Genomic DNA, 71776 nt, shown 5'->3' with positions numbered 1-71776 from the left:
CCATGCCCCCTGTCAACTACAACGTTATGCCGTCAACATTATAAAATACAGTTGACATTCCAGCAGAACTACATAAATGAAATACTTTATCTGGTAAATCACAGTAAGAATTGTGGAGAGTTGAGACCAAAAAAAATTACTTAATAAATGAAGTACCTGCCATATGGAGTATTGAGTACTTGTATCCACATTCCTCTCTAAAAGCATTTCATCTCTTACCAAAAGAATCTTCTTCCAAACCACCTCATTCCCATAAGACTTCCACTTAGATTTTTCAGGCAGATGCCCAATTGCAGGATCACATGGATCCTTTGCAAGTTCAGTAACCCACTTAAGCATGTCCAGGTAAGACTCTCGCTTCCTCTGCCTCGTAATGTCATCTACCTCATCCCCACTAAGCTTCGTCAACCCAATGGCATCCCTACCACATTGAACGTCTCCATTTCCATTCTCAAACTTCAACTGTTCTTCATCACAAACGATGCTCATCTTTTCATCGGTATACTTCCTCTTCCTAATAACGCAATCTTCCTCATCCCCTCTTAACTTCATTAACCCAGTGTCATTTGTATCACGCTGGCCATCTTCGTTTCGATTCATAAACTTTGAATCGTCTTCAGCATCAACAACACTCGTTTCTTCACCAACACCCTTTACATTACAAACATTGTGGTCCAAACTTCGGTTTCCAACAAAATTCTCAGAATATCTAATAGAACCAACAACATCCTGAACCTCAATATCATTGTTCAACTTTCTATCAGTTGCAGAATCAAACTCCATATTTGGATGTTCCGCATCTTTCTTTTTTTCATCAGAAATTTTCATCAAAACATCCTTCAAATCCAGCTCTAGGTCCATCCTAACAGCACTAAAACCCAAACCACTCTTTTCATTATCATTTTGCTTAAGTCCCATCATTGTTCTTTCCAATACATCTAAATACTTAACATAAACCAACTTCAAAGCCAAACCACAAGTAGAATCAAACCCACACTCTTTAGCTACAACACCCCAAACCCCACTAGTACAAACACTTTGATACCCACCTTTTTCCCTCACAACCAAGTAAAGCTTGCATAAATCAACTGTTTTCCCATCACCAAGCATTGGAGGAAATGGCCTAAAATATGAACACCCATTAACTTCTTTTAACAAATGATTGATAAAAATGTCATTTTCAGATGACCTGAAACTTTCTAGACCTGACCCATCAACTCTCTTCGACCATCCTGCCATTTTGTAAATCCAAAACCTATAAAAATGTCATTTTTAAACACAAAAAAGAAACAAGTAAATGAAGTTTAAACAGGTGTTACCATTGAAGAAAATGGAAGCAAGTTGGTGTTCATTAGCGTCGATTGGTTTTTTGCCTTTAGGCGGGAAGATATTTATGACCAAAAAAGGTATCCAAATTTTGGAAACCCAACAAAAATTATCGCGAGGGAAAACGGGGTTTGGGGTAAAGGGGTGGGGTGGGTGGACTACGGGGGGGGGGGGGTGGGGTGTTTTTCGAATTCTTGAATAGGAAGAAAGTGAATACCCTCTGTACGAATTGATTATGATTTTTTTTTGGGTCGAGTATATCAAAAACAACCTTTCTAGCCCACAAATATAGGGATAAGATTTGGTATGTATATTCTTTCTATCAGACCACACTTGCGGAATTATACCGAATATATTGTTATTGTTGTTGTTTGAAGAAATTGAATACCCTATGTAAAAAAAATTTGTTGCAATAATGTTTTGGGGGTATTGGGGACGGGGGGGAGGGGGAATACAGACAGACGTACCAGAAAAATGCGTAATTGGATGTTGAGGCTGGCCTTTCCTTTCTTTCTCTCTTCTTTTCTTCTTGGCCCTTTGGTTTCTAAGCTTCTTTTATATTCTTCCCCAAAGTTTTGATGTAACCCTTAAGATTTGGGGTTGCTTGTAGATCTACAACTTTGCACTAAAAAGGAAGAAAAAGAAACTTTTTTAAAAAAAATAGGAAAAAAGGAAGAGAGAGAGAGAATAGTGGGTGGAGTAGGTTAAGAGAATGATTTGTATATTAGGGTTTTTCAAGTGACACTAAAGCAACTAGGATTTTGTATATATTATATAGAGGTGTCAAAACGGGCTAGATTTTGGTTTCATATAGGACTTTCACGGGCTCCAAAATTTGGATGGGCTAAAATGGGCTTGAGGATGGGCGCGAGTGCATAGATAATCGGTCATTTGCACTTTTGTCCCTATTTTGTGTTGGTCTTTAATTTTTTCCCCTCAAGGCAAATAACTTTTTCGCCCGGCATAAGTTTATATTTTTACATCATAATATCCCACAAGTTATGCTCTGCGCCTTTATGCCCGCTAGGCATAAGTTCGATTCTGAAAACAAAAATTAAAGATCAACCAATTTGAAGGGCAAACCGTGCAATTTCTTCTACATAGTCGACTTTGGGAAAGCTGTTTAAGTCCAAACTATAGTTCAAAATTTTTTGTAAGTTTAGTCACTTTAGGCTGAAGTTGCATACATCTGCGTCTGAAGTTACAAAATTCATCTGATGTGTGGTATATTACTTGTACAAGCGAACTTTCGATTTACACGTCAGAAGCTTGGCTTGCTAAGGCCAAATTTCTGTCATACACGTTTGAACTATCAATACATGAAGTTTCAGACATGTATGTTCGAAACTAAAAATAATTTTTCTGAAGTTTGAACTACCAGTATTCATCCATACCAATGTTTTCAAGTTTTTTCACCAACACCCATTTGATTTAAACTCACCTTTCATATTTGAAATTCAAGACCTGCTTCTATAAGCTTACAATAATGTTGGTTTTTAGATGGTGTTTTACTTTACTCCATTAAAATATTGTATATTTGAATTGATGATTTTTTATGTTTTTGGTTGGTTTTGATTCTAGCATTGTACTTCATTTGATGTATAATAGATTTGAAAGACGCTATTGTACAACAGTGAAAAAGAAAAATAAGAAGTAGAGGAGGAGCAGTTTTGTCTGAAGTTTACCTACACTAATTACCAGTTATGCTTTTTGTAAAAACTAGATATAAAGTAAATTAAAGCGTCCAAATAAGCTGCCTCATAAAATTTACACCTTTATTGACCCAACCTAACCTTAACAGTCCACTGGTTATGATATTATAAGTCATCAACCTCTATTAATATCCATTAGTACAGCTTCACCAATTCAACAATAAACACCTAACAACCACCACAAATATCTTTTCTATATCATAACAATGATAAATCATCAACTTAAAATAGAGGGATTACATTTGGTGTTCAGAATCCCAAATCTATATACTTTAGGGTTTTGGTGGTTTCTTAAAAAATAACAATAATCAAAGAATTTTAATTACCCACTTTGGGGCAACTTGAATACTTTAGGATTTTTGGTGGTTTCTTAATTTGTTTTGCATATGTACCCACTTCGGAGCAACTTTAAACATACGGTGTCTGAAGTTAGTCTTGACAAAGTCTAAATTCAGACACCATGTCTGAAGTTTCTTATAGCTGAAGTTCAACCATTTTTGCCTGAACTTCACTCATATGTTGTTTGAAGTTCGACTTTATCAAGACCAACTTCAGACACCTTATATTTGAAGTGGATATATGTGAAAATTTTGAAAAAGTCGGGCACAAGTTAAATGATGGTGTCAAAAGAGGCTACCTCGTGAAATTTTTACTAGCATACATAAAGTACACAACCCAACATTAAATTATTATCACACTCATAATTGGGCTCATGTTTATCGGTTTATAAACTGTCATATAACCTAGAACAAGTAAAATATAAAGTAAATGTTTTAAATAAGGTACACCATTTTTTCCAACATAAATATTATAATCAGAAGCGAATTCAAAATTTAAATTTATAAATTCTGAATTCTAGCACAGGATAACAGATGTGTTTGGGTCAATCCATACATATGAAGTGCACTTCTTTTTTTAATACAAATACATAATTTGGGGCCAATTTGGCTCTCCAAGCATATAACTTATGTTATAGCTCCACCCCTGTTCATAATTAATATGTTAAGTAAGAAAGCTAATAATTTTGGAGGCTCAATTCAAGAAAATACACCAACAAGAGTTATCGTGGGAGGAATAGAATCCCTCTATCCCTAACTAGAAGTTTTGGAATTGAACTCTGGCCTGGAAAATTTTTGTTAAGAAGCAATTTCCCCTTAAACATCTTACGCGAAGCAAATTCGAAATAGTCGAGACTTCAATGATAAAGGTACCGGACACTGAGTAAGAGAAAACAATTTAAGAACAATACAATTTCTCAATTATACTTTTTGTAAGGTAACAAACTAATAAGTCTATTGGATACTAGTATTCTTGTTATGAATGGAAAAAAGAAAGGAAGGAAGGAACTTTTGGATGATTGTGCAATTTTACTTTATTTGTTGGTAATTGCAATCGTTGGGTCATTGTAAGTCTCAAAATGAAGGTTAACTTTTCACATATTTCAAGATACTTTATCCGTTTCAAAATATTTATCACATTTTACTTTTTAGAGCTAAACAATACAATCTTTGATCAATATTTGAAGATGTAATATTTTTTATCATATTGATATGAGAAAATTGCAACTTATACTACTTTTCGTATCGTTTTTAATATCTGAATTTTAAATTAATCTAATCAAATCTAGCTATAAAATTAATTAAATTATATCTCGAGAAGCGAAACATAATAACTATCGCAGAAATAGGAGACAATAATAATTTGACTAACCGATATATGAGTTCTTTACTTATAAATTAGTAAGATTTTCTTTTAAAAAAAAAATTGACAAGAGAAATAAATTTCACACATATAACTTTCTGTAGTATTTCATCATAAAATACTAATTTAGGAGACTTATGGGTTTCTCCTTAGCGGAAGCGAATTTGCAGCAACAACGACATGTGTTATCGGTTGTTGGAAGTATCACGTAGCTGTTGAATCCCTTATTTCCACAACCTAAAGATCACTTTAATGGATGCAGAGAATAACCCTAACGCTTAGCCATTTTTGCAAGATTTTAATACGCATCTTCCAACACCCATATTGGTATTAATATAGACAAATTTAGGGTTAAGCGTTGGACTACCTAATGAGCCGTCGACTGAGCTAACACCTTTTTTGGGTGTACTTGCCCCATGAGTTTTTTTTTTTTTTTTCAACGTCTCACACTCGCATGTAAGGGAGCGCTCAAACTCCATCAGACTAAGGGAAAACATATTTTCCTTCTATTTCTCTTGCATAATTCATATTGGATAAATAGGTTGTGTGACCAACATATTATGGGAGCACTTTACTATACATCTATTAGGAATAATAGCCTCCTGTCATCGTCTTAAAGGCCTACTAGTAGATCATAATAAGTATCCATTGAGTATCCTAGATTATTTGAATCACATTAATACATTTCACTTTGGTCTCATGCATCATAGTTCTTGTGTTCATAATTATGACTCATAAGTCATGATCGATATCAGCAAACACAAGTTAAATGAGATTCCGCAAATGATCTACCTCTTCCCATGAGTCTCTCAAATTGTATCAAACTTGCTTTTTTTATCACGCTCCGCTAAAAATTGAATCTCTCATGGTCATTGGAAGCATGCTAAGATAGCGAACATCGAACAAAGCTTCAAGCCATTAAGAGGAGTCCTGAAGGTAATCAATAAGGTCTCACGCAACAATAAGTTGAGATAAAATTTATGTTAGCCCTTTTGGTTGACATTTATACACATGATACGAAACATGTGCTACAACTTTTCTCCTTTTACCACAAAGTGAACGTCTTTATCTCATGAGATAATGTTGTATAGATAATATTCAGATATCATATATATCTGAACTAAGTTCCTTGATCTACTCAATAAGCATGAACTCATGTCTGGCCTCTTGTTTGTCTGAGCGTTAACTTTCCCGTTTCCTCTAGTTTTACATTTAAAATCATTTTTGCAAGTTTTTGATAGCCTCATTCCGCTCATCTTCTAACTCTAAGTGTTGCCTCACATCATAAAATGTACTTCCACACTTATTATGAGTCAGGCGCATCTCCATATGCTCACACAACTTTGAGGCAGAAAACAGACAATCGCTTGAACTTGTTGCTCATTAGTCAATTTATGACCCTAAGTTTGGTAACAATAGTGATACATTACTTAGTTTTAAAAGCATACCAAAGAACCTTGACAATCATGTGAGCCTAGAATTTTATGTGACAGTATCATTGCTCGATAGCGTAATGTGAGTTAGGAAATTCGTGTGTTTCAAGCATCATGGGATTCAAAGTCTCACCTATATTGGGTCGTATTGTCCTTATTAGGCTCATTCGTGACATTATTCAAAGTATTAAAAACGTTTTGTTCTAGCACACATTATAGTTTATTGCTTTAAAGACTTATATTTGTTACTGTTGAGCTTTTCACTTATGATAAGGCCTATAACAATATTTTTGAAAGCAACAATTATGGTATTTATGGAAAACAACAGTTCTACATATTTTGTAACATACAAAATTTCACAATTAGCATAAAAGCACAAATTTCTGAATACACATAAATATAATTTTAGCAAATTGACAAAGCTATTAAAACACAAACATAAGTCCTAGAGTCGAATGTTCACTATCTTCCCAATCATCGTCAAAGCATAGATGTTAGATGTGAAATACTCAACGAATAAATTTATTTCTTGGTTAAACAGGTGGTATATACACAAAAATATACGCACCAAATAGAAAAAATCAAATCTTACTCTAGATACATACACTTATATATCAACATAATATTTTAATCAGAGCAAAAAGAAATTAATTTTCATATGTTTCCAAGAACGAATCACAGAGGAAATCAACATTTATACCTAATTTAACTTAGAAAATAGGATATTTATTTTTTTATAAACTTCTAGGCAAAGTGAGTCACCTAATTAAATATCATATAATAATTTTTCATATTTTTTATTTAAGAAAATAACACATAAAATAATTACTATGTAATTAACGTTCTCACAACGATATTAATTACATGAAAAATATTTCCAGTACTCCAAATATTATTTTTTAATAAAATATGAAAAAATCATAATTTTAATTTTGAGCAATACAAAAAACATAAAAAACAAACCTAGGGGTAAGTTGTACTCTCTATCACAAGTTTCGGCTGAGAGTGGACTTCACCAGCCACATAGGCTGGTCATTTTCCTCCTCAAGATGGGTTTGCTCGACCCATACATCAGCTAATGGGTTTTTTCGCTATCCTATTCAATTTTTTTCTGTTTTTTTGGCTATTTTTATCGGATAAAAACACAAAGTTTTGTTCTAAACATGTTTTACAATTGATTTCAAACACCAACTGATCAAGAAATCATCAAAACATATGCAAAAGTTCAAAAAAAATAAAAATGAGAGGACTTTTCCAGGGCGGGTCTGTTGAGAAATTCGGACAAAAATTATGATTTTCTACCAACTCTCTTAAATTAAATTACTAGTTTATGTTTTGAACGTTCTTTAGGAATGATTTGAACCATCAAATCCAATTAAAAAAACGTTAAAAGATTTATCCATATGATTAAAAAAAATGATGAGTTTTGTTCTCGACCAATCTGAACTGATTTTTTTTTAAATTCGACCTAATTTTTCGATGATAATCACAATTAATTATATGATTTTGCTAAGAAAATACATGGGTAACAGATTACCAAAGTCAATTCGCACAAAAATTGCATGAAAATCGATTATTGAATTTTTTAGGTTAAATTCATAGTAATAAAACCCTAGATTAAAAATTCAATTTCTGACAAATTATAAGGCAAAAAGATATGATCTACGTATCGTCGGAGAGCTCTTGATGAGACATACAAAAGCTTAAGGTTTTATGCAAAAATTAAGCATTTATAGTCATGAAATAATGCAAGTAAGTTACAAATTTAACATTTGCATATTAGTATGTCAATTACCGGAACACGAGCTTATGGCTCTTGTAATATCATGTAAATCCGAATTAGGTGTGAATGTATGAATCTAGTATAAAAGTGATATTTTAGTTATATGAATCTATTTGGGATGAACTCGGGTGATAAACAGTCGTTTTGAAGTCAAATCAAAAAGTGAAGTTCTTAAGGCCTTCTAAATTCGTCTAAGTCTAGGACGATCATACTTATGGCTTTTTTCGGGTACTTGCGTTAGGAATTTGTGAAAATTTCCTTCTTGAAATTTTAGCCCTTTGAAATACCTTTCCAACGGTATATTATGGGGGTCGAGGGGACATCCGTACAAAAAAGTTATGACCATTTCTTGAAGGATTACGGAAGCGATCCGTTCCTTTGGTCATGTTATACGAACTTGTTATATGGCCCATATAATTTTATACGACTTTGTATAACTCGTCCGTACTTCATGAAACTTCAAATCGACATTCTGTTTTCAGCCATGATAAAATATGGTCATATTATACGGACCGTATAACTTTCTACGGACCGTATAATATGTCCATATAATTTCCGCCTCACTTTTGTATAAATGCAAGGCTTCAGTTTTTTAATTTTATTATTCACAATTCCAAGCCCTAGCAACAATCCAAAACATCAAGGTAAGTCAATCCAAACCCTTCCAACTCAATTCTAACATATACTCTAATAATCTAAGCAAGAAATCATTGTTCCTAAACTAGGGTTTTCAAGAAAACCCATCTCGAAGTTCAAGAATTCAAGATTTTGGAAATCTTCTTCAAAGTTAAAATCTTTAATTCAAGTTTGGAGCATTACCGAGGTATGTAGAGTTACTATCTACGTGTGGGAACATCATTGTTCTTCCCCACGCCTCATAATCCATAAATTATTATTCTTTACGAAAACTAGGGTTTTTACATGCCATGCTCGTGATAACCACAGGTCTATGTCCATGATTATATTATGTATGAATTGTTATAATTCCATCGGTGAGTTCTTAATATTTCTTTATGATTATTAAGAATACGTAAATAATCTATGAAAAACCCATATATCCCGTTCCACGGGTTCATGCATGCTAGTTTATGATATATTATGCTATTTTTAAGAAAATACTATACATGTTTTACAAGTTCATGCAAGCAAGCTATAATTCATGATATCCATGTATAAGCAAGTTATATTCATGAAAATCATGGGCAGCAAGTGCCACTTATTTTACATGTCCATATTTTTGGGAGTTGCTTTAATTACCGAGGAGGGCTTCAGATAGCCTGAAGTTACGTAGCCACCGTAGGATGAGGATCGCTCCACCCATGTCTCGGACGATCTCTCATAATGACTGGATCCTTTCATAATATTATTAAACCTCATGTCCCTGGCAAGGTATGAGTGTTCTTTGGTAGGGCGCAAGTACCGAGCCACGTTATCGGTTATATTCTTTTCCCTATTCACGATATTTTACGCGTGATATATATGTATATGTACTCGTATTTCATGATCATGTTTTTCGGTTTAAGTTCTTATCATGTTATTCCATGTCCCGTGTTATTTCTTCGGTTGCTTTACATACGGTACATTCAATGTGCGACGTCCCCTTTTTTGCACGGGGGGCATTTCACGATGCGAGTGCGATTTACGGATGACACGTTTGCTCAGTAGGACAGCATTCGTATCAGCTTATTGGTGAGCCCCATCTCATTCGGGGTTTAGTCAACTCTTTATTTAATGATTAGCTATGCATCTAAGGTATGCTCGGGGCCTTGTCCCAGCGAGTATGTTTTCCATGTTCAGACTTATGTTAGAGGTTTCATAGACGAGACAAGTCAGTTATGTCATGTCACACTTTCAGAGTCGTATAGCCATTTTGGCTCATTCATGTTATTTCCGCACTCATGTTTAAATAAGTATTTTGATTGAGTATTATGACTTATTGCATTTTGTAAAGGCTCATCATGCATTCACATTATATTCAAACTCGTGTTATGCCTCGTGATGATTCGACGAAGCCATGTGGTTCGCTCGGTCACATGCGATGGCACGAGTGCGTGTTTCGCCCGAGCCATGGTTCGGGGCGTGACAGCTCTAATACCAATATAGTACGAATTTCATCATAAAATACTAGTTTAGGAGACTTACGGGTTTTTATTTAGAGGAAGCAGATATGCAGCAATCACTATTTGTGTCACCGGCAGTCGAAAATCCTCATAAGGCGGGTCAATCCCCTATTTCCACAGCCTAACGATTACTCTAATGGATGCAGAAAATAAACCCTAACTCTAGCCATTTTTGCAAAGGATTTAGTATGCATCTTCCAACACCCATAGTGGTATTTAGAGAGAAAGCCTTAGGGTTATGAGTTGGACTAATTAAAGGCAATGTTATAAAAAATATAGAGAGAAAGGAAGAAAGTGCTAGTCTTCCTATGAAAAGAAAAAGTAGAGTATAGATAGGAAAAAAAATGTATGTAAGGTAGTGTGATTGTGGAGAAAAATGAAAGAGAGGTCTCCTTAATATTGGCAAAATAAAACCACTTTTGTTCTAAAACCATGGGCTCCCCAAAAACCACGTGCTCAAAACCTTGCACTCAATGTCTTATTATTTTGCATGGTATAATTAACATCTATCAGATATTTACCATTCACAGCTATAGTTTAAAATAATTACAATACATTATTAGTGAGACCGACTTTGTTGTACGGGGTGGAGTGCTGGGCAGTCAAGAACTCGCACGTCCAGGAGATGAAAGTTGCGGAAACGAGAATGTTGCGATGGATGTGTGGATACACCAGGCGAGATAAGATTACGAATGAAGTTATCCGAGATAAGGTGGGAGTGGCATCACTGGAGGACAAGATGCGGGAAGCGCGGCTGAGATGGCTTGGGCATGTGAAGAGGAGAGACACAGATACCCCAGTGCGGAGGTGTGAAAGGTTGGCTATGGACGGTTTCAGAAGAGGTAGAGGTAGGCCGAAGAAGTATTGGGGAGAGGTGCTTAGACAGGACATGACGCAGTTCTAGCTTACCGAGGACATGACCTTAGATAGGAGGCTATGGAGGACTCGTATTAGGGTAGAAGGCTAGTAGGTAGTTTCACGTATCCCATCGTACTAGTAGTCGCAGTTTTGATCTTCATTTTCTTGTCCTTTGATTCGTGCAAATATATGTTGGTCCGTGTACCACAATTATCGTATTTATCTGTGGTAGCTACTTGTTCTGTTTTCTCATCTTGCTTTATCATGGCTTTTTCGCTTTCGTTAGTTTCATTTTCATATTGCTTTGAAGCTGTTTCGCTTATCGACATTTTCTCATCATGTTTTCTCTTGAGTCGAGGTCTTAGGAAAACTTGACCTCTCTATCTTCCGAGATGGAGGTAAGGTCTGCGTACATTTTACCCTCCCAAGACCCCACAATGTGGGATTCCACTGGGTATGTTGTTGTTGTTGTTGTTGTACATTAACTTATTATGTTGTTGTTGTTGTTGTTGTTGTTGTTGTTGTACAAAGCTAATGTTTGGATTTTATAGCAAATTTATCATCCACATACAATTTCCAAATCTCTCCCTCCTCCTCACAACCCTAAGAACCATCTTGTCTCCAAAAACCTTTCTGTTGCTACCAGATCGCCGCCAAACCGTCGATGCACTGCTATCGTCTGGAATCGTCGCCCCCGCGACGGTCTCCAAATGGTCCTAAATTTTCACAATTTCTTGCTCTCATGCTCCTCTACACGAATTTATAACTCTTTTCTTTCAATTTCTTATAAAACTCCGTATGTCTGAGAAAATCAAGAAAAATTAGAATTTTATTTGTCAAACTCATTGAGCTCGGTCACTTTCATCACATGAAACATACATGAATGGATAGATCTTAGGCGGATCTATCTTTTGACAATATTTTTATTTCGAAAATTCGATGAAATTTTTTCCGGCGAGGCACCGACGAAGCGCAAGAAAATACATTGAGTGCAAATATCGTGTATTAATGGATGTATTCTCCCTTTTAAGTGTAAATACAATGTATTTTTTTGTTTCGCTGGATTTTCTAATTGTATTGCTCGTATCTAGCCGGGTTTGAGTGCATTTCTCCATTTAAGTGTAAATACAGTGCACTTTTATTTTGTCAAATTTTCTAATTGTATTTCTCAGATCTAGTCAGCTTAGATCTCACTGGATTTGAGTGTATTCTCCATTTTTAGTGTAAATACAACGTATTTTTTGTATTTTCGCCTATATTTATGTGTTCCGAACGAGATTTTTTTGGCAAATCCTTGTATTTTTGAATTTTTATTGTTTGTATCCCTGTATACACTGTATTTCGCCTTGAACTATATTCATGGATACAACCGAATTGCTGTCATGATGAATACACCGAATCATTTTGCCATGAACTGTATTCATGAATACAGTTGAATTGAATAATAGAAAAGTAGCTATGAATGGTAAATAGCGAAAGTATAGCTATGACCTACAATAAGCTACCTAACAATAGTCAACAACAATAACAACATATCCAACTACAAAACTATAGTCAACAACTACAACAACATACCCAATGTAATCTCACATGTGAGGTCTGGGGAGGGTAAGATGTACGACAAAACTTAACTCTACCTTTGTGAGGTAGAGAGGCTGTTTCTGATAAGAAAAATAAGAAAACAAATATCAAGCTATAAAACAAATAGGGCAATACATTTTAATACACACATAAGGATAATAATCTATGCAATACCTAAATACTACTACTAAGAAGAGGAGAAGATGGAAAGGCTAGCCCCCCATCTCTCTCACACACAGCACGACAAAACTCAGCTACCTACTAACCTTCTATCATAATCCTCGATTTCCAAAATCTTTCTATCTAAGATCATGTCCTCAGTCAACTGAAGTTATGCCATGTCATGTCTAATCATCCCCCCCCCCCCCTCTACCTAAAGCTCTTTTTCGGTCTACCTCTATCTCTCCTAACTCCTGCGACTGTCAATCTCTCACACCTCCTAACTGACGCATCCTCACTCCTCATATTCACATGCCCGAACCATCTCTAAACTATAGTCATTTCTAAAAATTTCTCTTTTTAAAACTATACCTCCGAATTCCATGTATGAATAGACTGTGTTAATATTGTAATATATATATATATATATATATATATAATGGATCGCCATGTAATATATATATATATATATATATATATATATATATATATATATAATGGATTGTCATGAATAAATAATGTGATTTCAATTAAAGAAAGCTGATGATTAATTGAAGTAATATTGTATAATATGTTGTTTATGCACAAATGCTGCAAAAAAATAAAATAATAGTTCAAATTATTTAAAATGACAATAAATTGATAAACATCCTATTATTTATAAAAAATAAGAATAATTATCAATAAATTATTTTAAAGTTAAAAATATGTAAAACTTAATTTTTATGCTATTTAATGATTAGGAAACCTGAAGAAGTTAATTTTAAATATAGAGAGACAACACTATCAATGAAGGTTGATAATAGAATTTGTAACTTTTTCTTCATTAGCGTCTCTAGAAGTAGTTGAATAGAAATCGAGAAATGAGAAGTGAGCTAATTCAATTTTTCGTTTATGAACGTAGTTCTCATTTTATTACGAGCTTGGATTAATTAAATTCTTTTAAGAAATAAGCTTAGCTTAAGGCCGAAGGCCATTAGCCTATTAGTGATAAAATCCTAAAATTAATGTAAAAATAAAATTTTGACAAGAAAATAATATAAGTACTAAAACTACGTGGCACACCCCTTAAAACAATCATTTAACAACATTAATCTTAAGTGTTATTTGACTAAATTACCCTTTTTAATCTAGTATAAATATAAATGTAAACAATACAGAAAGACTTTAAAAAATTGTACCATCATTTATTGAAGCAAGGATAAAAGAAAAAGAGCTATATATTAATGTCCTCTTGATTTTTTACCTCTTGATTTTTTAAAACTAACATTTTTGTTGTCCAAACTTATTTCATTAAAACGATATTTCAAATGAACCGGAGGGAGTAATAAACATTTTGAATTGTCTCAGAATAGGAAAGTTTTATGTAAATCAAGATAGCTCACCCTCAATTTTTGTTTTTTGTAAAAAAGCAATAAGTGAAAATAGATCTAGCTTTACATTAACTTTTTCATGTACAGACCTAGCGAGAAAAAGAAAGTTAAAATTGACACTGATATCTAACACGAATAATTTTTAAAAAAAATTGTATAGACTTCTGTAGAGAAAAGGCTATAAATAGTCAAACATCTATGTAATAGGTTTAAAATAGTCATGCTTAAACACTGTTCCTCGGTTTAATCCTTTAACTATTTAAAAACTTATCAAATTTGGTCTCCGTCTATTTTTATCAAACAACGTACAAACGTATAAACATACTTGAGATTAATGTTAAACTATTCCTCAAACTGTCTCTCTCTCTCTCCCAAACTTCTTTTCCCTCAAGTTTGTTCTTCAACCTCAACTTTTTTCCTCAAGTTCTCTCTCGCTTTTCGTAACCGATGGACTGCATCGCTTAAAACCGACGGAGTCCGTCGGTTTTGTAAAAAAAAAAAAACCAACGGACTCCCGTCAGTTTTTTTTAATGAAATGTAGGAACTTGGAATAGAACCCGGGTATGTTCCTTGGCATTAAAGGGCTTTACCACTAGACCACTGATATTCTTTGTTCATATACTTATATTGATTTAATTTATACTGTTTTTTCACTCTAAAACCGACGGAGTTTGTCGGTTTTTTTTATAAAAAAATTTAAAAAAAACCGACGGACTCCATCGGTTTATTTTAGAAAATAATATAAAAAATAATTATATTTTTCGCTCATTTTTGCGTAAAATTTTCCGTCGGTTTTTTTTCCGTCAGTTTTTTAGTAGTGTTTGAGAAGAATGGTTACAGAAATTGTGTGCCTGAGTTTGTCTTTTCGAATTTCAGAGACTCGAGAGCGACACCAGTGCCAGAATGCTCTTTTTTTTCGTTTTTCTTTTTTTAACAAGAGGAACTTGAGGAAAAAAAAGCAGGGAGAGAGAGAGAGAGACAGGTTTGAGGAATGGTTTAACATTAATCTCACGGAGGTTTATGAGTTTGCACGTTATTTGTATAAAAAATAGACGGAGACTAAATTTGATAAGTTTTTGAATAGTTAAAGGACTAAAAACGATGGGAAACAGATAATTAAAGGGGAATTTTAAACATTTCCCTAGATAAGGGACTATTTATGGCCTTTTCTCGACTTCAGTAGTATGAACATGACTTCTCATGTCAATCTATATCATCGTCCAAAATTTGATATGAATTTTATTTAGCGTCTGATTCATCAGATATCCCACTCCATTTTCTCATTCTCTCTGATGCTTGTGCCACCTGAAATTATAAAGCAAAATGGCTTTGTTATTTACTGGCTAGTAAAAGCCAATGACTCCCTACTTCAAATTTGCCAAGAAAAAAAAAATTACTACTAGAAAATGGAATTACAATCTTACTGAAACAAATAATTACCTCGTCGTTCCAATTGGTTTTGTATACGATAATACAAAGAATTATAGTTTGCAGAAAAGTTCCAAAAATCATGCCCATCCATATTCCCTACAAAAAAGAATTATAAGGATTTTACGGTTGTATATATAGACAGACAATGTAAAAGAATTTTTCAGTATTGTGGCTATTTAACTAGGACATTATTCTATCTTTTATGTTATCAGATCATCTTGATTTTTTCCTCTTATCATATCAACTATCAGATTTGCTATGAAGAACTACATGTTATGACGTAAACTTAACGGAGTAAAAGATTCATACTTCAAAAAAAGGCAGTCTGGTGTACTAAGTAGGCGTTTGGTCTTAGATTTCATATATTTTTTCACTTTATTTGGAATTTATGGAGTTGGAGTTTAAGATGGGGTTGTGTTTGGTTATACTTTTCGCAAAGAGTATTGGGAACAATATTCATGCTTAAATGTACTTTTCAAATTTGAAATATAACTTCAAAAGTGAAATGTGAGTTGGAAAAGATGTTATAAGCTGTTTTCCAAATTTGAAATGCAACTTCAAGTTGAATCTAGAATTTTCATGGCCTAACATTGATTTTCAAATAAAGTGAAAAATTATTCCGGCCAAACACTGATTCCACAACTCTAAGCGGTGACCTATAGGTCACACGGAGACTTTTTTACCGTTGCTGCAAGGTTCCCCTCGGTGCTGAAACTTAAACTCAAAATAAAACATTAGCACTACTCTGTAGAAAGATTTGTGTTGTTACCTGAACCCCCAACCTTGTTTTATAGCCTAGGAAGAATCCAAGTGGGAGGCCAATGACGTAGTAGCAAGCCAGATTAATGTATGCCACTAGTGCTTGCCATCCTCCTCCAACAGCAACACCTTCAAAATTAGAAGCAATCTAATTTATTCTTTGAGTTTGTACCAATTAGTCAAGAACCATTACTTTTTATTGTTTAAGTAAGAAACAACATGTTTTGGTACCTGATATAACTGGCTGGACACTATTTAGCAGCATGGTCACAGCAAGAAGATATGCCAACTTAGAAACAGCTTTTTGCATTTTTTCACTGCTTGTGAAAAGCAATGCAAAATGGTCCTTTGTTAATATGATTAGTACCATGCAAAATATCCCAATTATCAGAGATTCAGCCACTGTGATAAATACTGAATACTTTGCAGCCCTAGGGTGGCCCGATCCAAGCTCGTTGGAAACGCGAACACTGAAAAATCAAAAAAATGAAAAAAAACAGTTACACTAATCGGAAGAGTATAACTTCTGTGCACTGACAATATCCAACCTTCTTACGTTATCAGGTTTCAATCCTAATTGCAATAGAGGGTAAAAGAAAAACTTGTATAGTACCTAATTGCTGCATTAATTCCAATGAACAACATGCCTTCCCATCCATTAAGGTTCATACTGAAACAATGAAGGAAAAAAAGAACTCTAAGCTTGAAACAGAACAACTGTGAACACATTATAAAGAAGGGTAAGTGCATATTTTGCAAGATTGTACCAAATAGAAAGAGATCCAACAGCAATGACAGGATTCTCGAGATGACCAGTTAGAACAATGATGGTCATAAAATACCAAATCTCCAAGCAAATCATAACTGCTGATGCAACAGAAAGCTTCACAAATGGCCAAAGTTCCTTTAAGGCCAACCAAGACAACCCCTTCCAACTATCTTTACACCAGCCAACAATATAAACTACTTGGGCCAGAGAAATAACCCATGCAGAAACATCATAGGCTGCAGCAGCACCAGTAACGCCCCATCGGAAAACTCTGATAAAAAGAAAGAGCACCCCGATATGCATGACCAAAGCCATGAAACCGACCCATGCTAGGATCGCAACATTGCTTTGTGCTTGCAAGAATTTTTGGGTCGGGAAGTTGATTGCGAGGGAGAACATTTGAGGTATGATTTGTATAGAAAATTTTCCAGCCAACTCTGCTATGTCATCTCTTTGGCCTAGTAGCTTTAGTATTGGTGTGGAGAATATGTAGAGTGGCATTATGCAGAAGCAAGAAGCAGTAAGGATTATCCATGACCTTTGCAAGTAAACTCCTAGCATTTCTACTTGGCCTGCACCAAATGCTTGTCCACATAGTGTCTCCAGTGCACTACCCATGCCTAACTGATAATCCATCAAACAATAAAATAAATTGGAAAGCTAACATAAAACATGCTTATTTCACATTATGCACAATACATGAATTCCCACAGTATAGAACCTTTTAGAGATTTTGTATCATTTTAAATTTAATAATATAATCCTGGTTCTGTTGCATACTATATTAGTTGTGATCTATAGTCATAAGTCTCATCAAAGAGGCTAACAAAAACCAACATACGACGACAACAACAACTACGTTTCTATTCCAAGCAAGTTAGGGTTGGCTATATGAATACTCGATGTCCATGTTACTCCGTTTAATCCCGTCTCCGTCCAAAATTGCACTATAGGATAAAACAAAGGTACTTCCTCTAGCACCAGAAGTTCTCTACATTTTCTATATACATTTTACATAGGAAGCCAAAATTACATTTGTTGAAATATGGCATGAATAGAAAGAATATTAAAGAACAGAATTTTTAGAATGAGGAGGAACAAAAAAGAACCTAACCAAGAAGCCGAATGAGAAATTTGCTATCACCGATAAAGAAATAGCAACGGCAGAGAGCTCTACATCTCCAATATGTCCAACAAATATACTTGTGAAAGAATTAATCCCATAATTACACAGAATATTAAATGCTATGGGACCTGCAATTGTCCATAACTTGCTAGATTCCAAGCCAACCAAGTTTTTCAAATCTTGAAAGCCTTGTATTGGCGGATAATCCGCCAGCATGGCTGATGGAGCCGAGTGTAGCTCAGTCGGCTCCATGGAGGAGCCGCCATACATTGGCGTCTCCCCGCCTGCTTCGCCAGGTGTCTCCATTTCCAAGGTCACAAACTTCTTTTTTGGTGAGAGTGCAGAGTTTCCTCCCTCTGCTCTCTTTTGACCATTTTCTTTATCCCCCTCAATTTTTGCACTCTTTGTAAGCACTTTGTCCTTTTATCTTCGGAAAATTTTGTTACTAAGTTGACAAAGTTAGGAAAGCATTCTCTTTTTTCTCTTGTTTGTTGTGTGAGAGTATATGATCGTTCTTGATTCAATTTCTGTTATATGCTTTAGCTACAAAAGTGGAAAGCATTGACAAGTGGTTAGTTGTTATTGTTGTAATCAGCCAGTTAAGTAAATCAAACTTTTTAGTCTTTTTTTTTTTTTTTTTTTTTTTCGACTGCTTTTTACACATTGCTAAATAGATAAAATTAGTTCTCCCATCAAATTAGTTAAAGAGTAATTTCTTAATCTTTTTCAAGCTTAATTCTAGCGGAGTATACGGAGGAGAAGGGTATATATTTCCTTCCAAGGCTAAATAAGCATTATTCGAATATATTTATGTAATTATTGGAGTATTCATAAAAGGTCTTTGAATTTTATGTTATTTGTTGAATTTGTACGAATGAGTAAGCAAATTAAGGTAAATTTTTATCTTTTATTAATGGGTGCATTTACCTTCCCTTTTTGTTTTGATTAATACTCCTCCACATATCATACTTTCATTTTCCTATTTATAACAGTTCAATTTCAACTTAACTCAATTTCCTGAATCCGCTATTTTCTCCTTAGTACGTTTGATTGATTTATACACCAAAAAGCAAGTCGTTTGAGATGATAAATCAAAGGTACTTACTTATCTAATCTCTAGCAAAGATATATTAAATGGATTTATATCGTCAATTGAAAAGAAAGTTAGAAAAAGTTGATTAAAAGATAAGGGTATATACAGCTATGAATAACTTTAAATAAAAATATATATTACTTTGGTTAAAAAAGTTTTACGCCTCTGACTAAAGCTTGCCGCCATAAATTTCGTTGATCCAATCATACATTTCTGCAAAGTGATAATTTGTTCTGTTCTGCTTTAGTTCTTTGCACTTGACAAAAAAAAGTTGAAGACTAGAGCTAAGTTGCCATGGAAAGATTCTCTACATTCATGAATACATTACACAAAATCCCATGATGAGCATTTTCCTACTAATTCTCAGTATAGGATTTCGTGAAGACAAAGAAACTCTACATTCGGTGAAGCTTGGGAAAATCAACTTGCACCAGTTGAGAAGCAGACCTAAACTGAAGCTTGAGAGTCCCTGGAATACATCTAATGTTGTGGATTATAACCCGAGCTGAAACCTCCATCTCGTGATGATGTCCCCTTACCCGAATCAACTCCTACCCCATGAAATGATTCTCCCGATACTAATGCTTGGAGCAGCTTCGGAGGTGAAGGCATTGTCACCTCAACTACTCCTTCCAACATTTTCACCACCATTCCCATGGAAGGCCTCATTGATTCGTCGTCCTGAATGCACCAAATCGCAATCAATCCCAAACGTTCCGCCTCAGTGGCATTGTACGTTCCACATAGTCTTTCATCGATGACAGCTGCAACGTTTCCTTCGATTATCTTGCGTGCTGCCCATGGTGGGAAAAACCACTTCTCCTCTGTTCCGCGGCCCTCTTCACCTCTAGCTGAAGGTGGTGCCTCTACATTTCGTCGACCACCTATTAGTTCCAATAATGTCATGCCATAGCTATATACATCAGCTTTAGTTGTGATAGCCAATCCAGAGATCCACTCGGGTGCAACATAGCCCCAGGTACCCCTCATGGTTGCCAACACTCTACTAAAGTCCCTTCCGAGGAGCTTTGCAAGTCCAAAATCAGAAACCTTTGCTGAAAAATCTTCATCTAGCAGAATGTTTTCTGGTTTAATGTCGCAGTGTATTATACAATTGCGACACTCTTCGTGTAAATAAGCGATACCTCTTGCTGTCCCAATAGCAATTCGGAATCTAACATCCCAACTTAAATTCTGACTGTCTCGCCTTAAATATGCGCTAAGAGGACCCTTTGACATGTACTCATAAACCAAAAGCCTATGAGAATTTTCAGAGCAAAATCCCCTCAACCTCACTAAATTAACATGCTGAATGTTTCCTATTGTGCATACCTCCGCGCGAAATTCCTTTTCACCACCACCAGGTCTTTCAAGTCTCTTCACAGCTACGAGGGAAGAATCCGATAGTTCCCCTAGGAACACAGTTCCAAAACCACCATGACCAAGCTTCTCTGAAAATCCCTTTGTTGCAGCATTAAGCTCTTTGTACGAAAACACCTTCAAATTCATTATAGGAAATACATCTTCCTCATCTTTTTTCTTCTTCCTTATTCTTCTCCTCCTGAATATCAAGAAAGTCCCAATTCCAACAGACAAAATTACCAGAAATCCACAGATCATTTCAATCACAATTAATCTGACTTGAATCTGCTTCTTTTGAGTATGCCCTCCTCCCTGAACTCTTACATATAGCTTATCCTCAATAGTTCCATCAGAAGTAAGATTTCTAAGATTGAGCAATGACCCATATAAATTCTTGCACGAATTAGTCCTCTCATTGTGATACAAACCAATACAAGAACAATTGCCTAAACATTTTTTCTCACATTCACTTCTAGTTCCAGTAATTGAAACTACCCTTGCTCCATCATATCGAACCATTCCAACCTCCTCAAATCCATCATTTTTGCTACAAATTTCATTACTCTCGCGCCGACAGCCACCCGAAAAATCCCCTGCATCCCATGAATCATCATCCAAAGGACTAAACCCTGGCAAACACTTACATGGATTCAATGACTTACTATTACAGAACCCTAAATTCCCACACAAACCATAAGTACTGCACATATTCTCTGGCTGTGACCAGAACATGCTCCAACTTTGTGCCTGTTGGATCCAAGTGAACTGTTTAATCTGTCCATTGAAATCCACCATGAACCTAGTTAAAGGAGGTGGAATTCCAGTCTCTGATGGCACTTCAGTGTATCCAAATGATGCCATAGGGGTAAAAGGTGCTATAAAATGGAAATTGTAAATGTAAGGAACAGTCATTTCTGGTACACCAACAAATGCATTTTCACTCCAATTCCCAGTGGACCAATATGGATAAGTACCATTGTAAAAAAGAACAATCTCACCATAGGTTGTTGTTTGCAGCCTTAAAGAGTACCTTCCAGGTGATGGGTCATTGGTACTTTTCCAAGATGTTAGCCATTTTGTAGCAGTCAAGTTCATTCCAGGCAACCATGTATCTGTAGGAAAATCAAAGCTTTGCCATACCAAAACACCTTCATTAGAAACAAGAACCAAATTTCCTAGCTCCAATAGCTTTACATCACTAGCTTTCTCCAAGTTGCTAGTTTCCCATATAATGGTTCTTGAATCTTCCTTTAAGACTAATTTTCCATCCTCAGTAATCTCTAAAGTAGCTAAAGATGGATTCTTGATGGGTCTTTCACGATTAGCAACCCACACATAATTAGGTGTTGGAATTGAAGCAAACCAAATCCCCAAATACCATTTCGTTTCATCATTGGTTTTGAAAAAACCCATTTCAAATGTGTTGTTTTCACTCAAAATAGTGGTATTTCCACTTAACACAACTCTAGATTTGTTCAAAGATTCCAACTTTATGCTTCCTTTCAAAGATCCCAACTTTATTCCAGCTGAAAAAGACTCTTTAGTGGGTTCAGCTACATGGGTCATGTTTACATGTTGCATTCTTGATTTTGCTATTTTTGTACTAGCATTTGGAACAGAACTGACCCCAAATGCAAAACAAATTGAGATGAGAAGTAAAATGAGAACTTTCTGTGAAATCATGGTGATGATTTTTGCTAACTTTTGCTTAGGTGAAGAAAAGATTTTGGCTCTTAGGAAACATTGAAAAGTTCAGAGAATTTGTACTTCTTTTGAGAAATTCAGTGTAGACCTCAGAGTATAGGATAGTTGTAGTGAAGTTTGTCCTAACATCTGCTAAAAGCTGCCAAAATAACTGAATTTACTGTCCTAACCTTGTAGACTTGGTCCACTCTTAGGAATCTTGTTTGTTGTAACGGTGGGAATAATTGAGTTTGGTGGAGGGTAGTTTAGTCATTTAATGAGGAGTTTGAGTTACAAAGTCTACCGTGGAAAGAGATATGGGAGCAGACATAAGATCTTTAAGTCCACTCACGAGTTCTCCTGTTTTCCAACGTTAAGGAACAATATAAATTAAAGAAAAAGAAAAATATTCTTTGATTTTATTATTAATAGTTTAGATTTTCAGATATTTCTCCAAAACTCTAATCTGAATTTGTTTATTGAAGCCTTTATTGTAATCCACACGTAGTTTTCTCTTCAAGTTCAAAAATTTATTTCAAAAGTGTTTTCACAAATTGTTGTCTTTAACATACAACTAATGATGCTTACAGAATGTTGTATGAGCAATATCAATTATTTTACAACTGAGTTTATAGTGTTTAGTTTTGTCTTGGAGTTGCGAAAGTGAATGGACTTTACTTCCCATCTCAATTTGATGTTTATTTTCAAGTTATGTCGGTCTATCTCTATTATATAATATACATACATTATAAATAAACATATCAATGTTAAAAATATTAATATTTTTTATACATATTGAATTTTATCAAAACAATGTAAAAGGGTGTCTTCCCAAAGAAAATTGTTCGTCAAATTTTTTCCCAATAACTGAAACTTACAGGAGTGTTAAATCTTTAGGATAATCAATATATGTACAATTATTATGATTTGCGCTCTAATTTCAATATTTGCTATTGTTATCAGTATGCAATTTGGAAAGCTGCTCATGTATGAATTTGACATCAAATTTAGAGCCCGTTTGGATTGGCTTATAAGTTGGTCAAACCAGCTTATAAGCCATTTTTAACTTATTTGAATGTTTGATATAATAGAAAACAACTTAAATTAAGTTAAAAAGTGCTTAAAATAAGCCAAAATCAAGAAATTGCTCAACCTCAACTTTTTTTTTTTTTTTTGCTTAGAAGCCTTTTTGGTTTGATCAACAACTTTACCCTTTTATCCCTTATATTTTCTATTAATTTCAATAATACCCTTACTTCTAAAAACCTTTTAAGCATTTTTATCCAAACACATAATTACTTATTTATAAAATAACTTTTAGCATTTAAAAAATATTTTAACTACTTATGCTTAAAAGTCGTTTTTTTCTAGCTAATCCAAACGGGCTCTCATTAATTTATTTATCCACATTTGTAATGAAGTCAAGAGGGTCAGGAATAAGAGAGGTTAAATGAGAAGGCCCCATTTATGTGTCAACGAATAAATGGTTAGTTAAAAAATGATTAATGAATCTTTAATTGAACAAAGACTTTCTGTGTCAAAGAACAAGTGGTTAGTCAGAATATGATTCTTCCTTGTTTCGTCATTTTAAGCCCATCAAGTTGTGTTTACTGGTGACAGATATACAATTTTTAGTACATTGAAAAGACAAATAAATACTTATATTCTTTCATAAGAAAACAAATTTGTCAATGGGACTTAGCTGAGAGTCTCTCGCCATATATACAATTCATTTGTTTTTCTATTTTCTTAAAAATGTGAATAGAGTCTTGAATAGAAAACAGAAGAGAAAACAAGATCGCAAAGATGCAATGACAGAGCTAAAAATAAGAAAAGAGTTCAATTGAATTCTTTTCATCTCAAAATTATGATAGGTAAATAGAGTAAACGTATAATATCGAAACTTCTGTATATTAGTTTTGAATTTTTTTAATCTCAGGTTCCCCCACCTGAAGGATTGTAAGTAAATTTGAATCTTATGCTTAAATTGCAACTATTAGTGTTAACTCGAATAGCAATTAGACACGTCTTTTGATTTGAATTCTAAACAAAAATGTTTTTGTGAACATTTTCATATATAAACGATATTCAAAATTATTGGAAACTAAATTATAGTAAAAGAGTAGTTGGCCATGCGGTTTCATAGAAACTAGTGTTTGAAAAGTAGTGAAAGCAACAATTATAGGTAATCGAAGTTGGTGAATCCTTTGACTAATGTGCTTCTTGAGGATATATTTTAACACTTCCTATAGCTTCTAGATGCAATAATGATGTTTATATTAAATAAATTAATAAATCCTTTTCCCTAGGCGTGTTAGCGTTTCATATTTTCAGTAGGATTTTGATAATGACAAACATAGACTTTATCATATACATTGAGTTTAAATTTGGTACGTTAATAATGTATAGCAGTAAGTTTGTTATCCAATCAAGTAAACTGGTATATAACAACATAAAATTCTTCATTGGAAAATTTGATATGATAATCGAGAAAATAAATTAACTACCTATTAGATTAGGTTAAAGTTTACCATGGTTAAATTTTTTATATTTGTCAGTGTGTTTTATTTAAATTGATAATATGTTAAATGTTAGAATAAAAGTTGTGTATTAGAGCTAGTAACACAGAATGTCACCCAACTATGGATAATGATCTCCCAAAGTTTTTTTTTTTTTTTTAACAACAAGATCAATCAACTTTTCCTATATCAGATCAAAAGTTATTTAATGAATATTTTGCCAACAAAATATGACATAACATTTAATTTAGTTCACACGAACTTCTTTTTCCTCAATCCACATGGCAATAAGACTCGAACTGACCCAAACCCATAGCCCAAATTAACACTTATTGTTTATCAGGTGATATTTTCAGCTTCTTTATAGCAAATCAATCTAGCATAATTCAAGTGGTATTTCCAGCTTCTTAATTTGATATAGCTTTAGTTGTTTATCAATCGATAACTCTCAATGGAATTTGATCTTACTTTATTTTTAGAATAATAATATGTGCCAGCATCAATCAAGTCTTTGTATTCTTAAGGTTTAATAGCCTGATTAAATACGTTACAGCTTGCAAAATAAATCAAATAGAATGCTCCTATTCTGATTAATTATTAGTGCTACCAATATATGTCGCTACAAGAAAAGGCTTAATTTTTGGGGGTTATTTTGTCAATTTGAGGCCTTTTTCGACCGCCACAAATTGAATTGCGGCGGTTTCAAAAAACGCCACAGTTACCTTCGCCACGAGTTTATTTGTGGCTATTTTTTCAAACCTCCACGACGACCGCCACAAAATAAAATTTTAATTTGTGGTGGTTTTTAATGGCAGATAGCAATGGTTTGTAACCTCCACAATATAATCTCAATGTTTTAAAATATTAAATTAGTGGAGATTCATAAATGTCACAGCATTATGCCAATATTTATAGAGAATTAAATTTTGGTGGCTTAGAACCCCCACAAATTGTTAATTTTTCTTTAAAAAAAAAAAATTAGGATTCAAATTACATTGGGCCCGTATAATCACACGTATAATAATTTTACTAAAGAAGACATTTGATGTGAAAGAAATTCAATAAACATATTCACAATAACAATATTGCAAATTTAAACTCATGTCAAACTAAAATAGTAGAGCACAAATTCATGTATAATGAGTTGTACATTACAACTTTAAATTCGTAAGAATCTAAAACAGTCCCACATCAAATAAAAAAAAGTACTAATGCTAAGCATTTGCTCGGTGATTCGAGTTGATTCCACGCAATGATCTTCTTTAATTCAAGGTGAAGCACTTAAGCTCACTTTCCGCACAACTAGTCTGAAATAGTGGAGAAAAAAAAATGTGATTAGTCAAATAAATACATACTGATATGTTTATTGATAAAAAAATACCAAATTCAATTACCTAAAAGCAAGTTCATATCAAACTTTGAGCTTGACAAAGAGAAGTTGATGAAATACGAGTAGCTTAAAGCTTAAGGAGATTGAACCCAAATGGTCTTTTTAGCATACTGATTCCTAAAGCAGACCCAAAAATAACTGGGGTAAAATTCAAGAATTTAATTGGCCTTTTTAAAACAATCTTAAGGCACAAACATAACGTACCAAGAAGCATCTAAATCAATGGCATCTGTGTTGGAATTCCGAATCCACTTAAAGCCTACAAAAGAAAACGTCAACCAGAAAAATCAATATAGACATATGACACTCCTGATATTCCAAATGAAATGTGAGAGTAAGATAAGAAAGGGAGAGGGGAGGCCAGCGGGCAAACTACCCATGAAGTCATTAATAGGAAAGGAACTAGGTTGGGAAGGGAATATGGGATTGGGGTGTTTTAGGTCGTGGGAAGGTGGGATTGTTATTTGGGGATTTTAAAACTTTGGAGGGAAGATTTGATATTTGGATTTCTATTTTTTTGGGGTAAAAAGATTTGGGATTTGCCTCCAAACAAAAAATAAGACACTTTTTTTATAAAATACATGAACAAAAAGCTATTATCAGTAATTGCGTTCAAGTATGAATGAATTATATACATTAATAGTTTAAATTGAAACTCAAATTCAAATGAGGTTCAATTAATATTGAACATAAAATAGTAATTTTCAGGCAAACGAAATAAAAATTAAAGCAACAGAAAATGTAAAAAAAATATAATATTAAATTTACTTAAACTTCTAATTCCTAAATTTAAAATTTTAATTACATTTTGTATCACCCATAAAATAATCTAAAATAAGGATGTGTAACAAATTTAACTACATCGAATTAATTTTACAAAAAATAGAAAATCTTAAACTCAATATTGCTAACTTAATTAAGTTTAATGGATGAGTTTTATTTGTAAAGTAGTCATCACATGACTAAAGCGAGCCAACCAAGCTTAACCGAACCAGGCTTCAACAAAATCGGCCGAGTCAAACTTGGACCGTTAGCTTAGTTGAGCCTAGCTAAATACATGCGAGGTGGCTCCGCTCGTTATCCCGCATACTGACAACTCAACATCGAAACGTTGGTAGATCCCTATAGCTCTCTCTTGAACTCCATAACATCCCATATCCATAGCTAAACCCTGGGTGCAAAAGTTCAGTATAAGTACACCACCAAGTACTCACTAGTCAGTAAGTATTATCAACCGTCCCAAAAAAAGGCAGTGACGAGGGTTTACAGATATTATACAAAGCTATTGAACTTAATTTCATAATTAAAGTCTCGGTCAAAATCAAAGTCAACCCTAATCACATGACCAAACTAAAAATAAATTACATCCCGGTTACTATAACCCTATGAATTCAAATCTATAATTAGATATAATTCGACTCTGTTACGATGCTTAAATCATTAATCTAGTGTTTTCAGGGCTTAGACCCATAATTCCCAGTTTCTACATTCAATTCCATGATTTAGAGGTCTAAATCTAAAATAAAAATGGGAACAAACACTATGGGTAAGTGTAAAATCATTTCCTCGAAGCTATATGACAAATCCATCTTGAAATCGCTTCAACCAATATAATGTTGTCTCTCTTTTTCAACTGTTTTTCTCATATCCCATGCTCTTGGATTCAACTGATTCGAAATTTTAGTGAACATTTGTAAAATTGAGCTGCCTATTGCTATGGAAGACCTCTATCTTTGAATCTTCTTTTTGCAGCAGAAGAATGTGAGGAAAAAAGAAAGACAAACTGTAAGTGATAGAATTTAATATAAATTGCATTAATTAGCTAACTACAGTAGGTAATTAGATTCAATAGTAAGTACGCATCAATTAATCAAATAAGACAATTTCTCAAACAGCTGAAATTTGGTGTATTGGTGGAGGTTATCAAAAACCTCCCCAAAAAAACCATCACCACAAGAACAATTTTGGGGAGGTTGCATCAAACGCCACAAATTGATTGTATAATGGGGGTCTTTCACAACCCCCACACTTAACCGCCACAAAACGAACTATTTTTGTGGGGGTTGGCACAAACGCCACAAATTAAATGTATAGCGGGGGTTTTTTATGACCCCCATAAATAAACCGTCACAAAGTGAGCATTTTCTTGTAGTGGTGTTAGGAGTACGATTTATGGGACAAAAGGAATGACCAGACTTCAGGAACTACATTTACTTAATGTCGTTAAGAAAATCCTTATGGACTTTGCCTAAGAGAAGGAAAAAGAAGATGACACAATTTTAATAAAATGACGGGTCAATTATTTTTCGAAAGAGAGTTAAACTCTATTTTAATTTAGAGAGAATAAGGTTAATAAGGGTTAATTTGGGTTATTGGTTTAGCTCGATTCGGGTCTTATTGCCATGTGGACTCAGGAAAAAAAGTTCATGTGGATAAATTAAATGTCATGTCATATTTTGTTGCCTAAATATTAACTGAGTGATTTGTGATGTGATATAGTGAGAATTGGGTGACCTTGTTGTTAAAAAAAAATATGACTTTGAAAAGATCAATCTTCTGTGTTATAACCTTGCGTGTGTTACTGTGACAAATTTTCTAGATATTACTGAAAAGCTTTATTATGTGTCTCACACATCTGACATTAGTTGTGTGAGGCTTTTTTTGTGAGACAAAAAGGTAGACCCACATCTTATACTTTTGGGTCCACGTATTTTAAGTCCACTTTTTTATCTCACTAAAAGGAGCCTCACACAATTAATGTCAGTTGTATGAGGCACATATTAAAAAGGGAAAAGGGTCAAATTTACCCTCCAAATATGATTTATAGTTTAAATTTGCCCTCCGTCAAAGTTTGGGATCAAATTTGCCCTCCCTGTTAGGATACTTGTTATATTTGCCCTTTTTTGGATGGAAGTGTGACTTGGACTAAAAAATTGGCCACGTAGGCTCCACATAGACTCTGCACCCAATTATTTTAACCAGTGACCCATTTACCCATCATATAAAATAATACAACCCTAATCCTTTTATTGTAGAAAAGAGAAAAGTGAGGCTCTGATTGGGTATATTAGTGATTGGTTCTAAACAACTGAAGAAAAAGATGTGGCATTGTGCATGGAGCTCTTACCATGAAGAGTTCTATGACCATTTGAAAGGTTATAGGTAATATTGATCAGCCTGCTGTTGAGAACTTGTTAACATACCCAATTGAGACTTGGGTTAGAGTCTACTTTGACACCATTTGCAAGAATCAAAATGTGGAGAGCCATTCTTTTCCCTTTTCTAAAATAAAAGGAACAGGGTTGTATTATTTTATATGATGAGTAAACGGGTCATCGGTTATGAGCTAAAATAATTGGGTTTGGGAATCTACGTGGCTAATTTTTAGTCCAAATCACACTTCCATTCAAAAAAGTGCAAATATAACAAGTATCCTGTCTTAGGCAAATTTGATCCCAAACTTTGATGGAGAGCAAATTTAAATTATAAACCATACTTGGAGGGTAAATTTGACCCTTTTCCCTGTTAAAAAATTTCAGATATTACTGGACATCACGCTCCATTACACATACTACAATCAAACTTTACACGTGTAGGAACTAGGAAGCATGCTACAATCTAACGGTGAGTCAATCCTCAATTTTATTTGAATAGTTCTCTTTATCTAGTTTTTAAAATGTAAATTTTATTTTAAAAATATCAAAAAATTATATATTTGAATCGAACATTAGTTAAAATACAGGAAAATTTACATGGCATAGATAACTCCAAGAGATATTTATGGTTAATAACTACTATTTAAATTAATTACATTTCGTATTTATAATTTTCATTCTGTAGCTATATACACTTGTGTGTATATATATTTGAATGTATTTGATTTACGTACTGCAAAAGTTGAATACAATTGTATGTGTATTTATATACAAATGTATATGAATTTGCAAAATGAATTGGATTTTTGATTTTATGTGTTGTTTGTTTCATTTATATACATATGTATATGACTGAGCAGTGCATTCAAATTCACTCTACTACACGCGGGAATACCTAACACCTAACTACGAATACAACTGAAAAATGTATTCAAATACACGCAAATATACCTAAAAATCAGCTATGAAATGTAAATATACAAAACACAACTATGGGTTGCTAACAACTCTAATTATATAATCGTTTCTGTAATTTTTCCTAAAATTTATGATCCTCGTATTTTGAGCTTTTCATTCTTTTTTGGGAAAAAAAAAAAACAGAAACCAAATGGTATTTAGCTATTACTTACTCAAAAAAAAAAAAAAAAAAAAAAACACAAATGTTGTTTGAGAAGAATCATGAATGAAGTGACTGTCAAAAATAAGTTTGGAGAATAGTTCTAGTTATCTAGTTTTTAATTATGTAAATTTTATTTTAAAAAGATCAAAAAATTAAATATTCGAATTGAAATAAGTTAAAATGTATGATCCTTGTATTTTGAACTTTTCATTCATTTTTTAAAGGAAAAAAAAAAAAAAAAAAACACAGAAACCAAATGGTATTGATGAATCATGAATGAAGTCACCGTCAAATGTTTGGAGTACAGCTTTGAGACACCAATTGTGTAGTAACAAAGTTCCTGTGAGATTCATTTTCTTGAGAGACCCAAACTTTTGGGATCCAACGTAATGTCGCGGCCGATGTCATTTGTTTTTATTTATTTCACTTATGGGAGAAATGAGAAAAATAATAGGATATTCTTTTCATATAAACTCATATCAGCCTAAGGTTCATTATAACGAGGAAATAAAATCTCTTGACCTCTTACAATTTAAATAGAAGAAAATGACTTTTTCAGATCTCTTATGTGTAAAAAATGAAAGTAAAAGAATCATAAAACTAAAAAAAATTTGTAAAGGGCCAAATAACTTCTCCCCACCAGTTCAAGTATAAAACTTGGGGAATATGCCATTGCTATTATCTTTGACAGAAGAATCTGTACAGCAGTTGAACATAAAATTACAAGAAAAGAGTACATGCACAACACTCAGTAGCACAATTGAAAGCATCTGATTCAGAATTTAATTTCCCAAACATCAAATGCAACACTAAAGCTTCTTTTTGTTCTTGGGCTGCAATTAGCTCCCTTCAGCAAATATGCAACGCGCGCATCGGTTGATCTTCATCAACAGCAGGATTTACTAACACAAGCTTCATATACATAGATAATTTACATTTTTTATGAGTGAACAAGGCCAAGCCTCCAAGTGAAAAATAACAGCCCTCATGTGTTTATACTGCTTGTATAGGCAGGTGTTGACATCTACCAGCTAAGGAACATTCGATTAGAAAAGTTTCATAGAGCTTCATATATCATTTCCTGCATCAAGAAAATCAACAGTCTTGCTCACTTTGTGGATCTCAGCAACCAAGATAATGATTAAAGAAAAGAGCATCCAGATTTGATAATCAAGACATTAAACGAATCAAAGGCAGCCTGAACATGGTCTGCTATCAAAAGATAATGAGGAGCAGTAGCATGAATCAAGAGAAGCAGTAACATGAATCAAGAAAGCACTCCACCGAAACCTTCTGCTCGTATACTTAATGGCAAAATGATGACGGAACCAGAGGAAGGTAAGAAAAGGGAGAGAGAGGGGGAGAGAAAAGGAAAAAGAGTGGACCTGGTTGCATATTGGGCATGTTTCACTTCTTTCCATCCACTCAAGGATGCATGAAAGATGAAAATGGTGGTTACATTTTGTGACTATTCTTGGATTGTCAGCATCATACTCTGCAAAACAAGTGCAAAATATAGACTCTCAGACTTAAGCCAATCACAAGCAGGTTGATTATATAGCAAAAATGAAGAAAAAGATAAGACGGAGAAGGGAAAAATGAATTCCGCTCTCCAATGATGTCCGGGCGTATACCTTCAAGACAAGTGGGACAAACATCCTCTTCTTCTGCTGATTTAATAATAGGTGACTTAGATTTTAGAAGGTCAATCCCTGTTTTCTTTAGGGAGGCAAGAAGAGACTCCGTTTCAGCTTTGCAATTAGATAACCTGATATCTTTACAAGTAGTCATCTCATAGCTATGTTGAAGTACTGTTTCATCGGTGAACTGGGACCCTCTTGACTGTGGATGCCCCAAAACTACTTCAAATGGAATTGGTGCAGGTGGAGAGCGGTAAGTGTTGGGTGTTGATCTATCTAGGTTCAAATCATCCAGGAGGCCAGACGTAAATGCAGTAGCAGCGCTATCATCAGATGTCAGCGATTCATACTCTTCAGAAACTGGTGGGAACTGCAGAAAGAAGATTGAAAATCTATGGTTAGAGTTTGAGAATAAAAGAAGGCCGTAAGAGAGAGATTATACTAGAACGATTAGAAAAGGCATCAATGAACAAATAAAGTGCCAGTCCATCTACATAAAACACGAGTAGTAAAACTGATTGATATAGTATTCACAAAATCTGTTGCTTTCTATTTCCTAAAAGTTTTGAGTTTTATCCTGAAAAACATTCACTGTGTTCAGGACTTCAGGTTTATAAGGAACCAAAGAACTTATCCAAATATTTTAAGTTTTTCCTTAGACAAAATTGTTAGTTATCTCTTAGTTATGCTTAACAGAAGATGCATGAGCTGTAGCAATGCAATATTAATGATAAAGACAATCAAAACGGCAAAAAGGAGTGCAGAGGGTGTTAAGCACGTTTCATCACTTAAGATTGTGAAATCTCACGTCAAGTCAATTGGAAAGTACCATAAAGGCTACAAGAAACTGTCTGAGCAAGGATCACGCTTACAAGTCAACGAGCTACCATTTTAAGAAATATGATACTATTTAACAAACACTGACAAGTGCAAATAACACAAGGTTACAGAAAGTAAATGATTTAATAGGACAAAATTTGAAAGCACTTAAGCTAGTTGAATGTTTCCATATGTAGACTGATTGGAACAGATTACTAACATAGTAAAAAACTGGTGTTCCATGAAGCTGGGGAGGCTTCCTTGAAGAGCAACAGCAACCACCCATCCTTTGCAGCTATTTTAGTTATTTATGTATGTCTTATTTCTGACACATTACCTTCTCCGTCCGTATGTAGAGGGGCAATCCACTGCAGATGAAAAAGAGGGGATGCACATTTAGAATTATACAGTGTAATCCCAAAAAGAAATGCATGGTTAACAACGAGTAAGGCAACAGAGAAATCCAAAAAATAAACCAGGATCAAGAATACCACACAAAAGAGCTTCTTGAAACAAGAACATAAAACTACTTTGATCCAATGTAATACACTTCAGCTATAACGTTTAGCATCAAATTATCCCTCAAAGCGAGCTAAGCAATTAGTTTATAGTTTTTTTTTTTTTTTTTTTTTTGATGACATGGGAACCCGCAGCCGCTACCCTTTGGGTGCGCACAGGGTAAACCCAGCTCCTGTGCAATAGCTCGCAAACCACACAGGAGAGGTAACCCGCACTAGGCAAGCCCCCTGCGACGAGCTCGACTCAGAAGGCAAATCCCCTGCTGTCGTAGGCAGGGTGGTTCGAACCTGAGACCTCCATTAAGGAAGCCTATTTGCTCTTTAAATCTGTACTTTACTCTCCATTTCTCTCCATATAGGGCAGATACTGAAGAGTTCATAATTCTGCGATTATGATGCATTAGTGGATAAAAATCACTTCCTTGTACAAAAACTTGGATAGTTAATACAGACGGATAGTTAATACAGACGGACAGACTTTTTTTTCAATAATTATTTTCCAATTCCATGTAGAACTCTCACAAGTCCCGACTATCAAGCAATATCTTCATACTTAAAAATAGTTATGGAATAACACCTCAAGAGTCACAGAAAACAAAGTCATATACAGACTTGGTAGTTCAACGTTAGAATACTTGTCTCATCATTTGAGCCTGCCCATTTTGAGATGGAGACTTTCTACTAAACATGTTCCAAAGATTGTGCAGGAACAGACTTAGAGAAGCAAATGACGTAATATATATACTCAAGCTTACCCAAAGGCGTATCCTAATGGTCAATGGAGTGGGTGCATACCTTGAGACCGGGGTTCAATCCTGGCAGAGAAAAAAACACTAGATGATTTTTCCCCCCATTTGCTTAGGCTTGGTGGATAGAGTTACTCAGTTACCCGGCACCTATACTAGTGGGAGTTAGCAGGAGTTAGCAGGTACCCTATGTAATAGGCGAGGTGCGCTCAAACTGACTGGACACCATCATTATCAAGAAAAAAAAGAACCTACCCATTTAATTTGGGAAACTAATGATGGTCTTTTGCTATGGACTTGAACTTTGTCTATGACCACTACATATGCTATATATTTATAAACCAGAAGACTTCAATAACATTTTGCTGGTTACAACTACTACTTCATAGAATTTAATTTATCTTAATCTAAGGATGAGTTTGACATGCACAAAAAGAGAGATATTCTTGAACATGGAACATAAACTTTTGTTTTTGTTAATCACTCCTTAATCCTGTCTAGGATGTCAAACAGAGATGCAAAGTGTTATAATGCAGGAGAGCTCCTCTATTAATTGTAGAAGTTACCAATTTCCCTATTTATAGCAATCAAAGCAATTTCGCACCTTGCATCGGATATACGTTCATAAGCATGTATCTACAGAACATTATTAAGTATATTGTATACCTCTGTGGCTTAAAAGAAAGAAGTCATGATACTGGTTCAAGGACATATTTGTTGAGTACAAATAGAAGCATACAAAAATGTACGTATTATTATAATGTTCAATGAATGTACAATTAATTCGTTACCTCAAGACAACAACGACAACAATAACATACCTAGTTTAATCCCACAAGTGGGGTCTGGGGAGGGTAGGATGTACACAGACCTTACCTCTACCTTTGTGGGGTAGAGAGGCTGTTTCCATAGACCCTCGGCACGAATTCATTACCTCAAGACAATTGATCCATATTCAAATATCTTGAAAAAGCAATGGAAATTGCAATAACTTTAAACAAAGCAGCAAGCTTCACAACTCTTTTTGAGTATTCAAACCGTAACAAACCATTACTGGGCAAACTAGGAAAAGTTCCCCGGTAAGTTAAAAACAAGCTACAATCCATTGAGGTCAATAAAGAAACAACAAGTATTAGCAGTCAATCTCTTGATACCATACAACTGGGGACCAAAATTCACTGATATCGAGCGAAACTAATCTTTTCAGGAAACATTAACTTAGAAAAGTGAAATAATAGCAAAAATGGAGCAAACAAAATCTCCACACAAGAAACCTTATCAGTAGACCAACAACAACAACCACCCAGTGAAATGGGTAGAGTGTACGCAGACCTTACTCCTACCAAGGTAGGACGGCTGTTTCCGAAAGACCCTCGACTCAATAGAAAGCATAAAAAGAGGTCAGATAAGGCCAAGAAATTCAAAGAGATACGGAAATGAAAATAACGAAAGCAACTAAGCCATGATGAAGCAGTTTGCAAAGGGCCAGTAGCTACCACAGATAAAATAAGATAATCAAAGTACAGGAAATAACAAATAGTAGCAGAAATCAAAGCACAAGAAACTATAGCGCGATAATGCGACTACTAATATGAAAAAATAAACGAGACTATCTACTAGCCTTCTACCCTAATCTGAGTCCTCCATACCGTCCTATCTAAGGTCATATCCTCGGTAAGCTGTAACTGTGCCATGTAATGTCTAATCACCTCTCCCCAATACTTCTTCGGCCTACCCCTACTTCTTCTGAAACCATCCATGGCCAACCTCTCACACCTTATCAGTAGACCCTAACCCAATAAAATTTCATAATATCTAACTACACCCACATTCAGTTTCAGAAGCATACACATACACAGGCAGTGGCACACCAGAAAGACCCACTGAGGAAAAACAGCACCTTTACCTAGACAAGAGAACTAAATAGTACAATCACAGAGAACCAGAATTATTACACAGAACACCTGATTACTAGACCAGACCTAAACAACAACTGCACCTCAATCTTAAACTATTTTTTCAGCAGTATATATACTCATCCAAACAGATTTCAGATAAATTGGCTAGAAACACCTCCAGTTTCAAAAGAACACATATAAAGAAGCACTGGGCACACCAGAAAGAACTACAGAGAACCTTTTTGCTAAAAGACAATAGAATTAATAGGACAAACTCATAAAAACAGAATCTTTACACAACCTGATCAACATACCAGACACAATAGATTTCAGAAGGTTAAACTACACCCACTTTCAGTTTAAAAAATACAGTGGCTCACCAGAAAGAAGATAAAACGAGGAAAAATAGAAGCTTTACCATGCTCTATATATTGCTTCTTTGTTATTCTGAAAAAGGAGTCTGCTTGGAATGGTATGGTAACTAGATAGATGAAAAAGAGAATCTTTAGAAAAGACACCTGATAAATAGACCACCCAATCAAAGTATCAAAATAAATTAACCACACCCACCTTCAGTTTCTAAAACAGGCATATAAACAAGACCTACAAAGGAAAAACATAAATCTTTACCTTTGCTAAAAACTCTTGTTTCTATATTCGTCTGGAAAGGAGTCTGCTTGGAATGGAAACCTGATAAATAGACCACACCAAACTATATCTCAGAAAAATTAACTACACCCACCTTCCGTTTCAAAAAGCACATATATATAGAGGCAGTGCCACACCAAAAATACTTACAGAAAAAACAGAATCTTCACCTTGCTAAAGATTCTTTTTTTATTTGTGTTTTTGGTGAAAGAACAGTTCTTTAAAATGGTTACTACTGGGATGAAGAAGAAGACTAAAGCAGTGAACTGTGGGGCTGCTGCATGACTTTTAAGAATGAGAAGGAAAAAAACTGAAAAAAGGGGGTTACATCCATTGTTTTGTCACCTTTTTCAAACTTCTTTAATAGAGAAAGGGAGTTCAAAGTCAATACAAGCTTTAAGGGTCGCCATAGAGACCAAAAGAATACAGTATGATATGGCTTCGCCCGGACTCGAACCGGAGACCTTCAGTGTGTTAGACTGACGTGATAACCAACTACACCACGAAACCGCTTTGTGAGTTAGTCATAAAACTTAGAAATTCTATACGTTGATTGTTTAAATGGTTTAAATTAGAAAAAAGGGGGTTACATCCATTGTTTTGTCACCTTTTTCAAACTAAAAAAAGTCTTTACATAGAGAAAAATATTTATTTGAGTTTTATAAATATTTCTTAAATTTTTTCGTAATTTTTTTTATCTATTATCATATTATTCAAGCTTTTAGAATTTTGAATGTGTAAGTTTTATATCGCCATAAGATACTCATATAAAATCCAAAAACCAATTCAACACTAATACTAACAAAAGAAATTCAATAGTAGGAATGACAATAATGTTGGATATCTATTCTTTAGTTTTGCATAATTGGTTTAGAGAGTGAAAATACATAACTTAAGTTTTTTTTGTCATGTAATTAATACTTATTAAATTCGATTTTAGACCTTCATTTTTAGATTATGGTCATTAGACTGAATTAGAAATATTTATTTTAACCATTTTATTATCTTTTGTTGAATATTTTAATACACATCACTCTTCTCATGAAACACTTTAATTACATAGCTTTGTAAAGAGTTAAGTCACAAAACTTAGAAATTCTATACGTTGATTGTTTAAATGGTTTAAATTATGAGAAAAAGAAATTTATGAACATAAAAAATAGATTAAGTCACTATGATTTATATGATACTATTATATAAGTTGTAGTCATATGGTTAAGTAGAATTTGTCAAGATGATGTTAGGTAAGTATAGGGCAAACAACTTAATGAGCGAAGTGTGCACAAAATGCATATGGTATACATATTACGACATAAAGTGTTGATGTAGCTAATATCTCGACTGTTAAGACATAACTCAGTGAAATTTTGGCCTTTTCTAATTATGAAGAGGTTATTATTTAAATTGCATGATCTTTTGAACTCTATTACCAACGAATCTTCAACTATTTTGAGGAAAGAATAATAATTTCTTTATAGTCCACCAAAAAAATCAATCTAATAGAGGCTACCCTAACTCAAGAGATAATATTAAATCGGGGGGAAAGTGAAAAGTTAGGTAAAAGTATTTAAAGTTGCATCCATCAATATACTCATTTGAATGGTTGAAGTGGAGACAACTGACAAGTGATGACATTCTTGTCAATATTGTATCAAGTTGCTTAAAAAGACAACCACTTTAAATTAATGGTGATGCATTGCGGCTGAGAAATTTTATTATAGCCATAATTAATGTTATATAATTATTAAGTAAAACACTCAAGGATATTAATTGAGTGGAACAGGCAATTGTTCCTTCTTCGGGGTGACCTTTCGGCAAAGTCACCAGCTTGTCTGTTCCCCATTCCTGCTGCCGTCCATTTTATATCTTGATATGATAATTCATAAAGAAAGACTCGAACTTTAATAGAGTGTGCTTGAACACATGACAAAATATATTCCTTAAAAGTATATATAAATTGAATTCATGTAGTAATAAAGATTTTTCATTAAGGAGATTATTGTCCAGTACACTTGTATGATAATCAAGTTTGCACGCGTAGAGCCAGAGCCATAATTTTCAATTTATGGGTTAATTTTATTTTTTGGATTTTGAGTGAATGATTGGTACATATTTGTTAAAAAAATAAAAAAATAAATAAAAATTACTTTGGGCCTAATTCAAGCCCAAAAACTAGTTCATGAGGTAAAATTGTCGAAAACAATATAAAAGAGATCAATTTTTGCTCATTCCGATGTGGGACTCAACGGTCAACATCCCCACACGCTGAACATCTAGAACATGGACAATATAAGATAGACCCCAACATCGGGAGATAACGAGTTGAGATGAGCCTACCTCTGCTACCATATTAAAGAAATGGATTTTGAGCTTAATTCAACCTCAAAAACTAAATTTCATGAAAGGGTAATATATAAAAACATCAAACATTTCCTCATTCCACTCCACTATAGTACTCAATAATATTAAGCTAATTATATTTTTTATAAATGCAGAGTTTGAGAAAAAATTAGTAGATTCTGTCGAATTCATAGCTACTGGTATAACTTCTTCCCTATGAATACAAGGAGCATATTAAAAACATAATTAAGTAAATAAAACCTTATTCATTGTAACGCTTAAGTTTTTAGATGAGATATCACCCCAGGGAGAATTTATATTGGTTAGTACAAAAATTGCTTAATGTTGATCTCTATTTCATTCCAAGATTGTATGCTCAGTCATTTCTCCGGTCACTAAGTGTGCCTGTTTTCTGCAATCCATGATTATCAAATGCCGCTATTTTCCAATTCCAAGGATTTACTTCAACTATCAGTTACTATTTCTAACTACCATTGTTGCAACCAATAGTTCCCCTTTAGCTTCAGTTCCTACTGTTGAGCTGACCCATACCAATGATTCATGTAAATCCCACACTTGCATTTCCAATGCCCTTAAAATTTCAGCCAAAATTGGCAATCTTGATGAAGGCAAACACATGCATGCAAATATAATTAAGTTGGGTATGACTAACGTGCTTTCCCTGGGAAACCAGCTCTTGCATGTTTATGTAAAATGCAAAGAGTTTGTTTATGCGTGCAACCTGTTCGATGAAATGGGCGTTAGAAATATTGTAACTTGGAACACGTTGATATGTGGTTTAAGGTATTCTACTGAGCGTTTTAAGACAAGTGATCATCTGGGGTTTTGTTATTTTAAGCGAATGTTGATGGAATCGGTGTCTCCTGATTGTATTACTTTCAGTGGGTTGCTCCGACTATGTCTGGAGCAAAATGATGGTGTTTGGTTGGTCAAGGAGTTGCATTGTGCAATCATGAAGCTGGGATATGATCAAAGTTGTTTTCTTGGTGCCACTCTTGTTGATTTGTATGGAAAGTTTGGGTTGGTTGGAGAGGCTAGGTGTGTTCTTGATGGGGTTTTAGCGAGTGATTTGGTGTTATGGAATGTTATGGTTTCTTGCTATGTATCAAATGGTTTGGGTGAAGATGCTTTCTGTTTATTCAATTTGATGAGATTGGAGGGGTTTAAGGGGGATGAGTTTACATTTGCTAGTCTACTTAATTCCTGTGCTAGTTTGGGGTTTTATGATTCAGGCAGGCAGATCCAAGGACTTGTCATTAAAGTTTGCCTTAACAAGGATGTGGTGGTTGAAAGTGCACTTGTTGATATGTATGCAAAGAATGAACATATAACCGACGCTCGTAAGGCTTTTGATGCGATGGCCTTCAGAAATGTGGTCTCTTGGACCACTATTATTGTAGGTTATGGACGTCGTGGAGATGGGGAGGAAGCTATTGAACTTCTAAAAAGGATGTTAAGAGAGGATTTTGTTCCCGATGAGCTCACTTTGGCTAGTGTCCTTAGTTCATGTGGTAACTTATCAATGGCCACGGAAACTGTACAAGTTCACAGTTATGCAGCAAAATGTGTATTCTCAAATTCTTTATCAATTGGAAATGCATTGATAAATGCATACTCAAAGTGTGGTAGTATTGTTCATGCTTACCAGTCCTTCAGCTCAATAAAAGCACCAGATCTTTTCTCATGGACATCAATGATTGGAGCTTATGCATCCCATGGCTTTTCAAAGGAAGCTATTCAACTTTTTGAGGAAATGTTGGTAAATGGTGTGAAGCCAGATAGTATTGTATTTCTAGAGGTTATCTCTGCGTGTAGCCATGGTGGTCTATTTAGTAAAGGGCTGCAGTACTTCAGTTTGATGACTAATTACTACAAAATTATGCCAAGCTCAGAACATTATGCCTGTCTCATAGATCTTTTTGGACGATTAGGCCTTCTAAATGAGGCTTATGAAATTCTAAACTCAATGCCAGTTGAATATCAACCAGATGCCCTGAAGGCTTTCATTGGTGCTTGTAAAATCCATGGAAATATGGAATTGGCAAAATGGGCTGCAGAAAAGATTTTTGTTATTGATCCAAATGATACTGCTACTTATTTCCTCATGTCAAACTTGTATGCCTCTGATAGTAATTGGCTTGATGCAGCCTTGATCTGGAAAATGGCAAAAGAGAGGTTGCATAACAAGTCGTCAGGCTGTAGCGTGGAAATTACTGGAGGAATCAACACATTAGCATGAAGCGACAAATCCTTCTCTGCTGTTGCAAACACTTGGGCTGTTTTTAGCATGGAAATGGGAGGAGAACAGGGAATGGATGTATAGGAAACAAAGATGCATTGAATATATGTAGCAGCAGCTTGCAAGATTGTGAATGGGAATTGTCTATACTGCTGGCTTCTTGTCTACAGAGACTTATTTGAGAAGGAAACTCAAGATTTTATCTGTAGCTTCATTAGGATCTGTATAGTAGAGAAGATTCAAACTTCCATTCCGAGAATGTATGTTTCCTCGCTCTTGCTTTTGATACTAAACTTTTCATGGTTCGTCCTTTTCATGTAACATCTGCTATAAGTGTAGAGAGCACATATGGACATGGTAAACCATATAATAAATACAAACAACTGAACAGTGACCTATGCAGCAGTACATATGGGACTCTATAAACAGGACTCCTCATTGGAACAGTTTTTTTTTTTTTTTTTTTTTTTTTTACAGACTTCACTAAAATATGAATTGTGTGGTCTCACTTGCATCTCCGCCACTATCATTGACTTGGACGGAGAAAGAACAAACCAAAGTTAGTACGCCTTGGACCTTTCTCTTGCACCGATCTTTTCTTCCCCTTTTCATCTTCCCTATTGTAAGTTATAACTTCCCAGATATACAAAATGGACCTTTCCTGCTTTTGGTCCTATAAACAATGTTACATACAACAAGACGCCAATGGTTTATCCCTAAACCAAAGGAAAACTTTAAAGAAAAACTATTTGAGAACGACTAACAAATCTTCTCCTTATCCACTTATCACCTGTCCAAGGGAGAGAAAGTGTCTTCTTCATCAAAAAGAAAGTGTCCTCTTGATGGTCCAGTTCATTGTACGTTCTCAGCATCAAGCAGCTCTATATGTTATGTGCTAAAGTAGATTCTAGTATGAACTATCTACCATCTCTTTCGTTACTACCGCTGAAAGAATTTTGCCGAGCCAACTCATAGTTCTCTGGTCGAGGTGGTACGTTCTCACAGTTTACAGCTGCTGCTTTTGAACAGAGAAAAAGAAATGAAGAAGTATATATCGAGACATGCCACACGCTGCAGAGATGACACGTGAAACATCTCAGATAAAGACCGCAGAAGTATAGAGTCAGAAAGACATAGAAGGAGAAATGTTTTATAGTTCTTCAGACCTGTGCCATATCCAGTAATTTTGACTTGTTTCTAATCTCCAGCTGATAGCAGCCATTGCTAATGCAGTGAATCCCGCAAGTAGAAAGCCCCATCGAAAGCGCTTTAGAAGTGACCGAATGAAATTATGAATCCATGCTTTTACAGTTTCCCATCTGCATTCAGAGTCATGCTTAGCTGAAATAGTAGAGATTAAAACAAAATCTCAAAAAGCAATCCTCATATTTTATTGCTAGAATCCCTGCTGCTGCCTTTTCTCCCCTTCCTTCACAAGTGAAATTGCAGTTAATGCTTATGGAAGAGAAAAATGCATCATATGCTCGAGTATGGCATGAGTTCTCAGAGAAGTTCATAAGCTCAGTCTCAATATTCTATATGGAGTTGGTGACAAAATTAGCTGAAAAGCAGTTAAAAATGAAACCTGTGGTAATCTGATTTCCAATTTAAAACATGTTACCACCAGTAACTGGAAAGAGACCTTTGAACGTAATCCAATAAAGATCATACGTTTTGCAAAACCAGAACTTTCCTATAAGAGCATGATCATATATGAAAAATGAAATATCATCTTTCAGCTTTATCTAAATAGCAGGTCTAAATTTTTTGGAACAAGAAATCCACCTACCTGTTGAGCATGTTCAAACAAAGTTCTGTGGAAAAGGAAATCCACCTACGATGAGTAAAGAATTCAATGAAGAACCCAATTAACAGACCCAAGCTCCCAATAGCCACGACAAGAATAATGTTCGAGGACCTGTAAAATGCTCGACCAGGTTAAAGCTGATCCACACCGTTCAATGACTAGAAATACCCATCCAAACTTCTTTTTTTGATGAAGACAAAGCCCCATCTGAACTTTACCTCGTTGGTCCACTTTCAGCCATGAGGGCTGTCAGGATTGCAACAACAGTGTGAATCGTCCTCTTTGAAACTTCATCAATAGCAGCCAAGTACACAAACGTACTAACAACAGCCATAAAAGATAGCCAGAAATCCATGAACTGACGCCAGTCAACAAAAAAGGAAACCATTAGATTCCTTAGCCACCAGATGCAAAAATGCAATATATCAAAATCCTTAAGGGTGATACCTGTAAGACATGAAAGGTCAATGGACACCAAGTGCCAACATCACATGCATGGTAAAGGCCACTTGAGATACCACTTGATGTGTAAAGAACCCATTCAGCAAATGCCTGCAGAAGAAAGGAGAGTTTTACCTTTCAAATAGAAAAACGAAGAATCAGAAGAAACTAATTGCCTTAGGATGTTGTTGGATTAGTTAATATCACCTTATGACGGAGAGCCCAGTAAGCAGGGAGCAAAGCTGCAGCATTGGATGCAATAAGGGAAATTGATTGCCACATGTGCCCTACACGAGTTTTCAGCACGTGTCCTTTAAAAGACCCATTGCATAATTAATTGGATACTAATGAGAAATTACTGAGTTAATATTCTAGCAAGGACGTAAACAACAAATAGTAATCAAGAGTGTACTAGCAATAGCAAAGAGCATGTTGATACACATACTGCAATTTTTATGTTTTATTTTTATTGATGAAACACACGCTGCAATTGCAAATGGTTTAAACTGCTATCATGATAAGAACATGCTATCAGCATTCAAAACACACAATAATGACTGGCTGAATCCAATAGTTGCCTCCTCTAGCTGTTTACTGTGCAATAATTTCCACCCATCCCTACTTCTTAAGGGTGCAGGGAATAATTATTAGGCTAGGATTATTATAATTCTTTCTCCAGTTTTCAGATGAAAGGCAGCCTGGAGAGAAGGGTCAATTTGTACAACTTTTGCTGATTTTGGACATTGATTCACTGATGTATAAGTATTATTAAGTACACTTAAAGATTTTTGAATGCTTACATCCTTAATCAAAGAGAAAGTTGACACTGCAAATACAATTGTCATATAAAATGAAGCATATTGAGTACAAATGTTCCTCCTCAGATTATCATACATTGAATCAACTGACGGGTTTACTCGAGATAGTACCTATTGTGCAAACAGTAACTGGTTACTCTGATCTAAAACGGCTAGTTCTAGCCTCTAGGTTCAATTTTAAGTGCTTGTTAGGACTTTCAAAAATACAAAAAACCGACAGAGGATGTAGCAACACTTCTCTTAAATTGGCCAAAGACACTCACATAAGTCCCAAAGTCACAAAAATACAAGGGTTTACCTGAAGAAGAAACCAGTTCAATACTGCAGTCAAAGCCTCCATTGCGTCGACCACAAGCACAGAAACTGAAAAGACAGATTTGATTGCATGAGAACATGAATTGAAACCAATAGCTTAATCTTCAGAAGTCATTGTATACGAACCTGTAGAATGTGAGACCACTTGCATCCAACACGGACTGGCATGTCCCATGCGAAGAGCATTTTTCTGGGCATCTCTCTAGCGAGAGAGACATGATAGTTTCGGTCGTCGAGCTATGCCTGTTTGAAATTGGGTGCCTTAACCCAAAACTCCACATTCCTCCTCTAGCATATATGATATAAAAGCTAACGAACTTATCACTTGCATCATATATCTTAAAGAACATGGAACCATTGCTGTTGCTTGTGCTATTTGCATAGAAGTAATCCCAGTTACTAAGAGATGGAAATCCACCATATCTGGCATATATTTCCCCACTTATCTTTGCTTCTGATTTAAGGCGGACATGGATATTTCCGCCAGCAGCACCATCAGGTATGTCCAGAAGGAAAAAGGTCCAAGTATAATCCCTCATATCCCCATCGGAAGAATTACTCAGAAGAGGTCCCAAAGGGAAATTAGCAGAGTCTGAGGACACTTCTCCACTGATAGGTAGATAATAGGATTCAAAAGCGACAGATGGGTTTTTCCTAAGAAACGTCTGCAGAGAACATTACAAGGTTGTCAATGGACAGTCCTGCTACTATTTCAAGAATTCGGAAAAAAAAAAAACATGAAAGGATTGATAAACTAATCAGGTCAGCTTTGACGCGTGCAATTTGCATTGGAAGAGAAAATGTGAGTTGTACATCTAGCGTATCACTTTCTTTTATTAAGCAGGAAATTGAGTTATCCAAATCCACAACCTACATGACACCACGACCATACATAATGTTCAATATTAATGTGCAAGTAAACAAGTATAAGAAAGTAATGAGAAGTTTTGAGAAAGATTGAAGCAGCCAAACTCATTAACAGTCCACCTGAAGTGTGTATTTCGCTGTTGTACAGTTCAATCCAGCCTTATCCGCAGGACACTGAAGTACTAGCCATTCCAATGAATAGCATATTGTAGTGTTCATTTCTTGGATTACGGCCATACTTTCTGACAGGTTTGCTGGCTGAATTCTAATATACCAACGACCAAGTTTAGGTAAAGGGACGACCAACGGGGATCTGTTTATATCAGCAGAATAATCATACAGTTGTGGCAGCGGTATAGCCCCATGCCGAACATAGCACATCAAGGAAATTCCGGTGCTGCTGATGGTTCCATTAGAACGCTGCGACTGAGTGGAAGTGATATTTAATCCTGTGATTGTTAGCTCCTCAGCAATACTCACTACATCCAATGAGTAGACTTTTGACCCAGCAACGTCAAGACAGCTCTTCTCGCTACCTCCACAGGGAGTCATATTAGCTGCAGTTTTATAGGATTGACTACCTATTCCACTTTCAGAAGATATATAGGTGTCCAAACATGAGAGTAAACTAATTGTTTGGTTGCAAAATCTGCCCAACATAGCTGAATTTGTACACCCTTCCACAGTTATATTACCACTGAACAAGTATGAATGCCCTCGATTAATCTGCAAATAGAAATCAGTCAACAGAAATTAGCTAGCTAAGATACCGTTGAAAGGATGGTATTCGGACTACAAAAGAATGATATTTCTTTCATAGAGGTAAGCTTGGCTCCTAGGGTAGGGGGAGAGAGATTAGATTCTTAGAGTCTCCAGGTTTTATGGATAGAATAGTATTTCTTTCATTATTATGACAAAATCACAATAATCTTCAGCATGCAAGTAAACAATATAGTGGAACTTAAGACACAACTGCTACCTTTTGGAGGAAACAATTTTCAGTATGTATCAAATCCCTCCTCACCAACAACCAGTCCAAAAGGGAAGAGCACAGTCTCCTCTCTCAGGAGGAAAACTTCCTTACCAATGTATTTTCACATCTCAGAACTTTGCAGATTGCTTAGCCATTCTTAACCTAGCGGCTGTGGCTCCTTTAGCAAAATAAAATACAATGTTCACACCAATCAACCATTTCCATATTTTTTCCACTAAGAAATCTTTTTCACTAGTTTCATAAAATGCACGTCAACCTCAAAAGAGCAGGTGCAAGCCATTTCCCCCTGTTTCTCTAAGGTTCAGTAGCAGCGAGGGCTGGTGCCTGGCGGAAGTCAAAGACACTATTTTTGAGCTACTGAAAGAGATCATGTGAATTGTTAGAAAAGGAATAGGAATAGGATTTGTATATAGTATCCTACATGGAAAAGGATTAGGGTGTAGTGTTTATAAGTAGGGCTCAATGTAACAATGTAGATACACAATTCAATCATAATATTTTCTCTCATAATTTCTCACAGGGTATCAGAGCATTAGTGAGGAAATATCCGCTATGCAATATTCCAGCGAAGTTCCGAAAGAGGAAAAAAAAAAAATCACCACCGCGCATAATTTTTCCGGTGGCTGTTAGCATCACAATTTCTATCCAGTGGTGTTGTGCAAATTCCGACACCACAACAGCGTAGATCTGGTTCAGGCGAGGAAAACCCACAAAAACACTCTGGCAGACTCGCCGTCACGCGCCGGAAAATCCTACTTTCTCCGGCGACGCATCTGCTCCACTCGCCAGGCATGTTCGACCTTTTCCGGCGAGCTCCGGAAGTAGATCTTCCTTCCCTGGGACCGCCCAAGGATTCCAAGCCTATCCCTCCATTATTTTCCAGATTCCGATTGCTGGAACCCTAATCTGGCGCAGCAGGTCATCCTTCCGGCAGATCTGCATTTTTCCGGCGGTGTTTCACACTGTTTCAGATCTGTTTCTTTACTGCAGACCTCGGCTGAATCTGTTACAGCAACTATTTTTATTTTCAGATCCCCTTTTGAATTTTCCGGCGAGTTTTCCGGCGACTGTCCTTTCAGATTTTAGATTCCAGGCCACTTTTCAAGTCAGATTTCGCTATGTCTCTCGGATTTTATATATTTAACTCTAAAAACATGGGAGTTAGAAATTCAAGATTCAAGTCCTATGATTAATTCAGAATACTTAATGAGGAGATCAAAAAATCGAACATCACAGTCCATGCAGAATTGACAAAGAAGAGGTCGTTTTGGAAGATTTCGACCTAACTGTAGTTACTGTAATAGGTTTGGACACACTCGTGAAGTATGCTATTCTCTGCATGGTCGACCACCCAAGAATGCTCATGTTGCTCAGACTGCCACCACAGGTAATCAACGGGTTTATTTATCCAAAGAAGAATACAATGAGTACCTTCAATATCGAGCAAGTAAGCAGACCTCTCCACAAGTAGCCTCAGTCATACATTCTAATACCGTTGGATCATGGGTTGTAGACTCCAGCGCTTCTAATCATATTTCTGGTGATAAATCGCTTTTGTCGAATATTGATTATTCACAGTCTCTTCCTCCAATTACTTTAGCCAATGGGATCCAAACAAAACCAAAAAGGATTGGACAAGCTAATCCCCTAGCTTCTGTCACTCTAAACTCAGTTCTTTATGTCCCTAGTTGTCCTTTTAATCTTGCATTTGTCAGTCGTCTGACACGTGCCCTAAATTGCGCCATAATATTTCTTGATGATTATTTTGTTACGCAGAGCCGCAATACGGGACAGGTGATTGGTGCAGGATATGAATCACAAGGCCTCTACTATCTAACACTTACCTCTCCTAATTCCTCCACAGCATGCTCCGTTACAGATCCTCCAGACTTGATCCATAAATGATTGGGACATCCGAGTCTGTTCAAGCTACAACAGATAGTGCCTAGTTTGTCTGGTCTGTCCAAATTAGATTGTGAGTCGTGTCAACTTGGGAAACACACTCGCACTACCTTTTCACGTAGTGCTGAGAGTCGTGCAGAGTCTATTTTTTCAATAGTTCATTCTGATATTTGGGGTCCTAGTAGAGTCAGTTCACCTTTAGGATTTCGTTATTTTGTTAGTTTCATTGACGATTTTTCCAGATGTACTTGGCTATTCTTAATGAAAGATCGTTCTGAGTTATTCTCTATATTCAAGAGTTTTTGTGCTGAAATACAAAATCAATTTGGTGTTTCTATTCGTACTTTTCGTAGTGATAATGCCTTAGAATACAAATCCTCCCAGTTTCAGCAGTTTATGACTCACCAAGGAATTATTCATCAAACATTTTGTCCCTACGCCCCTCCGCAGAATGGGGTAGCAAAAGGAAGTTTATATGGAGCAACCACCTGGGTTTGTTGCTCAGGGGGAATCTAATCTGGTGTGTCGATTACGTCGGGCACTTTATGGTCTGAAACAATCTCCTCAAGCCTGGTTTGGTAAATTCTGCACAGTAATTCAGGAATTTGGCATGACTCGCAGTGAAGCAAAAAATTATGTGCTTCATCGACATTCTGCTCCAGATTTGAGTATTTATTTGGTTGTTTATGTTGACGATATCGTTATCACTGGCAATGATCAAGATGGTATCACTAATTTAAAGCAACATCTCTTTCAGCATTTCCACACTAAGATCTTTGCAGACTTAAGCATTTTCTAGGTATTGAGGTTGCCCAATCCACATCAACTATTGTTATTTTGTAACGCAAGTATGCCTTAGACATTCTTGAGGAGACAGGAATGACGGAATGTAGGCCCATTGACACTCCTATGGATCTGAATGCTAAGCTTCTGCCAGGACAGGGGGAGCCACTCAGTGATCCTGGAAGATATAGGCAGCTGGTTGGTAATTTAAATTATCTCACAGTGACTAGACCTGACATTTCGTTTCCAATGAGTGTTGTAAGTCAGTTTATGGATTCTCCCTGTGATAGTCATTAGGATGCAGTTGTCCGCATTCTGCGACATATTAAGTCAGCTCCAGGTAAAGGACTGATTTTCGAAGATCGAGGCCATGAAAATTTACTATTTTCCGATTTGTTCTTTCGTCGATTGGGCCTTAAAACAAAATGAAAAATCGGAAAAATAATTCATTCCCCTTTCTAAGAGGAGTAGGACCTTTGGTCGATATATATATATTACGCTGATTATGCAGGATCACCCTCTAATAGACGTTCTACATCTAGATATTGTGTGTTAATAGGAGGTAATTTGATGTCCTGGAAGAGTAAGAAACAGAGTGTCGTTGCTCGATCTAGTGCTGAATCAGAATATCGAGCAATGGTTGTAGCAACTTGTGAGCTAGTTTGGATTAAGCTGCTCAGAGAACTAGAATTTGGAAAAATCAGTCAAATTCAACTTGCGTGTGATAACAAAGTGGCCCTTCGTATCGCATCAAATCCGGTATTTCATGAGAGGACTAAGCACATTGAGACTGACTGTCACTTTGTCTGGGAAAAGATACTCTACGGAGATATTGTTACTAAATTTGTGAAGTCGAGTGATCAGCTTGCGGATATTTTCACCAAGTCACTCAGTCGTCCTCGTATTAGATACATCTGTAACAAGCTCGGTACATATGACTTGTATGCACCAGCTTGAGGGGGAGTGTTAGAATAGGAATAGGAATAGGAATAGGAATAGGATTTGTATTTAGTATCCTACATGGAAAAGGATTAGGTATAGTGTCTATAAATAGGGCTCAATGTAATAATGTAGATACACAATTCAATAATAATATTTTTCTCTCATAATTTCTCATATGAATGTTTAAGACATCCTCCATTTTATCTCCGCTCCTCTCCCCTCCCCTCTTTGTAACCCCAAACAAGATCAATCATGTTAGCTCTGCTCTTTCACTTCACACCATCCTATAGGTTCAAGCCAAACAACAGGACGGAGTAGTAGACGTTTCCTCTTTTACTTCCCTTCAGGCAAAGTAGAAAAAGACTAAATGTAATGATAATTCGATTATTATCTCTCTTGTAAATAGGAAAGAAAATCAAGTTTAATTTTTTTACTAATACTTTACTACCGCAGGGTATTAATTGATCGCATAGAGATGTCCAGAAAGAAATTTCAGATATATCAGAAGATTATTTAAACAAATAAATGACACCTATCTGATCATATGTTGAAAACTCAAATAGAAATGTCCATAAGAAGAGCAAAAGGTATTGGCTAAAACGTGGAACATAAATAAGTTAGAGCAAGTACCATTTTTGATTGTGTCCTTGTAGGTCCGATGCCATTAAATAGCCCAAAATACCATATTCCTGGACGAATCTGTGAAAAACTTATTTCAAACCCAAGTAAACATGCCGAAGACCACCACTGAAAAGAATTCTATACCTCAAATGGGGAAGCAAGTATACTACAAAGAAGAAACTAGGCCCCATATATTAGAAAGTTAAGAATAAACCTGCTCATTTGTCAACGTCAAGAATATACTTTTCTGCATGGGATAGCACTTCTCAATAATTTGAAGATCTTGTGATCCTCCAAAGGAACTATTGGAGATATGGTCTATCACTACAGAGAAAAACTAATATTATTAGTTTGTCGTGACATCCTGCTATGAAGTAATCACGGCCACATGATTTGGTCAGTTAAGACAATGATTTCTGTACCTAGACTTGTATGAGTAGTGTTATTAACATCTGGAAGGGGTGGACTTCCTTCTCGGAAGCAGATCATCGGTAAAGTAGTTACTTTTCCAATTCTTTTCAGGTCCTGCTTGCAGTTAGATTCAGGAATTAAAGAATGTAAAAGGATAATTATTGGGACTAAAAGCACTGTATGGTCAGCAGGAAAAATTCTTAAAAAATTCTTAAACACCAATATCAATGAAGTAAAAGGGGAAATTCTAGTGGATAAAGGAGCAACTCGCATTATCATATTGAAGCATCACCAAAAAGAGTTCGTAAAGTTATAAGCAGAACATTTCAATGACGAAAGTTTTGGTTGTGCACTTACAATGCCAACATTGGATTCCAAAGCAATAGTCACTGAAGAGAACCACGGTGGTAAGTCCACTGCAGAAAGGCATGGAGACCAAAACCAGTAAACCATTAACCAAACGAGAAAGAAAACCCTACTGTCAACTGTTTGAAGTTACAACACAGTATACATTGCATTTAACACTTCCCACACAAATATCCGTGATGCAATCAAACCTTAAATAAGTGATTTATCAAAATGTAATCATCAAATAAGGAAATCCAGATACGAAAGATTAAAAAAACGGAGAAACTAAACAATAAAATAGCACTAATCTGCCTCTAAAAAACAACAGTCCTTAAATATTCGTATAGATGTAAATACTGATATTCTCTTCACAAACACAACCAAGATATCTAGAATGTTAATAATTAAACATTACAAAGCACTGAAGGCAGAGAACAAGCAAAATTCAGAACTTCTGAATAACAAAGTGAGTAGCTCGTGACGAAGGAAAATACTATTAACAAGAATAAACAAACATAACCAGTAAGCAGAATCAGAATAAACAATCACATATTCACATCAAATCAACTGATACCTCAGTGAAAAGTACTATCCATATACCATCCATCAATCAGTTAAAACAATTTTCTCCAAAATGAAACTTCAAATTCACATACCATAATCCCTACCCTGCCCTGTCAATCCCACCCCCACCCCAAACAAAACATAAAAAACACAACCCCTTTGAGGAAGAGAAGGAAAAAAACAAACTTTCATCAACTGATGAAATAAATTACCACTAATGTACCGCCATTCATAAGGTTTGAGCACAGTTGTTGCATATGTGAAGCTAGAAAGAGTGACACTGTTGGGCGTACCATCCAAACCACACAAAACCCGACAAGAACTAAAACAAGTAACTGCAAACACGACAAATACGAGAAAAAGATTCGAACAAGAATGACCCAGAATCAAAAACATTTTTGTTTCCCCTTTCGAAGCTGATTCTTCAGTACAGAATGAGTATGTTTTATTGCATCATTCTACTCTGTACCTATAAATATAGGTTAGAAAGAAAAAACATTCCAAATTCTATAATGGAGTTCAGTGAATCAGATTTTTGGGTATATATAATACATTGTAGAAAAATATTAAATTAGATTGTCAAAAAATATACATATATATTAAATTAGCGTTTGGTGAAATGTTTTGCGTATTTTCTTGGATTTGTGGTTGACCTGTGTTTTTATTGAAGTTGGACTAAAAATAATACTTCTTACTCCGTTTCAGTTTCAATTTATGTGAACCTATTTCCTTATTAATTTATACCAAAATAAATGATCCTTTTTCTAATTTGAAAACAAATTCACTTTATGAAATAATTTATAGTCACACAAATATTTAAAACTTATTTTAAACCATAAATTTTAAAAGTCTTCACTCTTTTTTAAATATTATGTTCAGTCAAATGAGTTCACATAAATTGAAACAGAGGTAGTACTTACGTCAAAAAAAAAAAAAAAAAAACAGTTTCCTTAGCGAGAAGGGTGTGAGTGAGTTCACGCGCCCTGGTGGAGGTGGATGAGTCATAGGAAGTTGTAATTAACACGCTAGTAGGATAAGATGATGTGACAAAGTTGAAGAAGAGAAGTAATCACAATTAAGAAGGCATGGAAAATGAAGTTAGTTATTGGATTTCTTATTTTCTACTTAGGGTTTGGCCATAGATTTGGATCAGGTTTTAAAAAATTTATCTTCAAATATTTGTTTGATCATAGATTGTGGATCAAATTTTGAAAATTTGTCTTTAAAAATTTTCAAGTTTCAAAAACTGGTCCAGGCGAGTTTTTGGGTTTTTGGGACTTTCATTCACAAAACTTCAAATTTTTTTCAAGTAAAAATCATGTTCAAACACAACTACAAATTCCAAAAATCACAACTTCAAAAACTCAAATTTTCAAGTTTCAACTTCAAAATCTATGATCAAACGGGATTATAGATAATAACATCAATTTGTGTTATATTTTGTACGTAATTTACTAGGAAAGTTTTTCTTTTTATGTACTATATTTTGTTTTAGTTTACTAAATCCCTAATATGAACACAAGATATTTATATTACAAAATTATACGTTGAAAAAGAACAAGTTCGAGGAAAACAAGTTTCAAGCTCTAATAAACTAGAAACTTATATAGCAGGCGTTTGGCCATAGAAATCAAATATTTTTTATTTTATTTGAAATTTTTTAAGTTGGAATTTTTTTTTATTATAGTTTTTGCAAGGAATATCTGATTGTTTGAATGTATTGAAAATGAAAAAAGTTAAAACGGAATATACAACTGTTGAAAAAATAATATAATATCTCAAAAAAAAAATATTCATCTTTGAATAATATTCAATTGCTGTTTTATTACATTTTAATGTTGAAAGTTTCAATTCATTTGACCCTATTTACTACCTTTCTATTGAAACCTTCGACCTCTTTATTTCAGTCATTATCATTCTTAAATGAGCCTTTATCATTCTAATAATGCCCAACCATTGTTCTTTGTTAATGGTAGTAACATTTCAGCCATGACAACTCTTTTTGATGTTTGGTTTCCCACCTATTTATACTAGTTGCCCTTTTCTTTTTGAGTTGAGATGAAGTAGATATCTTATTACATAATCTTTCTACCATATCATAGTGTGCTGGGTTTACTTTATGTTAATCTTTGTTAGATTTTGGCTTCTAGTTTTATACTAGAAGAGCTTGTTGAATCATGAGGGATACAACCATACCAAGTGAAATATCCTTAAGGACAGTGTCCCTCAAGCTATGAGATTGTTCAAGAATTTCATACAAGTGTTCGTGATCAAGTATTTTCCGTAAGATTTTCGACAATCTTAAGGATATTTCGTACTCTAATCTTACGAAGAATCTAGTTGATGATGTCCAAATCACTGTTCTAATTGGCCATCCAAAGGTATAGAGGTTTTTCACTCATTTTCGATTCTTCACAGAAGTTAAAGGTACGTTTCGATTACATTTTTCGAAAATCTTGAGAAGCCCGAGATGATGAATTTAATTTTTTTTCAATTATAAACTAGTTTGAGTGTATGGATTTTTGTATCACCATATGTGGTTGTTGATCCTTTGAACATGAAAGAGTGAAAAATTTACTAACTATGATTTATTCTTGTTTAATTGTTTTGGGTTTGTGATGAATTTGTGTTGCTGTAATATTATTTGAGGTAGCTCCTAAATAATGTCCAAGTCGTTTGAGAATTTGTGGATAATTTATATTTGAGGTGGTAAGATGAGTGTAGATAAAATAATATACATCTACAGTGATGATTTTTGAAAAGTTGGCTTGGAGTTAATGTGTCTCTTAATGGATTAATGACTTGTTTGAATTTGATGTTTAAGTTGTGTTCTTTGCACATTACTGAGTTTTTGGTAAATTTAGTTTAGGCTTAAAAATTATCTTGCTTGATTACTTGGACGAAGAAATGTGGAATTATGATAGATTTATTTTCCTACGAATGTTAGATATTTATGTGAAGTTAAATCCCTAGTTGGGCTATTTAACAGCTAGAAAAATTTTACTTTGATCTTTGAATATGGCACTAATGGAATTTTTTTATGAGAATGACGCTTGATTCAACTTCATGTTGTCAAACGATATGGCATTGATCCGATTATGCTAAATTAATAAACAAGTTTTTTATGGAAATACTTATTATTTTGTGTGGGGAAATTTACGCCATCACTTTTTAAATGTAGAGAAAGATTCAAAGAATGATAATCCTGCTAAGCAAAAATATATTTGACGAAGCGGATGATATAACTGTTTTGATCATTTTTCAAGTGAATCTTGTGACTAATGTGAGACATTGAGTGTTAGACGATTTTGGTGCTACTAAGCATGTTTGTGATAACAAATTAATTTTGTGTTCTACACCCAAGTTGAAGAAGAATAATTTATATATGTTGGTGATTCAAGAACTAATCAAGTTCTTAAAATGAAAAAGTTCTTCTTAAAATAAATATTGAAAAATGCTAGTATTTGTACTTACTTTTCTCATTTCATGTGTATTATATAAACGATGCAATTTATACACGGTTTAGGAGATCTCTTGTTAAAATTTATTTATTTCTTATCCAACTCCTAATAAAGATATTACTTTCCTTTTAAAAAAATGTTGATGATGACATAGTATGAGCAACTTTATACAATTATTTTGGTGAAACTATATTATTAGCTTGTTATTTATAAGATTAGATATCTTATGAGAAATTTATAATACTTCTTATGAGTTATAAAACTATTATCTCCCTATCTTAAATTTTTTGAAAATGTGGGGGTTACATTCTCTTACTAGAGTTAAGGGGGGGCATGGTACGGTATATACCGATTACTATACTGAATCCGAAATTATTTATACCGTGGTTTTGGTATTATGGTATTTGGTATGCATTTTAAAAAAAATTGGTGTTCGGTACGGTATTCGGTATTTATAGAAAATATACCGAAATACCGAATACCATACCGAAGTATATAGTTACATATACAATTCATATATATTAGGATTAAAATACTAACAACTATAGAATCTAGTATTAGTACAAAATTAATTGTTTAGATGTTGAAATTTTGACTAACTAAACTTGATTGAAATGCCCTTTTTGTCTAATTGATTTACAAAGGAGATTGCTTGAGCTTTCTTTTGAATATTTTTACATGTGTAAGGTGTTAGCACGATATTATTGAGACATTTCTTAAATAGCTGAAGTCATAATTCTCTATTATATGAATATATATAAGTCGAAATCGAACAAATTATGGTTGCCGATTTACCGTACCGTAAAATACCGAAACCGAACTTCAAAATACCGAATTAATTTGGTACGATAATGGTATAGTATTTTTAAAGATTGAAAACCGAAATTACCATACTGAAGTTTCTAATACCATACCCCTGACTAGAGTTATGTCGAGAGAATTTTTCAAAAAGAGATAAATTTTATTTGGTCTTGTTATTCATCGGAAACAACCGCCCTACCTTTCAAGGTGGGGGTTAGAGAATTTTTCAAAAACCCACATGGTGGGATTATACTGGGCTTGTTGTTGTTGTTGGTCTTGTTATTCATAATGTTTTTGGAAAAGTTTTGGAAAGAAGCTGTTGATGATGAGATCAATTCTAATTTTGAAAATTAATTATTTAAGAGGTACCATGAATCAGGGTATTAAATGGATTTTTCGTTGTATTAGAGAGATACAGTGATGATACCTGAATTTTTTATTCAAATGAGACAAAGTCCACTAGAAATTATGTGTTCACCTTTGTGGGGATGTAATAATATGAAAATCAGCCAAGTAGCTCACAACGAAATATGAGTTTGTGGTTTGGAGTTGGTTGATAATGAGACTAAGATACTTCTTTGTGAGTATTGAGGTTAAGATGAAATCAACGTGCCTATATATTATAGTTGCCAAGCAGCGTTAGCTTTAGTGAATAAATAAATTTTCTATAGCAATAAAACATATCCGTTTGAGACATAAAGTGATAAAACAGCGTTGTTGTGAGATTGTTACATCTTGGAAATTTCGTGACGTTTGCCTTATGAGTGAACCAATGCAGGCCTAAAGTGGAAATGAAGCCCTCATAAGGTTAGGAAGGGTATTTGATAATGTCAAGTGTATATCTTAAAGTTTCGAAGTTATATGAAGCGGTGGAAGTAAGTTTATTGGAGAAATTGGAGTTGGAGTCATGTTTGGGAAGATTATGTAGCATTTGATGTTATGCATTGCTTAGCATTACCTTGAGGGGAAGCTATAGGGCCTCTTAGATGGTTAATGAAGTTTTATACAAGTGCCAAGAAGGTTCATAAGGATTGGAGGTCAAACGAATCGAAAAGAACGCGATTTCGCGAAATCGGAGATGTTGGGGCAAAGATGCGGTCGCATATTGAGTATGCTGGGCTGCATACTGGCTGCAAACTCCCCATTTTGGTCGAGCTTACTGCCCAACATCACCCCCAAGTGGTGGTGGAGGGAGTATGCTAGGCCGCATACTCACCGCAAATTGGAGGGGGTGCGATTTTTGCCACCTTTTTAAATCTCCAAAGACCTCATTTCCATTCCAACTTCCCACACTTATTTCCCCACACTTCTAGAGGCTTCTTAATAGTTCTTGAAGGTTCCCTATCACTCCACACCTTTCCATAGCATCAAGAGAGAAGATCAACATCAAAACCCAAAGAGAATCCATGGAAGGTAGTTGTTCTTGTTTCTCTTCAAAGTTGTGATAAGCTTGGCCTTGAAAGGAGTTGGGGAAGGTGAAGTTCTTATATAGTAAGGTATGATCTTCCTACTATTTACATGATTGAGTTGATATAAAGGTTTAGTAACTCTTGGAAAGGAAAAGAATTAAAGTGGAGAAGTCATAAATGTTGAAGTGAAGAAGATGACTATGAGATGAACTTAAAAAAGGGATTTTGGATAAATTTGAGATTTGTATGGAATGTAACTTCTTGAATATGATATTTTTAACGTTATTACTGTTGTTTGGGAGTTGATTTGTAATTTGGTGGAAATTGACAAAATAGGGGAAATGCTGCCCAAATTTCGTTAGCTCGTTAATTGTACTAGTTTGAACTTAAGAGTGTCTTTGAGACTTAACCTTAGTGTGAATCCTCTTGAATGTAGATTTTGCAGAATTTGGAGGAGATCGTTAAGTAATTAAGAAGACGTAAAGGTATGTAAGGCTAACCCTTCTTTCTAAAAGCATGATTTCCTCGTCATGATCCCATCTATGATGTTCATAAGGTCCTACTTCCTAGAGAATGTTAGAAGCTCATGACTATCAAGATCCTTAAGATATTATTGATAAAAGATCTTCATAGTGATGATGATGATGATGATGACTATAGTAATTCCAAAATAGAAATTGGGGCCTTACCGACTCAATGTCGCCCCGATAGAGTTATAATGTTTCTTGTGGATATTCATGTATGTCATATGTGTAATAGCTATTTTATGATACCGAGCTTATATAGCCGGGTATGATATCTATTGCGCGCATACCTCTGTAGTTAGGTACGGATATTACCGAGCCTTATTATGGTCGGGTACGGATAATACCGAGTCTATTTGGCCGGGTACGGTATTATATAGATATGTATATGGATATATGGGATGTTTCCTTTAGAGAAAGGTTAAGTAAGCATGACAAATGTCTCAATAGGTATGAATGGTTCTTTTATCTAATGTTATTCTTCATGCTCTACCATGTTACTATTCATACCTTACATACTCAGTACATTGTTTTGTCGACGCCCTTTTTTATTTGTGGACATTGTGTTCACGCCTGCAGGTAGACAGGGAGACAGACTTGACCCTTAGGCTGCTTCCTCAGAGATTGCTTAGAAGAGCTCCATTTGATCTGGAGTTGCAATAGTTGGTATTATTCTTTTGGTGTACATATATATATGGGCATGACGGGGTCCTGTCTCGTCTTTATGGTTTTGTGTACTCTCCGTAGGGCTCGTAGACAGTTGTGTATAGCTAGATATCTCTCAGCCTCGTCGGCTCATATTTTGTATATCATTTTGATAGCCTTGTCGGCTTATGTATATTTGGGCATAGTTGATGATGTTTATATAAAGGTGCCTACATCTGATGAAATTTATATCATTTAGTTCAGGGTAATTATGAGATAGCCATGTGGCTCACCTAGATGTGATTATGAAAATATATTTAGAGGTACTTGGTAGGCTAGTTCCGAGTGCCCGACATGGCCCTCCGGTTGGGTCGTGACAGAGATGAAATTATTTCATGAGTTATGTGATGTTTGAGGTGAATTTGGCCGATTCATAGGACTAAAAGAAACATCGAGGGGAATAAGACTTTTGTTAATTGAGAAGATTAACAATGATGGTAACCCAACCTTGTGATTGGAGATCCCATGAATTTGGTTCATATGGGTAATAACAAGTCATTAGTTGATCAAAAGAGCACTATTAAATTATGTCCCTTCCTATGGTGTGTGAATATAGTGCAATACTGCAAGGCAAAGTGAGGTTGAGCTATAAACTCTTAATCCATTACCATATCCTTTATAGGTGATGTATTGCTTTGCAGAATACACTTAGTGGGTTGACCTATATGAGTGTGGAGCTGTGCCGCTCCTACGAAATTGTGACGGATTTCTAGAGCACTCATGAATACCAAGACGCGCATGGCCTCTTAGAGCAAAACCGCGATAAAGACAAAGATTGTGCGAGTTAATGTGATAAAATAAGACATTGGTCTTACAAAAGAATTCTTGGTTCATAGAAGTTTGAACTTCACTAGTTTTTCTGTAAGTTTAATCTTGTTTCATCTAGGTCTGGTTCATAGTTTACGAGACACCAGATTCGACGCATGATACTCATATGTGAAACCTACCAAAACTTCTTCATTCTATTCCTTATTATTCTTTTTGAGATAGTGGGGGATTGTTGAAAAAATAATTATATCTCAAAAAGAAAATATTCATCTTTGAATAATATTCAATAGCTCTTTTATTACATTTTAATGTTGAAAGTTTCAATTCATTTGACCCTATTTACTACCATTCTATTGAAACCTTCAACCTCTTTATTACAACCATTATGATTCTTAAAAGAGCCTTTTTCATTCTAATAATGCCCAACGATTATTCTTTGTTAATGGTAGTAACATTTCAGCCATGACAACTCTTTTCGATGTTTGGTTTCCCACCTATATATATTGGTTGTCCTTTTCCTTTTGAGTTGAGATCAAGTAGAGATCTTATTACATAATCTTTCTATCATATCATAGTGTGTTGGGTTTACTTTATGTTAATCTTCGATAGATTCTGGTTCCTAGTTTTGTAATAAAAGAGTTAGTTGAATCCTGGGGGATACACCCATACCGGGTGAAATATCCTTAAGGACAGTATGTTAATTGACATGCCTCAAGCTATGAGATTGTTCAAGAATTTTATACAAGTTTTCGTGATCAAGTATTTTCCGTAAGATTTTCAACAACAACTAGTTACATTTGGAATTTCACGGCGAAATGCTGATTTTCAAATAAATTGCAAATATTTGACGGAAAAAAGTGAATAATTCTCATTGCCAAAATGGGTCCATAGTACATATAGTTGCAACTTCTGCAACAGCCAATGGAGCATGTTCTTGTGTTTGTAAATTTGGTAAAGTTTTATCTTTTTGTTTTGTGACCTTTTCTCTTTCCAAATTTACTCTTTTTGTAATAATAGGTGCAAATATTTGTGTGAACGTTCGTTTATATATGCTGAATTGAAAACACCATATACAATCGTACTCATTGAGGAAATTACATGAACTCATGCTTCGTTCTTTACTCACTTCCCTAATTTGTGGTAAATCAAAAGGATGACACTATATATTTTCAAATAACTTGAAAACAAAATGTAGTTTGGACCATTAAAAGAATGCATAAGAGTTAAAATTGATTTAGTAAATAATTCTCTTATATACAAGTGATTGAGCTCTACCCCATGAACTAGCAAAAGAACTCTATAAACACATAAAAGTGATCATGATTCTGCAATTGTATGAGAGTATTAAACGAAATTATGATATGAATTAACATACTAGTGATAGCACAAAAAGTAGAATTGAAATTTATCTAGCGGTGGACTCAAGTCATCTCCTCCATGCTCCAAGGTGATTATAGAGAGGTTAAAGCTCATAAAACTAATATTGTTTTGATATTACATGTTAATTCATGTAGCTTTCATAACTTAAATCGTGCTTTATGTTCAACAAAAAATATGTATGTCTCTCGAATTTTATTTAATGGTAAGAGCACGGCACAATCTTTGAATCAGATGCACGTTAAGAATTGAAGCCCTATAAAAACCTAATGCCTGCTCAGGCCATTGTTAACTGTGAACTTTAACCTTTGAATGTTTTTGGGATTCGAGAATGTAATTCGGTGCTTTTAAAAAAATCTTTAACTCTAGACTTAAAACATGATATACTTATGTTGTAGGATCATAGAAAAATGTGTATTTGTACTTTGAGGGAGCATCCATTATTTTGTTGCTCTAGTAATTATCAATATAGTATTAGATGACTGCACATGTTATATTATAAATTTTGGTGTAGCCAAGGTAATCTCGTTTTGAGCTTGCATTGTATTTGAATATGGAAATGTCGCTTTGGATATAGTCGGTAAGAAGTTAAATTTCATTTCTAGCTTTAGCAAGTATATATCTGCCCGCACATGTTAAGCTCCGCCGAAAGGAAAAAATTATTTGTCAAATTTCATTAGAAAGATAAAGGAGCTAAATCGGACAAGTGGATTATGAGTTAGAATTGCCACAAGAGTTAGCTGTTGTACACCCAGTGTTTCATGTGTCTATGTTGAAGAAATTCCTAGGAGACCCATCTCTTGTAATTTCCACGGAGATTATAGGGGTTAAAGATAGCTTGTCTTACGAAGAGATTCCAGTGGCTATTCTTGATCGTCAAATCCGCAATTTGAGAACTAAAGAGATTGCTTTAGTGAAAGTACTTTGGAAAAATCAGAAAGTTGAAGAGGCTACGTGGGAGGCCGAAGAGGACATGAAGTCCGAATATCCCTATCTCTTTGGAGAGCAAGCAGAAAATGTTGAAGGTAACTAATCTTTTCATTCAGATCCTTATAGTATAATCTCCATGTTTTTCAGTATCCAGTCAGCTCAGTATTCAGTCAGTTCAATAAACATTCAGTTCAGTAATCATGTATTCATTTAGTTCAGTAGGCATATGTTCACGTCAGTTCAGTGATCACGTGCCTTAGCCACTCAGTTTCATGTATATGAGTTACAGAGTAAATTCTGCCAAGCTTCCGTAGAGTCTCAGAATTAGTCATGATTATAATCAAGACCATCATTCTAGGATGAATGATCCTAAGATGGAGATAATGTTATTCCCCCGTATCTTAGAACTAAGGTTAGACTCGTATCATTAGGGTTTTAGTGGGAAAAGTGAAGGTTTGAACGTTTTGCAAAAATGGTTGATAGGCCTAATTCGGGTAGCTGTAACTCCTTGATTAGTTAGGAATTTTGGAAAGTACCCTTAATGAAAGTTGTAGTACGTAGAAATACCTTTCTAATGATATAAGGAACAGGCCAATCAGAGACCGGAGCAATGATATGTGATCATCTCAAGATGGCTAATAGTAAGGCGTTTAAAATTCGATAGGATCGGCTAAGTTTTCGATACGTCTGTCTTTCATCCCAATTCCATGAAAATATGTTGATAATTTGAGAAAACTTAAAACATGAAAGTTGTAGCCCTTAAAACTTAAAACATGAAAGTTATAGCCCTTTGAAATACCTTTCCAACAATATATTGTAGAGCCCAAACAAAGCTCCGTACAAGAAGTTATGCCTATTTTACCGAACACTGTACAGAACCGACACAGGCAGGCATGAGGGCTCGTGCGATGGCCCCGCGTCATGGGTTGAAAGCACAAAAACACCCTCTCTAATCAGGAACCTGCAGAGGCTCCCGTGTTGGATGTGCGACGCAGGCCCAATGCAGATGGGTCTGGTTTTGGGTCAAAACCTCATATTTTCGCGTTTTTCTTATATACAAGCTTGGGGTGTATTTCCCTAACACCCTAATCACAAAAAAATCATCCTATGTCAAGAGAACAAGTCTCAAGAACCCTCCAAGGTAAGTTTTATCATGATTCTAAGTTGAATTCAAGTCTCTAATCCCTTTTTAATTTGAGTAAACCCTTCTAATCAATAGAGTTGTGATTGGAACATTGTTGTCAGACGTGAAAACTCTAGAACTCAAATTCAAGAGGATTGAACTTCAAAAAGGTAATGCTCTTCTTTCTCATCATTCATAGGAGTGAATTGATGAGTTCTTGGGAGAATATTAAATGAGTTTAGTGAAGAGAATTATACGAACTATAGTAGGTTTATCGATTGTTGACTTGAGATTGTTGTAATCATATGGGTGATGGAGAATGATGTTAATTACACCTAATTGAGATTGTAGAATCACCTAGAAGTAATAGAATGGGAATTGGGTGAAGGAAACGCCATTAAAGAAGGTTGTGGAGCTTTATGCCCACCAAGTGTTTGATAAAATGCTTAGGTGACCAAAGCATGGATATTATTGCTAATATAGAATCCCTTTGACTTGTGTTGCTATGGATTAAAGTTGAAAGGGTTAACGAACATTGTATTAAGCTCAAAGGCCGGAATTAAGGTATGTGAGGCTAACTCTCTATGTTTGGAAATGTTAATGATTCTCCCTGCTTCACGTTCTTTTACAACGTTACTAATAGCCTCATAAATATAGTTAAGCTTAGTTCCTTGAATAGTTGTAGAACTTCTATTCTCTAGTTTTATAATTCATTCATGACTTTCATTTCGAATGTTGTGAGCTCAGTACGTAATCAATATAGACTTGTGTTTGATACCCATGAGTCTCAGTCTAGAATATTCATCATGTTTATAAATAGTCAAAGCTTCGGTTCTTATAATTAGTTCATGAATACATGTCTGAGTGACTTATTGCCCAGTATGTCAGTATTATATCTTTCATCATGATTCTCAGTTATTTTATGTAAATTGTTTAATGATGAACACCTATGTTATTGGGCCTAAGGCCGCAGTTATGTATACATATACTTGGGCCCGAGGCCGTAGTTTGTGCACATATATATTGGGCCTGAGGCTGCAGATTATTTACTCGGATAAACAGGTGGTCCCTCATTCAGAATAGGGAATATTCATATCTTTACTTTCTTATTTTAGTTTAGTTATTAGTTATCGGTTATCAGTTCAGTTTCAGTTTCAGTATTTACAGTTTTTTTTTAGTTCCTTTATAGACTAGTGCAGTCAAAATGTGCTAACATCCCTTTTGCCCGGGACTTGCATCTCGCGATGCAGGTAACGATTTACAGGTTGACGATTCTTCTTGCAAGGACCTTCTTGTATCAGCTATTTGGTGAGCCCCAATACCCTCTGGGCGTTATCACACTTTCTAGTCTTTTCAGTATTTCTAATCAGTCAAGTATGCCAGGGGCCTTGTCCCGGTAAAAAGTCAGAGGCCTCAAGACTATAGTTGCAGTCAGTCAAATGTTTAGTAGGCTTTTATGTTAGCATTGTCGGATACGTATTTAGACTTTCGGGCTTATTCAATATTTCTGCATTTATGATATTTCAGACAGACTCTTAGTAAATAAACATGTGTTAGTATTATTTCCATATTTAGTATGTTTGGATGTCACATGTTGTTTCAGCCAGTCAGTTGCTTTGCTCGGTCATATGCAGTCAGGCACCGAGTGCTGTGTTACGCTCAGGCCTCGGTTCGGGGCGTGACAGAAGAATAATGAGATTAGGCCTAAATCGTGTTGTATAATTATGATGATATCATGCATGGCATACATTCTCATTTTACATGTATATTGATATCGAATTATGACTTAGTACTGATGATGATACATGAGAAAATGAAGCACTTTAGTGACACAAGACTTAGTTGTGAGGTGTACTTGTTATATTTGGAAGTAAAGGGTGTCATAGACTCTTTATGTTGATCGAGATGGTTTGTATGATTCATTCCATGGTTGAGCTGATTTATCTAAGTCCTGATATGGCTTATGGCATTATGACTCGTACTTTCATTGGCATTTGATTTCATTGATTTATCATGCTTACTTTTGAGTTGGTGTTTCATATTGAGGTTCTAGACTTGAATAATATTTTCAATACTCATCTTGCATACAATATATATATATATAAGACACATTTGACGGGGGTGAGGATGTGGCCTATATGTGAACTCGTGATCCGAGGTCTATTCCGGAGCGAGTGGACTCGTGATCCAAGGTATATTCAGGAGCAAGGGGTACATGGACTTCGCGGATCCCCCCTCATGCGTCATGACTATTGAACGAACAATGCCTTTAGCATGTGTGTATAGGTTTAAGGTATTTGACCAGTACATTGCATTGCATTTTATTCTACATCATCATATGGCTCTTCACGTATAATTTGGTAGGATCTGTTCGTATCATTGTGGTGGCATAGGTTGGATTATGGACTGGGTCAGATTACGGAGTAGTGACTATGCCTAGGTTCAGAACTTAGTTTTGTGATTATCGTTTGAGATTATACTAAGTTTTGTGATTATCGTTTGAGATTATTGAGACTCGATAGACTTGTGGTTTAGAAGTTCCATCTTAGGTTGTGATTCGGTTATGGGATATTTTGTGACCTTGGTTTGGGTATTATGTGCCTATCTGCTTATCTTATTGATTTTATGCTTATATGCGTGAACTAATCTTAGTCGGCCTATGATGCTTACTCAGTATCTATTGTTTGTACTGATGTTACCCTTGTTGTACTCTTCTTTTGAGTGCAGAGTCTGTTACAAGTTCTATTTCTGATCCTCAATAGTGTTTCCCGAGACGGTGTTGTTGGAGACGTAGGGTGAGCTACTTTCAGATCTGTAGCCTGAGTTTCCATTCTTCGTATATTTGTCATCTATTTGCAGACAGTATTCATTTTGATGTTATGATCCTTGTATGGCAACATTCAGAAAGTTCTTGTTGTATATTCAGACCTATGTGTTTATTAGTAGCTCTTGTGCTGACTTAGACCAGATGCCTTGAGTAGAAGATGTATTACGCACTTATTCTCTTTTAATTGATATTGAGATTTATTATTATTACATTGTTCTTCTGCATTGATAGATTGCATGTTGAGTAAGGGAAGGTTCGGCTACCAAGGTGGGAAATGATAGGTGCCCCCACGACTAAGAGATTTTGAGTCGTGACAGAAAACACCATATACAATCGTACTCATTGCGGAAATTACATCAACTTATGCTTCTTTCTTTATTTGCTTCCCTAATTTGTGATAAATTCTAAGGATGACACTATATATTTTCAAATAATTTTAAAACAATATGTAATTTGGACCATTAAAAGAATTCATAAGAGTTAAAATTGATTTAGTAGATAATTGTCTCTTATATACAAGTGATTGAGCTCTACCATATGAACTAGCAAAAGAACAAAGAACTCTATAAACACATAAAGTGATCATGAGTTTGCAATTGTATGAGAGTATTAAACGAAATTGTTATATGAATTTACATACCAGTGATAGCACAAATGTAGAATTGAAATTTATCTCGCGGTGGGCTCAAGTCGTCTTCTCCATGATCCAAGGTGATTATAGAGAGGTAAAAGCTCATAAAACTAATATTGTTTTGATATTACATGTTACTTCATGCAACTTTCATAACTTGAATCGTGCTTTATGTTCAACAAAAAATAAGTATGTCTCTCGAATTTTATTTAATGGTAAGAGCACGGCACAATCTCTGAATTAGATGCACATTACGAATTGAAGCCCTATAAAAACCTAAACCCTGGCTCAAGCCATTGTTAACTGTGAGTTTTAACCTTTGAATGTTTTTGGGATTGGAGAATGTAATTCGGTCCTTTTAAAAAAATGCTTATCTCTAGACTTAAAACATGATATACTTATGTTGTAGGATCATAGAAAAATGTAGATTTGTACTTTGAGGGAGCATCCATTATTTTGTTGCTCTAGTAATAATCAATATAGTATTAGATGACTACACATGTTATATATTATAAATTTCGGTGTAGCTAAGGTAATCTCGTTTTGAGCTTGCACTGTATTTGAACTTGGAAATGTCGCTTTGGATAAAGTCACTAAGAAGCTAAATTAAAGTCAAATCTAGTTCAAATAGAGGTTATCAAAGTCAAACTAATCCAGATTTTGGGGTGAGTTTTCAGATTACTTTTTCTCACCTTCATCTTACCAATCAATCTCTAATGGCAATTTTTCAGATTCAAATCCTCATTTTTTTCAACTATAAATAGATTGCCATTGTTCTCAAGCTTCAGAGTTGAAATCCACCCCTTTTGTTCTTAACCACAGCCTAATTTCCTAAAGAATTGATTAGCTTTCAAAAACCTCCTTATAGCTTTAAGTTTCTACCTCTCAGTATTAGAATATCTTTGCTTAAGCCTTTCTTGTTTTTCCATCTTTGGTGACGAATCTGTCCGAGCGGGATTCAAAAGTTCGAAGATGACTAAAGCCCTAGTTCACTGCACACGAAATAGGTCAGTCACCTTTGTTCCTTTGTATTTTTTTTAATTACATCTGCACAAATTTGTGTTTTAATGTGTTGTGGACGTACTATTAGTTTCATTTTAATTACTCTCGTGTTTCGGCATTAGAAAAAATAAATACCCAGCATGACCTTAGTTGATCATTGATTCAAACCGGCATCCTATGTTAATTTCTTTTGTTAAAAAATCACATGTAAAGTATTTTAACTGTTGTCCTGTTTCTAAGAAAAAGTATGTGTTGCGACGAGTTCGTATGTGACTATTAGATGCCCAACCAAATATGTTTTTGCTCTGTGCATATTGCAAGGGAGTCGTTAGCTTCCTTGTGTTTCATGTTTCGAATGTAGAGTTGAAATTTCAGCACGTCTCCTGTCGATTTTTGATGCTTTAAACTCTTATGTCACCATTCCAGTTGTTCTGATTTTGCTTAGTTAGATAACATGAAATTAGATGCCTATTATTCTTCTCTGTTAGCCTAGATTACAATTTAGTTTTAATATATGAATCCATATCCAATAGGAATTTAATCCTAATTAAGAATAAGCTCAGTTCTTTCTTATGTCGTGATTTTCGGAATTATGTCGTAGAGCATCCATTATTCAGCTATGTCTTAATTTGTTCTGCTATAGATGAATTAAATTATGTGTAGGATATGTTCTTTCTCGTTGGTGATGTTAACTCTCGCATTCACCTAAAGTCATAACATTAGGACTGGTATATTTTTTAAGTATGTTCGTAAATTCTGATTAGTGTTTCTATGTCATTATGTGGAAGAATCGGTTTTCCAGCATATGGTCTTCTTATGTGTAAAATATAAATGTATAAGTTAAATACCTAGAGAACACATCAGTAGGGATTTTACTTGAGCTGAATATTATGTTAATGTTGTTTTAGAGTACTTTTCTTTTCAGGCGGTAGAAAAAATACTTTCTTTTCATGGGTAGAAATGGTACTTTACTTCCCATATTAATAAAAGGGTACTTTCTTTGGTTTTGCATCATTCTAATGAGGTGCTCATCATTTTTTTTTTATGTGGAAGAAGAAGTTTGTCATTGCACATTCCTTTTAGATGTTGAAAGGCTTGCTTAGGTTATTAATAAAAATGCACAGGTCATTAGCTTATGCCTTGTTCGTAAGATTCATTTTTTAAATTCTAGTTGTGAAGCCAGAATCTTGTTGTTTAGTGTGCTGCATCTAAGGTTCTAGACCAAAAGTTATTTTTCACTTCATATGTCGCAAATTTAGACTTGTGTTTGTACAACTGGAAAGTAGAAACCATGACTCTAAGTTTATTGTTCTATTTTTTTGATTTATTGTCTGTTGCATGCTGCCTTAAATTTTATATACTTTAGTATCCAGAATTAGTTGCTATGAAAGAAAGGCCTTGTTTTTACCCCTCTTTACTCTAGGTGATTCTTGTTCCTTATAAAAATGACACGGTTCTCTTTGTTTGCCTAACATAGGAAGTATGAATTTTAGAATGATAGGCACCAGTATAGTAGAGTTATAAAGTTTGTGTTGAAGCTCTCTTTTTGAAAGAAATAATTGTTGTTAGCTTGGGTCAGTAGAATATCTTTAACTACGCTTGTTGCAAATCCATGCTCAGTTTAAGCATTATGTGCGTCATTTAAGTGTTCAAAATCATGTCTTAGGAAGCTTTCCTTGGATTAATATAAAATAACGTGCTATAGGATATTTTAAGACTATTATGGACCTTCCTTTGAATTAATGTGTGCAAGGTTGGATCTACTTGGTGATGAATGAAATATTAGTTTCCTGTAGCATGAGGATATGAATAAATAGCTTGAGTTCGATATGTTTTATCATTAGCGCAAATGATCCTTGTACTCCCTGTTGGTTTGCCATTGTTTGGAGCATTAGTTGCAAATTTTCTTTATGTTTGACTATGAGTACTTTACTTAAGTAACCTGATGAATATGAGACTGCCCAGCTAATTATAAGAGCTTGAAGAAGCTATGGAAAAACTGTGTGTATTATTGAATGTTTGAATGAGCTTAAATACACGTTGTTCCTAAGAATACTATTCTAACTAAAAGAGAACTCTAGAGACTAATCTATACTAAAGGATAAAGCTAAGAGATCAACGAAAAAGGATAAATATAAAAAAAAATGATAAACGACATCTAGATAATGATGCTCCATAACGTTAGGCGAGGTGTTGCTAAGCCTAGCTTGAACAAGTTATACGAACGCTGGTTTGGCAAGTAAAGTGAGGGTATCACCCAAACCACTGTGGATCGCGAACTCCAACATTTTACAAAGTGGATATTTGTTTCATACGAAAGGACGTTCTTGTCAAGAAGGTGACACCAATGTTGTCACAATAAATTGTCGGAACTCTCCAAGGCTTTAGACGCAACTTTACCTCTAAAGTTGTTTTTTTTTTTTTTTTTTTTGCGAGCACCAACTAATTGGGTTTTGGCCAAAAAAAAAAGCTTTATCGAGATCACCACCAATCGGCATCGGTACATATTTTTCGACATTTTTGTACACGGAGGCCAAATTCGCTTGTACCACAAAGATATCCGAGCACTCTTGTGTTTTCATAAGTTTGGTGCCATATGAGAGAGCTTAATCGTGTGTGAAGAGAGGTATTGGAGCTTGCCAATAACTCGACGATCAATATCCATCATTATATAGCACCTCGGTTGCACTCATAGGAGTTTTGGCACTTTTGCAATCGTATTATGAGTTCGTCATTCGATTTCATTGACATAATGTAGCTTGTGAGAGCACAAAGCCATGGGAATTCAATAACACCCGGGAAAAATGTGAGACGTAGAAAACCGTTCGGAGGATAACATGATTCACACTAGTTTTAGCCGGGTTGAAAATCAACATAAACCCGAAGGAACGTGATATCGCGAGACCATGTCGAACAAATAAGTTTTGTTTGAAAAAACACTTAGTGTGTTTTTTCATCGAGGCTTTGTTTCGACCATGATTAGTCGTGTGTGTGAGAAGGATTTACCTTGTATCGCAAATCCGGAGGCCGTCATGTACACTTCCTCATCAAGGTATTATTGATATAGAACTTGATGATTTTTGGTAGGTTTGACAACGTACAATGAAAGTCAATGTAGGCCCTTCGCAACCAGCCGCGCCTTGTAATCAACGGAACCACGTATCTGAAAAGCCACTTACAAGCCACAATATTTTTAGAGGGATCGGATAAGTCCGGTTTTCATTTTCAAGTTCATGGTTGAAAAGGTGCCACGAAATAAGTTTTGTTTCAAAGATTTGTTTAAGTGTTTTGTTTTTTAAGGTTTTGATTTAAGCGTGTTATTTTTTAATATACTAAGAGTGGGGCAAACATTATTTTGAATATAAATATAATTCTAAAAAATATAGGTTCGGAATTAGAAAAGAGAGGGAGAGAGAGTCTTACACTGTAAGTGGTCAAAATTGTTTCATCTTTAGATGGTCATAACTTTGCGCTCGGACGTTGGAGGAGGGGACTGTTTTAGAAGTTTTTTTTGAACTTGCGTATTTTTTCGAGTAATCTATGCGGACAAACGCAAAGTTTTAAAAGGATTTTTCAACAAACCTTACATCGCCTTTTATCAAAACCACAATGGTGGGATTCAATTTGTGGATGCGATTTTCCCATAAGCAACCAAAAATTGGCGTGAAATTTTTTCCAAGTAATTGGAACGGGGATTGATTATCTACTTATAAGATGATGATAACGCAATAAGAGACGCCTCATGTAAGATTTTCTTGCAACGATATGAAATCCCAAGGTAATGTACTAGGGTGGGGTAGAATGTCAATTTCCGTGAAGAGAGAGAAGAATCAAGACTTTTATACTCTCCTCCGCCATCGTGTTTCAATTTTTGAAAATAAATGGAATTTTTGAAAAAGTTAACTTCACTTTTATTCTTTATATAAAGCCAAGTTGTATTTGGTAAATTGATCAACAAAACCTTACGAATTTTTTGTCGAGAGATACAAACTGGTGATGGCTAAAGTTTTTTCAAACACAAAAGTTAATTTGCTAAATGGATGCACCTTTATTAGATAATTTACAATGAGAAAAATTGTCTTG

The 71776-nt window shown here is 35.0% G+C and overlaps 6 protein-coding genes and 1 non-coding gene across 14 annotated transcripts in view; 1 reads left to right on the top strand and 6 right to left on the bottom strand.

The window, feature by feature from the left end:
- The window catches only part of LOC132063893 (uncharacterized), a 6592-nt gene extending 4536 nt beyond the window's left edge, over positions 1-2056 (bottom strand). For 2 of the 4 annotated variants that reach the window (XM_059456636.1, XM_059456634.1), the window contains exons 1-2: positions 1794-2056; positions 157-1255 (exon numbers count right to left, since the gene is read on the bottom strand). In XM_059456636.1, the coding sequence (XP_059312619.1) occupies positions 157-1239 (1083 nt within the window). In that variant the 5' untranslated portion in view covers positions 1240-1255; positions 1794-2056. Of the gene's footprint in view, positions 1-156; positions 1256-1319; positions 1462-1793 lie in introns of those variants that run through there. The other 2 variants (XM_059456637.1, XM_059456635.1) reach the window with 2 other exon arrangements.
- A 12032-nt stretch (positions 2057-14088) lies between these two features.
- On the bottom strand, positions 14089-18629 carry LOC132063892 (protein DETOXIFICATION 34). The gene is made up of 8 exons (XM_059456633.1): positions 18120-18629; positions 17004-17629; positions 16850-16906; positions 16468-16706; positions 16247-16365; positions 15487-15573; positions 15237-15351; positions 14089-14224 (listed from the first exon to the last, which is right to left on the bottom strand). Exons 1-7 carry the CDS (start codon positions 18435-18437, stop codon positions 15286-15288), a joined length of 1512 nt encoding a protein of 503 aa, XP_059312616.1. The 5' UTR covers positions 18438-18629; the 3' UTR covers positions 14089-14224; positions 15237-15285.
- Positions 17495-22554, bottom strand: LOC132063891 (G-type lectin S-receptor-like serine/threonine-protein kinase SD2-2). Its single transcript, XM_059456632.1, has 2 exons — positions 19672-22554; positions 17495-17629 (listed from the first exon to the last, which is right to left on the bottom strand). Exon 1 carries the CDS (start codon positions 22267-22269, stop codon positions 19705-19707), a length of 2565 nt encoding a protein of 854 aa, XP_059312615.1. The 5' UTR covers positions 22270-22554; the 3' UTR covers positions 17495-17629; positions 19672-19704.
- An 8548-nt stretch (positions 22555-31102) lies between these two features.
- Positions 31103-36521, bottom strand: LOC132063890 (probable E3 ubiquitin-protein ligase RHB1A). Its single transcript, XM_059456631.1, has 5 exons — positions 36376-36521; positions 33133-33280; positions 32088-32463; positions 31839-31948; positions 31103-31534 (listed from the first exon to the last, which is right to left on the bottom strand). Exons 2-5 carry the CDS (start codon positions 33196-33198, stop codon positions 31511-31513), a joined length of 576 nt encoding a protein of 191 aa, XP_059312614.1. The 5' UTR covers positions 33199-33280; positions 36376-36521; the 3' UTR covers positions 31103-31510.
- A 637-nt stretch (positions 36522-37158) lies between these two features.
- Positions 37159-37232, bottom strand: TRNAV-AAC (transfer RNA valine (anticodon AAC)). The gene has a single exon. It is a non-coding gene; the product is annotated as a tRNA-Val (tRNA).
- Positions 37233-39321: 2089 nt separating this feature from the next.
- Positions 39322-41791, top strand: LOC132063889 (pentatricopeptide repeat-containing protein At2g46050, mitochondrial). Its single transcript, XM_059456630.1, has one exon. The coding sequence runs from the start codon at positions 39484-39486 to the stop codon at positions 41320-41322; it is 1839 nt and encodes a 612-aa protein (XP_059312613.1). The 5' UTR covers positions 39322-39483; the 3' UTR covers positions 41323-41791.
- On the bottom strand, positions 41672-52784 carry LOC132063888 (uncharacterized). Of its 5 annotated transcripts, none has more exons than XM_059456623.1 (15): positions 52348-52778; positions 51581-51639; positions 51235-51337; positions 51027-51136; positions 50822-50890; positions 45691-46296; positions 45517-45573; positions 44830-45368; positions 44687-44751; positions 43778-43881; positions 43577-43681; positions 43348-43487; positions 43112-43240; positions 42489-42641; positions 41672-42393 (listed from the first exon to the last, which is right to left on the bottom strand). In XM_059456623.1, the coding sequence occupies exons 1-15, from the start codon at positions 52529-52531 to the stop codon at positions 42240-42242; spliced, it is 2577 nt and encodes an 858-aa protein (XP_059312606.1). In that variant the 5' UTR covers positions 52532-52778; the 3' UTR covers positions 41672-42239. The 5 variants fall into 5 exon arrangements, with proteins under 5 accessions (XP_059312606.1, XP_059312607.1, XP_059312608.1 ...); XM_059456624.1 differs by having other exon boundaries at positions 43778-43857; positions 52348-52777; XM_059456625.1 differs by lacking the exon at positions 45517-45573 and having other exon boundaries at positions 52348-52776.
- Between the last annotated feature and the right edge of the window lie 18992 nt (positions 52785-71776).

This window comes from Lycium ferocissimum, chromosome 7, assembly GCF_029784015.1.
Source record: "Lycium ferocissimum isolate CSIRO_LF1 chromosome 7, AGI_CSIRO_Lferr_CH_V1, whole genome shotgun sequence".
Taxonomy (NCBI): domain Eukaryota; kingdom Viridiplantae; phylum Streptophyta; class Magnoliopsida; order Solanales; family Solanaceae; genus Lycium; species Lycium ferocissimum.
Note: the sequence above shows the minus strand (reverse complement) of the source record. Positions and strands in the feature narration are given on the sequence as shown.

What these genes read in the sequence shown, in the direction of transcription:
- LOC132063892 (XM_059456633.1), bottom strand. Translation starts at nt 18,437, where the DNA reads ATGGAGACACCTGGCGAAGCAGGCGGGGAGACGCCAATGTATGGCGGC. An exon ending in ATTTCTCATTCGGCTTCTTG is followed by an intron (nt 17,630 to 18,119) that starts GTTAGGTTCTTT and finishes ATGGATTATCAG; the next exon opens with TTAGGCATGGGTAGTGCACT. An exon ending in GGAATTAATGCAGCAATTAG is followed by an intron (nt 16,707 to 16,849) that starts GTACTATACAAG and finishes TTGATTTTTCAG; the next exon opens with TGTTCGCGTTTCCAACGAGC.
- LOC132063891 (XM_059456632.1), bottom strand. Translation starts at nt 22,269, where the DNA reads ATGATTTCACAGAAAGTTCTCATTTTACTTCTCATCTCAATTTGTTTT.
- LOC132063890 (XM_059456631.1), bottom strand. Translation starts at nt 33,198, where the DNA reads ATGGGTGGTTGCTGTTGCTCTTCAAGGAAGCCTCCCCAGCTTCATGGA. An exon ending in GAACACCAGTTTTTTACTAT is followed by an intron (nt 32,464 to 33,132) that starts GTTAGTAATCTG and finishes TTCTTTCTGCAG; the next exon opens with TTCCCACCAGTTTCTGAAGA. An exon ending in CATGCCCAATATGCAACCAG is followed by an intron (nt 31,535 to 31,838) that starts GTCCACTCTTTT and finishes TTCTTGATGCAG; the next exon opens with GAAATGATATATGAAGCTCT.
- LOC132063889 (XM_059456630.1), top strand. Translation starts at nt 39,484, where the DNA reads ATGATTATCAAATGCCGCTATTTTCCAATTCCAAGGATTTACTTCAAC.
- LOC132063888 (XM_059456623.1), bottom strand. Translation starts at nt 52,531, where the DNA reads ATGTTTTTGATTCTGGGTCATTCTTGTTCGAATCTTTTTCTCGTATTT. An exon ending in TGGAATCCAATGTTGGCATT is followed by an intron (nt 51,338 to 51,580) that starts GTAAGTGCACAA and finishes AACTGCAAGCAG; the next exon opens with GACCTGAAAAGAATTGGAAA. An exon ending in TGACCTTTCATGTCTTACAG is followed by an intron (nt 43,488 to 43,576) that starts GTATCACCCTTA and finishes GACTGGCGTCAG; the next exon opens with TTCATGGATTTCTGGCTATC.